The sequence below is a fragment of the Amblyomma mixtum genome, chromosome 1 (genome assembly GCF_055824585.1).
Source record: "Amblyomma mixtum isolate Tamu chromosome 1, ASM5582458v1, whole genome shotgun sequence".
Classification (NCBI taxonomy): domain Eukaryota; kingdom Metazoa; phylum Arthropoda; class Arachnida; order Ixodida; family Ixodidae; genus Amblyomma; species Amblyomma mixtum.
In genome coordinates this window covers 37873903-37942617 of record NC_143012.1, presented here as the reverse complement: position 1 = coordinate 37942617, position 68715 = coordinate 37873903, and the positions used below count along the sequence as shown (strand labels likewise).

Here is a 68715-nt window from a genome sequence, read left to right as displayed (position 1 = left end):
ATCCACTTTCTCGTCGCCACTGTCGTGTCCGGTCGCTGTGTTGAATGCAGCGAAAGACGCACACGGTACTTTAAGACTTCGTTTATTTAAAGCCGATGAGGGTGCGACCAGCGTCGACCGAGGCAGGAGCCGAACTGGCCGCCCGAAGGAAGGAGGGAGCGGAGAAGCGTCCACGGGAGGGAGTGGCTTCCCAAAACAGGAGGAGGATGCGGGGGCGCACCATGGGGGGGCATCTGGCGACAGCGTGCGACGAGGGGCAAGTGGTCGTTAGGAGGAGGATGCGAGTGGTCGTTAGGAGGAGGATGCGGGGGCGCACACACACAAAAGCAATAAGGGGACACAACAGTAGCCAACGAGAACCCTTTCTGGTTAACATCCCTGCCTTTCCCCCCTCTCCGTATCTATCTATCGCTTGAAGTTTTCAAAGCAGTTAGCTTGTGAAAACGGCCTCTTGTGGCGATACATGCATTTACTTTCGTAGCGTTTTGTAGCTCATTAAAGCTTCATTTTTATCGGAACTAGTTGCTTTTCCTTAAAAGCGCGCTAACAAGTACATACAGGCCAAGTTAAAATCGTCCGCAGCATTCCTTTTTTCATATCCGCTTATTTCTCAAACATGAGAGCCCCGAAAAGGGCAAAAGCTTTATAGTTCATAAGGAAAAACACGAAGCTTCGCCATATGATTGCTCAACGATTTTAATTAGGTGTAAATGCACAACATATGTCCACTATAGATAGAGGTTATCATTCCATGCAATAAAAATAAAAAATCACCACTAGGCGTGTTTTACATCACGTGACCGCAATGGGCCAATAAGACATGCGGCAAGCTACGTTTAAAAAATGACTGGGGTTCAACATGGCTTGAACCTAGTTATGCCAGCGAAAGCTCTGTTAAGCATGGTCTCCACTGTCTCAAATAGAATGTCATGGTCATGGTCAAGGTCAGGTACCCAACGGCCATAGCCATATGATCACGTGGTCATACAACGATAGCTTGGGGCATACCACCACGCAGTTAAGTTCAGTTTGACCTTGTGAGGCCTAGAAGGACATTGTCAATGTGGTGCCCGCTGTCTCAAATCAAATGTCAAGATCACGGTCAAAGGTTAAGGGTGAGTATCAAAGGCCAGGTACCCAATGGTCATGGTCATATGATCACGTGGTCATACTACCGTAGCTTGGGCCCTACCACCACGCAGTTAAGTTCGGCTTGACCTTGTAAGGCATTGAAGGTAATATTCGATGTAGTGCCGACTGTCAGGGTTGCCGTTGGGAATTTTTCAAAAAGAGCCAGAACTGAAGCTAAAAGTAGCCAAAAGTAGCCACGCCACCTGATCTTGGCGCCAAATTTGTAGCCAAGTAGAAAAGAACCATTATTATAAGTTACTTTTATTAATGAACAAAGAGCACGGAATTTTGGGCCTCTTGCTCGGCCTTCAAGTATCAGGTACGTTGCAAATAAATAAAAGTTCAGTCCGCGTAGTTTGTCTAGAGTAGATAGTGTTCTTGCCGGAGTAATTTTGGCACATTCTATTCAACAACTCAGCAGGGACGTTAAACGATGATGCTGTTTTTTCTTGGAGTCGTAGCCCAAATTTGATTCGCAGAATCGCCATAAGCAAGTCCAGCTTCATTTTGTTAAGGATCTCTGTTTTCGTCAAGTTCACGCAAGAGAACACGCGCTCTGCATCAGCATTAGAAATTGGAAGGGTCGAAATTTTTCTGCTCCTTGCGCCAGGTGTTGAAAAGGGCATTCGCCGCAAGTGTCCTTGTACGATGCCGCTGCGTTCCAGAAAGTCAAACATGATGCGCGATAAAGTGCACCGCTGATTCTCTGCTGCTGGCGTATTCCAGACTCCAGTTCGTTGGAAAAATATATGCGCCGAGGACGCGCGCGCGCATCAAGGCGACCAGGACAGCAATGAGGACAGCAAAGCTTTTAAATAATTCTTTTCTGTTCTTGCTTGCTATTGTATATGCAATTGCAAAAAAAAATGGCTAGTAAATGCGCCGAAATAGAAGTTCAAAGTAGCCAGAAAGTAGCCAAGGAGCCAGCGTGAAATTTTCACCGCCAGACGTGGTCGAAAAGTAGCCAATTTGGCGCAAAGTAGCCACCAACGGCAACCCTGCCCACTGTCTCAAATCAAATTTAAAGGTCAAGGTCAGGTACCCAATGGTCATAGTCATATCATCACGTGGTCCTACTACCATAGCTTAAACGTAACACCACCGCGCAGTTGAGTTCGGTTTGACCTTGTGAGGCATTGAAGGTCACTGTCGTAAATTGCAGGATAAAGGTAACTCGCTGGGCTGACTGACTGGAATTGGGGACGTAATACAGCAATGATTGACGTAGTCACTAGACTGGCTGGTGGCACTCACTGGACATGCTGTCTGTGGAGGCTGACGGGGCTATCTGATTCACTGACTCATTCACTCATGCACTCCCTCAGTGAAGTGACTAATTTCCTGACAGGGCAGATTGGCGGAATTGCTGGACTTCATTGGTGGAACTGACTGGATTGGCTGACTGGAGACGTGCTGGAGTTTGACTTGACTGGAAAACTTAACTGATCGACTCAGCTCACTGGTTTCGCTGATTAAGCTGATTAAGCTGGTGGGATTAACTCACTGGCTGCCTAACTAGACTAACTGGCTAGCTGGACTGACTTGCTGACCTTAAAGTATTCGCGAGCAGTATACATTAAGCAACTCCCATAGAGGAGGAGGATCGTTCTCATGAAGACGCGACGACAGAAGTGCTACTTCCCCCACAGTCTTTCATCCTCGTACGCGAACTACGCCGCAAAAGATGCGCTGCGCAGTGACGATTGAAAGACGGGCGACCTCTGAGGCAGGGCACAGCGCGAGTTGCTTGTCTGTCGAGGCAGCAGCGCCAGCAGCACTGACTGTGTAACACACGGCAGGTGTGTTTGCTCCCGTGGCCATACCGAAGATGCCTCAGGAATGCGCCGCTCTCGGGGCGCAGCAAAGGTTTGTGCAAAAAAAAAATAGCCAAGGGTTAAGACAAAAACGTGGACCGGCTGCACAAGGGGCAACGGTCTGTCTCTGTGTCTCGCCGACAGCAGAGCACACCCGTAGGGTTCCGGGCGCATCCGAGTCTGGGGGGCCTCCGAGACTTGTCGTTCGGAGAGCGTTGTACGAAGAACCTCTGTGCAGGGGGAAGGGGGAGGGGGTGAACAAGCGGCGGCGACTGAACGGAAGGGTAGGGGGAAAGGAGGTTTGGGGGGAGTGGGGGTGGCAACGTGTTCTCCTGTATGTGCTGCGCGCGCGCCCTGCTGCCGCTGCTCACGTGTTGACATTTCTTCGCGCTCCCGCGCCCCGCCATTCCCCGAAATCCGCGCCAGAACAAACAGCTTTGCTTTCTGTGGCGGCGCCGCCGGAGCCCGTGGGGACCTCGCGCTCACAGCGTGCTTGTCGCCGCCGCCGCCGGGGGCGGAGGGGTGGGTTTGAGCCGTTTAGTGCGGCTCGCGACCTGTGCTCTGTGCTGTCTGCCCCCAAGTTGGGGGCTGGGGGCTACGTTTCCGTGGCAGGGTCGGGACGACCACCACAGTACGGTGGACCTCGCCGCGGAGAAGATTGACAGCCGGTCACCGCCGAAGGTGGCTGTGGGGACGAGTCCGGCTGTCAACCGGAAAGACATGAAGCGGCAGGAAGGGCAGGCCTTCTAATAGGCACACATTAATCTATTGTGGAGAGAGACAAAGCTGAAGTGACCTTGGCCGGAAACAAAAGCCGAATGCACTTCCGATACTCCTTTACGCCTTTTAGGGTGCAATGTGATGAAGGACGAATAGGTAAGAACGTGAGAACGCTTGAACCTGGGTGATTACCACGAGTGCCATACCACTGCAAGAAAAGGGTAGCAGTTTCGGGCAAGTTGGTATACCATGACGAAAAAAGTAGAGCTCGAAAGACAGGACAAAACGAAGCTGACACCAGACGCGCTATGCAGTGTCCTCTTCGCTTTGCCCTGTCCTTTGAACGTAACTATCTGCGTTGTTCGAACTTAAAATCGTGAAGCGGGCATCAAAAACTCGTGGTACAACTCGCCCTAGGGCCGCCATCATGAGCTACATGCCGTCCTTCATCCGAGCGACTATTCTCTGCCATTCTACCGTGATTCCTTCATTAATGGTAAAGGGCAAATTGTGCCACCAGGAAAAAAAAAACAACAGAGAAATTTGGGCGTTTGTTCGCAGAAATATTGCTTTCAATGTTCGCAGGCCACTTCTGTTACGCACTTACGTCGGCCATTTGTGTAGTTGCGCTGTGCAGTATTTCTTCGTTAGCCGTTGAGGCTGCCTTGGAGCGCACAGCGTTGGTTCGTGCGGTCTAACTGTGCTGCATAGTTTCGTGAGCTGTGGAGGCTGCTTTGCTGCGCGCGATACCGAAGGCGCGTTAAAGGCGAGAAAATCAGCACCGCGTATCCTAGAACCAACCTGCGAGTTTGTGCGAAGAGCTAGTAGCGAACTTACCCAAGCAGCACAGGTAATCGGCCCAGTATTGGAAATGGATGGTGTCACTCTGGTTCTCTGTAGGATCGGCATTTTCCAATTTTCTTCCAATTTTGGCACAATTACACGTGATTCTTAGGTAGTACACAGCTCCTGAGTGCAAATTGTAGATTCTCATGTCCGTATGTCAACATGTCCATCTCATATACAAAAACGTGCCCTTTGGACTGTTTTTTTTTTTTAAGTTAAGACAACGAACCTCGAATGTTGTCACAATTTCGTAGAAGGAGACAACTGAGTCCTAGATTTTATTCCTTATGGCGTTTGAACATGACCTGCAATTTGTTCTTTAGCACATGTTATTCGCGGGCGTGCATATCACTTTTAGCTACAGCATTAAGCATCATTAAAGTGTAGACGCACGAGTTGCGATGCCAGCAGCCAGCGGTGTGATTGACTGATAAATTTTCATTGGATAGAGTTAGACGGCGAGCTATGAGGCAGCAGTGGAGGACTCCAGATTAATTCCAGCCACTTGAGTATCACTAACAAACCCCAAATTACGTTTTCTCTTCATTGAAACGCTCATTGAAATGCAGCCGCCACGACTGGCATCGAACCCACGACTAAGCAGCACAAGGCTACGGTTGCAGAGCACAGCGATGGTTAGGCAATGAGATTTTTGGCGCTCTTTGGAAATTTACCTTCTTAACATTGCCCTCCATGATGCTGTGAGAACTCATTCAGATGAAAAGTGAAAGCAACTCACATGGCAAGCTTTGTGCATCAAGCGACCTTCATAGTTGATACATTGACGTCAGTTCTGTTCATTTCCTTCTTTAAATTACAATGGTGTCGAAAACCACAACAAAATGTTCTGCCGTCGGAACCCATTTTTGTTCTATTTTGGCCAAGAACACGCGGTACCAAGAGAATTTTCTGCACTATTGGGCTGTCCCATTGTCGTATCGGCACAACTACAGGTACATACTACAGAAAATAGTGCAGTACTACATAAAAAATACAACAGAGAAAGCTGTCGTTACAGCTAAACGACAAAACATTCAGTGGCATTATGGACAACTTTCTGTAGTTTATTTCGACTCTGTAATAATTTTCTACCACCCGGGAAAGTGCTTGTATGGCATATTTACGCGCAAGTGAACCATCCCCGCCGCTCAACAAGCTGCAAAGTTCTGAACTCACCTTGATAGGTCAATGCAGGTTCAGGAAATGCTTATGAACATAATCATTTTTGTTTTTATTCCTGCTGCTCTGCAGAGGTTAGATTAGATGTATTCCCTGACAACTTCACAAGCTTCGCTGGTCTACCGTATACTTTTCCGAAACCGTATAGACTTTTTGCCCTTCCGAGGCCACTGGACTTTGCTTTAGATTTCGCCGAATTAATTTTAAGCCCACCGTTCTGCTTTGCTTGTCTAAGTTCCAGATCACATTTCTCAGCCTCATGTCATCAGCAAGTCGGAAACTAAGGTATGTTCTCCAGTACGTTTTATCCCAACCCATCCCGATCAAAATCTCTGAATACATCCTGCATACATCTCGTGCATAGAGATCGCACTCCCGGTTTTTATCGCTTTGCCTTTCTAGGACTATGATGGCTCTGCAGACGCTATAGATGTTTTCCTGTACTTCTGAATATGACTCTTCTACATCCCGATTCGGTAATGCCTGCATCACTTTTCAGGTTTAGATTGAGTACGAAAGGCTGTATAGAGGGGTTGGTTATATTCTGGGCATCTTTCTCTCATCTGATTGAAAGTGTTAACATGGTTTATTGCCGAGTAGTCTTAATGAAAGCCAGCTTGGTCTTTTAGTCAACTGAAGCCCAAAGCTGCAGTAATTCTATCAGCATTTACTTTAGTCAATACCTCGTAGGCAGCAGACAGTAAACTGCAATGTTTCAAGTCCTTGACCTCCCCTCTCTTAAGGATTAAGATGATGTTAGAGTTCATCCAAGATTCCTGTACGCTCGAGGTCGTGAGACATTGCGTGTAGAGGGTGCCAAATTTTTCAAGCACTATCTCCTCACCGCTCTTCAACAGATCTGCAGTTACCTGAACTTCACTAGCCACTCTCCTCTTTTCCCTTTCATTAATGTCCCATTTTCACGTTGTCACTAAGGCAGCATGAACGTTACAATGCAGTAAATACTAAGCTATTTGGACAAGCCTGGTAATATTGAACACTATCGCTAATTGCCAATAACCTACACATTTACCTGCCTTTCGCGCCCCCACCCTACCCTCCTTCTGAGTTTCTCTTTTATCAAAGTTGGAAACGCATCTTAAAGGCGGCTGGGCTCCGGCAGCATAAGCTGATGCTTTTGGTCACTTACTTCCAGCGAGTGCCAGGGTTATGGCCGTAATGCAATATGTTTTCAGTCAAGTTAGTTACCTTCTATTTCAGTTTATTTCTGTCTTTTGTGCGCACAAAATCCTAAATAAAGGATTGATTGATTGATTGATTGATTGATTGATTGATTGATTGATTGATTGATTGATTGATTGATTGATTGATTGATTGATTGATTGATTGATTGATTGATTGATTGATTGATTGATTGATTGATTGATTGATTGATTGATTGATTGATTGATTGATTGAAATACCCTTCTTTGCGGCATTTCCAGAAAAATCATCATGCAGAAAACTAGGCTTGCGTACTCGATAGCCGAACCACCACACCAGCTCCTCGAATATTTCACTCCAGCGAAAGTGGAAATCATAGCGCTGTTAACTGGTCTCAAAGATAACCCCTCACAAAGACCACGAATCAGTCTTTCCTCCACCTTGGGATGCCCATTTTTTAATCCTTCTCATTTTACAGCTACACATGCTTTTGCAAAGCTTTCCTTCCGTCGTGAATCGCAGAGTAGCCCTCAGGCCGAGTTGTCTGAGCAAGACGAAAGCTCGTTCACGAGCTCACCAGGGATTACGATGAAAAATGAGCAGGGTGATCTATACAAGGTATTTCTTCTTCTGAAGATATAAGCCCACTTCACCGCAGTACTGCATGCCCGATTAATGGCAGAGTGGACAATTTTTAAACCAAGAAGCACCCGCGCAGGACTGGTGTTTTATGAAGTTGGGAATTCCGGCGTGTCCCGCGGATGCACCACAGACTCCTCTCCAACGCTTCATAAAGCAATACGTGGATAGCGTATCAAATTTTTTTCACCCACGTTCAGCACGTTTCCCAAGACCATTCACTGTGCAACGCGCAGCGTATACAAACCGAGTTAGCAATGAAAAAAAAAATCTATTGGAAAAGCTTAAATACAATTTCAAGTTTTGCACCCTTGCTTATGGCCCACGTACCTTGCAGCACAATAGCAATGCAGACAGAGAGTTTAAGTTACAAACTAAACCTAAACATTCGACGACAGCAGGCTTAAGGAATATTTCCGCCAACGTTAAACCACCCATGATTCCAGATGTTGTTTCTTAATCTTATCCTTGTGCTTGGCGCATCATAGCCCCAGTTGCTTTTGTGCCATTAAAATAAATATAACTAACAAACTTAATCTCTCGGAATTTCTTTCACTAACATGCCTGAATCTGCAGAGAACGTGGAGCGCAATGCCCGGTCGCTGACTCGTCGCACATCTTCGTTTCTGAAGCCCCACTGTTCAACGTGCATTCCTCTCTTCTCGTAGACCGGTGGGTGCTTTTTATTCTCATTCCACAGTTTCGTGCTAACGCCCCCAGGGGCCGATGGATCAGGAAGAGAGCTGTCGAGAGTGGTTGAGGGCTGTTCACAACCATGGGGGGTGGGGAGCACAGTTCGCCGAAGTGTCAGCTGCGAGGTCTTTCACTCCGAGCGGCATCGCTTGGGTCAGTCTGTACAAACGCGGGGACAGGCTGCAGTGTTGTGTCCGCCCACTCCTCACTCGTGCTTGATGCCGGCGCCCAGCGCCCAGGCCTGGCTGAGGAGAGGCGCGCACTGTGGACAGCCGGGTGGACAGGCGGGTAGGAAAAGCGGGCAGGCGGGTGCCAACAGGCATCCCGGAGGAGGAGGTCTCGTCCACAGCTGGGCGGCCGCCGCAGCCGCTGCAGCAGCGGCCACCGGAGCCCGGAACGCCGACCGGCTGGAACTCGCAGGAGCGTGGTGCAGCCGCTCGAAGGCGCGCATCCAGTCTGCGCCGTCATAGCCTCGTAACACTTCCTGTAGAAGAGCGGGGCGCTCTGACTGGAGTAGCCGGGAGGAGGAGAGCGGTGAGGACAGTGGACTGGCCGCGTCACCTGCATCGAAGTCGATAGACAAACTACTCAGTCAAATTATCTCCCGTGCAAGCAGTGTCGCAAACAATCGGCAGCGATCACTCAGTCATTCAACAGCATGGACAAATTGGCGAGTTGGCGACCTTTAATTTAAAGGGGGGGGACTGGCAGACTCAGACACGAACACAAGAAGTATGTTTTGCACTGAGGCAGGCAGGCTGACAGGGCATCCCCTTTATAATAGGTAGTGTTTGTCAAAAGTTTAGATCCCAGAGGGCTGGCTTCTAGGGCTTGTATTGGGACTACTGAAACATTAGTGGAATACCTACCCGCTGTAGGAGGCAGGGCCAGAAATCTTCCCACCTGCAGCAAATTTGGAGCGCTGGAGATGCATTACGAAACACCAGTGTGACTCAAAAGAAAACCCCCTGGGTTCGAAACTTTTGACAAAGGCTGTACATGGGATGGGAACAAATTCTAACGAGCGTAATCCAGATCTACAGTGTCAATTATCTTATCTACCATGCAAATAAGGGCTGGTAAATCAGGCACTCAGATCGATGTCGTATTTATTGTTTGAGAGCAATGCCTCTCAAATTGTAGCACATCAACTATTTAAGTGTGCAATGGTTGATTAGCTGAGTTAGTTCCTTCTCTTTTTTGAAGATGCAGTGACAATATTGACACAACTGCTGTTTGTTCACAAACTGCTGTTTGTGAACAAAGAGAAGAAACTAACTCAGCTAATCAACGAACGCATAATCAATAGTTGATGTGCTACAATTTTAGAGGTGTTGCTCTGAAACAATAAATACGTAATCGATTTGAGTGCCTGATTTACCAGCCCTGATTACCATGGGAGATAAGATAACTGACACTGCAGATCTGGATCACGCTCGTTAGAAATTGTTCTCATCCAATGCACCTATGATAAAGGGGACGCCCTGTCAGCCTGCCTGCCTCAGTGCGACACGTACTTCCTACAGCGATGACAGACTGGGAAGCTAACTGTGCTTACCAATTAACAGACACGTACAATTCGGAACTGTAACAATCCGCTCCTCCCCTAACTTCGCACTCGAAACCCCGAGTCTGAACGACACTATGGTAACCGGACGAACAGGAGAAGTCCCAAGTGCGCTCCTCAAAGAACGAAGCGAGAATACTAGAAAGAAAAAAAAAACAGAATAAATGTGGCCGCGAACAGCAGGCGCTCTGTGCGGCCACACAGAAGTACGCGGGTGACGGCCGTCCGCATTGAGATTTCAGCGAGCATCTTTCACCGCCTCGAGGAGTCACGGCTGTGCCTCCACCTCGGCACACGGCATGAAAAATACATCTCTTTCCGCTCGATATGTATACATGCTCTCAGGACACACACTCGCGTGCACAGCGCAGTTTTTGCGCACTGCGCGCGTTTCGTTCGCCAGACGGCGCTGCGTTCTGCATGACGATGGCGTCGCCGTCCTTCTGAATATCGCCGCCGGTGCTTGCGCCCCCTACTCGCATCTCATCTCAGCATGCGGTCCGCGTTTCGAGTGGGCCTCCCCTAACCGGGTTAGCATCGAGCGGTCTCTCCTCGATCCCGCTTGCGAGGCGCCGAGCGGCATGGATGTCGACGCACGGACGTCGGAGGCGCGCAAGCGCAATCTGCCGTCGCCACCGCTGTGGCACGCCAGTCGTAACTGGATTTGCACCCGAGCCGTGTCTGAGCGGTGGGTCGAGCCCTCCTCCTCCTCCGGCGGCTCTTGCTCTCTAGCGAGTAGGCGGTGACAGGGACTCGATACTTGGCCAGACAGCGCGCTGTATAGCTCCGAAACCAGTCATGACAAGCTTGAAGTGTGGAGAGGGGAGGCCAGTGTGGATTTGTAGCCCCGACTGTGCGGCTACTTGAATAGCTTTCCCGTAGTTTTCTCTTCGCTGGGAGACAATGAGTGTGCAACTAGCTGCAGGCACTCAATGTCGCACTATGCTTGTGTACTTTTGCACAGAGCACATGTCTGCCTTTCGTCAGGTGTGAAGGCCAACCCAAGCGTGTAACTCAATAACATCAGCTGTACTTTTATCACCAATATCAACCGAGTGAGTTCAAAAAAAAGCGAAACAAATCAAGTTGACCTCCGATTCACCATCATCATATCAACCTTACTACGCCCACTGCCCGATAAAGGCTTCTTCCATACAGCACAGGTAATCAGCCCAATAAACAGATGGTTTCACAGTGGTCCTTTATTTTGCCAACACATCAACCTAGAAAGGCTCGTTTCAGTTTAAGTCGTAGCTACAGAAACTAGCCTTTCGTACTTAAATCAATGCTGCTATCTCGATATCTTATCTTTACTTTAAGGGAAAGACTACAGCCCATACAAAAGATAAACGCGTGTATAGAAAAATACAGGACGAGTGCTGGGGAAAGTCCAGAGATATATGCCCAGGGTATATGCACGTGTGCTACTTATACTATTACTCACTTATACTCAGTACTTATACTCTTTCACTTACACTTTACTTCACTGCACTATTTCACTCATCTTTTTCACCTATACTATTATGACCGATCGCAACGCACTCGTTTGCACAGTTTCCGCTAGCCTCTAAATTTCGGCCCATTTAGTGGACACTGGCGAGAAGGGTGTGCCAATCAACTCCGACGCAATTAAATGCGACTTCATTCCTCATAGATTAAAGACAGAGAAGTTTACTTCGACGCAGCATCAAGCGCTGCGTATATTGTGCCCAAGGATCAACAAAGCTAATTTGTTCATTAGCTGGTGCGATTCTAGCGAGGCCCGCCATGTTGGGGGAGAGTGGTTGGATTGGCGATACCATGCTAAATACGCCGGTTCTTGTCATTGGTTCCACATTACCTGAACTTTGCGCAGGCAGATCTGTTTCGACGTTACTACTTCCCGTCACTCATTTTTTTTATTGTGAGCTATATAATATTTCAAAATTAGTTTAGTTTCAATAATGCCACTGAATGCTTTTCGATTCGTGAACAGCCTCTTTCAGCGAATGAAACTGCGCACGGTTCAGGATACTGTACGCATCTGAACAGAAATTTGCCCCTGTGCAGTTGAATATGGTGCCGCGATTGTTGATTGCAAAAGAGGGCTCGAAAAGACAACTATATGCAGTATTTTGTTACGCTTCATCGCAACTTGCGGGAGCTTTTGGGACGATTCGCGACCATGAATGAGCAAGTTTGGCGCTATACCCCACAGTCTGCACAGCACTCAGAAGAGTGGGCAATGGCTGGAGAAAGCGCACGATCAAAAGCACGGACCGTTAAGTCGGCTGGAAGTACAGCGTGGCTATTTTTTTTTTAACAAACAAGCACTCATTGCTGCTGACTGCAGTAAAAAGAAAAAAATATAAACATTTTATGCTTTGCTATTACAGACTTTAATGAAACAAGAGTCTAAAAAAGGAAATGGTTCACTGTGCGCAAGAAAGTATTCTTTGGTCAAAGCAACCAGGCATCATACTAATGGACTATCGCATTATTAAATTGCTGGAATATTAAGGCGAAAGCCTTTAATGGCTCATACTGTAGTCCGTTAACAAAGCGTGTCACACGAGTTTAACTCGGGACCTAAGAAGGAAAAAAGTCAATGGTTGCTTCAGATAAAGGAGGAAAAAATGAGCTTAGAAGCCAAGTTTGATGTCTGTAGATTAATTAGTTAACTAACTATAGGCAAAAATGTCGAAATTACGTTGAAATACTGTGGACGTCGATATAGCCACGGGAAAGGTGTGAAGTCACATCCACCAGAAGTCGTCACGGCATAGTAAAAAATTGTCACAGAATGGTCGGAAAAACGTCGGATTTGTGTCAGATTAGCTGAAAAAAAATGTGTAATTAAGCGTAATTAACACCTAAGATCCCCGAAAGATGTATAATTTGGGTATCGATATAGCCATGGGAACGGTGTGACGTCACATCTACCGGAAGTCGTCACGGCATAGTGTCCTCAGTTTTCGCCTCTCAACACTTTAGTTGCCAAAATGTCCTCGCAATTTTCGCTTTTAACCGATATCTCGGATTCGGTCCCGTCTGATTTACCCTTCTTTGCAAACTTTAAAAAAAATGGTTCTCTGCGAAGAAATACTTGTACAGAGAAGTTGTCGATGTTAGTTTCTTTACTGCCTTTGTGAAGTTTTGAAGTACAAAGCAACTGCAGGTGGACCCCCAATGGGTATTACGCATAGGGTTTGTTGTTTTATGCGAAGCATACTACTTTAGCTACCACTTCAGCCCTTCACCGTAGTTATGCGCCTCCAAATCACGTGATACATGACGTCACACCACGTGACACGATGACGTCACGACAGTGGAGAAACGGGGGCCCACCTCGCGCCGTCGCTGTGGTTGTGCGCCTCCAAATCACGTGACACGATGATGTCACACCACGTGACACGATGACGTCACGGCAGTGGAGAAACGGGGGCCCACCTCGCGCCGTCGCTGTGGTTGTGCGCCTCCAAATCACGTGATACATGACGTCACACCACGTGACACGATGACGTCACGACAGTGCAGAAACGGGGGCCCACCTCGCGCCGTCGCTGTGGTTGTGCGCCTCCAAATCCCGTGATACATGACGTCACACCACGTGACACGATGACATCACGACAGTGGAGAAACGGGGCCCACCTCACGCCGTCGCTGTGGTTGTGCGCCTCCAAATTACGCCACACGATGATGCTTCACATTCTCCAGGCTTAACTAAGTTAAGCCTCAGCCATTTTTTTTTATCAGAAAAGTGCGCTTGATTTGCATTTTGCCATAATTACCACAACACCCTCGCGCAGTTGGGAGAATGCATGCTGGATACTACGTGCATTTACCCAGCGTCTAAAAGGACTTGGGCTAGTTCATTGCTGGTCGTGTTGCTTAAAAGACGCAAAGACGAGACATAATACGAAAAACAAGTTTCGTCGGGTCGCCGGCATCGTGTTACGTCTCGTCTCACGGCGTTTAAAGCAAGAACCCAGCGAGAGGCTTTTGACGCCATCACTCAAGTCACAGCAGGCCGGATGACACCCTTCTTGACCGACTACACACTAAAGAAACTGTGCGCCAAGGAGGTAAATAAAGCCTCTGAACGTGAAGGCGTAGGCCTCATTGACGCGTCATCGGCGTCCGAGGCGGAACGCCATGGCTTAACGCTATGGAAAGGGTGCTGTGCGGTTGTATCGGCTTCGTTGGCTTATATGACCCCCTATACTGCCGTCACTAGCCACCGCTTTCCCCGGCACTCAGGTTCAAAGCTAAATATCGCTCCATTTATTTGAAGAAAAAAAAACCTCCGCGTGTTTTTTCCGCACACTTGAATCTATACGCGCCAGTGTTGACCTCGCCGTCTCTCTTCTGACAGGACGCTATAAAAATCAGAAACAACGTTCGCGTCACCCACGACAGCCGGCGAGGGAGGTCGTCTCAGGCGACCCACCGGACGCGACTGCTCGGCTAGATAGAACCGAGACAGCAGCTACGATGACTGCTGGAAAAAAAAGAGAAAGACAGAGTCCGAAACCCGCGTACCGAATGTCCCACCCATACCCATATACATTGCGTCTCCGAAGCAGCTCGGCTTCGGCATGCGTGAGTATACGCCGCGGTGTCCTATGGTATAGTAGCGTGTTCCAAAAGGAGAGGCAGGGGAGGGAGGTGGGGGGGGGGGGGGGGGGGTACGAACGTACGGACGCATTTCGAGGCAAGCGATCGGTTTGCCCTCGCTTGCGCGTGCGGCCTCCCGACGACAGCGCCGACTACCGAGGACCACCGGGGCAGTGTTTGCGGTACTCAAACATGGCGGCTGAAAGCAGCGCAAACAGCGGCGTCCCTTAATGGGCTCCCTTCCGGAGAGCGAGCAGCCAGCGAGTATAGAAGACACAGCGCCGCCTGTACGCGGCTCCGCATACAACCCCGCGTCAAGCCGTGGCATGCGCCTGACCTGCGGACGAGTCCTCGGATCCCGGCGGCATCGGCTGCTGTGCCGACGGCTGGGGCGGCGGCGGAGACTGCGTCCGCGCCGGCGACGGTTGAGGAGGGACGGAGGACGGCGGCGAGGAGCAGTCGTCGTCGCCGATACGCTGTGCCCGCTCCTGCTGATGCTGCTGGTCTTGCCGTTGCTGCTGCTGCTGCAAGGCCCGTGCGGCTTCTCGCGCCGCTCTTTTGGCCGCGGCTTCCTTGGCCCGGGCGCCCGAGCCCCTGGCCTGGGCCATGGCCTTGGCGGCCAGAGGGAGGCCGAAGATGGGTCCCGGCGGCAGGAAAGGCAGGGACCGACCCGTGGCCACGGCGCGAAGGCCCATGGCGATGGCGTCTTCGGCTGCCTGTTGACGCTTCAGGGCCACCTGCGCGTTTTGTCGCGGCCAGTATAGAAGTCGTCTACAGACCGCCGATTGTTAGTTTCCTGCTAGATGTGTGAGTCTAAAAGTCTAAAGCCTCTGGATAAGGAGCCTGCCCTACTCAAACATGCGTTCACTAACTTGTTGATTAATCTTCGGGTGCAGCCGTAACGCATCAGTATAGGCAAGGGACGAATATGAGGTGCGTTTAGCGCTGTGTGTGTCAACGTCCCGTCTTCGTCCCTTCTCTGGTGATGCGCTACTGCCGCGCCCAAAAATGTATTCCCATTGTCCATGTAACGCTGTTCAGCCCGGCGCTATCCGCGTGTCTCAGCTGCGCAGTGCCCGCGCAATTTCATTGTCAGTTCCTTAGAAGCCGGGCGCACCGTGCTGCGCTACTCTGGATAGAAGGTGACATCGCGAAGCCTGGAAGTGTCGTGCTAAACATGCTTCCCCCCGGCTGAGAGGTTCTATGACGGCGCCGCTTATGAACAGCTTTAGGGGAGAGTTACAGCAGGCAGTTTCTAGACAATGTCTGAAGGCGCTGTCTCATTAAACTGGGAAACTAAAGGGACGATTAGATACATCCTTTATTGTAGAGCATCCTTACTTCGTACAGCACATGTAACCCTGCTAGGTTTGTGCTTCACAAGTGTAAACTAAATTTTCATGCGGCGCATGTTCAACAAGCTGTTGCGGATTTCCAGTGAAAAGCAAAAATGCTCATTAATACGGTGTTCATAATCATTCTTAGAAGCTTTCGCAAGAGCCTTTACGCAGCTTTCCCTTCCACTAATAGCCGAAAAACCTTGGGTTCATGAAGGAAAACTATGAAACAAACATTAAAGAACCGTGTGGTCGGGAAACGTATGTGATCAGGATCGGTTGATCACGAGAGGCATACGCTGGACTCCAACTGATGCAGCACTCCCCGAGACATGACACTGTAATCAGGCCAGAAGTTCTGAACACTAAGACTCGACTATACGAAGCAGCTAAATACTAACTGCTTGCGAAATCATAGGAGCCTGCGGAAGCAACAAAAGGCTAAGTTCCAAAAAATGCTATGACTATACATTTATGTGTCTATATCTATATAGTATTCAGTAGAGGTTCCGATGGGCCAGTTTACTAAGGTTAGTGCAGCATTAAGACAAACGCGACGGTTCGTTTTTAAGTTTTATTTTTCGAATAGTTCCGGAAATGGTATCCCCTTCGTCAGGGCTAGTTTACAATGAATCAGTTTTGTCAATAAAAAGTAGTAAAAAGGAGTTAAAGGTGTAGAAAGGGAGCAAGCAGTCCTCCACCCTCCAAATAGGTGCAAGCCTCGAGAGGTTCCAGCACCAAAACGACAGCGTACTAAAGGTCCTTGCACTAGATCTAAAGTTCGCAAACTGAAATGCCCGCGCAACCTCTCTGACCGGATGGTCCATGCACTGAAATGTTCGTGGACCTATGCAATGTACCGGAAGGACCGTGTTCCAAATATATCCGTGTATGGAGAGATTTATATAAGGAAATGTCTCTGTATATACCAATGCATATATGTCCCTAAAGGTCTTCAGACCAAAATATTTATCTACTTAAAAAGCTCCAGGCACGAAAATTCCGTGTGCCATAATGTTCGTGCACTGAAATGTCATTGTAAGAAAGAGGGCGCGTACAGATAGACTTGTGGGAAGAAAAGACCATTGCTAAAAGCCTGCAGGCCCAAAAATATCGAATAAAAGTTATAAAAAAGAAAACGAGACGATTGAACGAACAACGGGACAAGAAGTTTTATGGAGCCAAAACGCTTATCAGCAACCGATCCGTTTATGAATCATAGAGATGCGCGATATAAACACGATAAAGGCATAGAGTAAACGAACTTAACGGCACATAAAACATGAACTTTTTTGCAGAAAGGGCAGTTTATTTTGAAGGAGAGAAACTACTGTACGCCTATAATAGTTTTACCACGTTTGGAGACCTGAGCCGCCTTAAATTTTTCGTTAATATTGGTTCACTATATATCGCCACGAGATAACAATGCTGAACACGGGTGGACTCGCAATAGCAAGCTTAACCGGCCAAGTGGTTTCAGAGCACTTCTATTACAGAGTTGACATGCGCAGACGAACATCTCTTTTTCCAACATAGCACCACCTTCCCGATTAAGGGGGCTTGTAAAAATTTAAGGTCACGGCTACTATGTGATGCCAAATTCCGCTAAAACTGGTGTATAACTGTAGTGCAGTGATGTCGGCAGTCGAAAAAGTGGTAGGGTTATAAAGTAGTTAAACCAAGTAGACGTGCGGAAGCATGTGTTATTCTTCGCTTCGTCTTCTTTTTCTCCCAATGGCTGCAGCTTGCACGACACTCCCCCGAACATTCCCGATCTTATAAGAACAAGAACTGCGCAAAAAAGGACGGAACAAGAGAGAAGAATCACACGGGACGAGCGATCTGCGCTCGTCCCTTGTGCTTCTTCTCTCTTGTTCCGTCCTTTTTTGCGCAGTTCTTGTTCTTATAATGCAGTATCAACTAGCCCCTCGCAACACTATCATGGATTACCGAATTTCTTCCCACTGGCCTTCTTGTTCTCGTCCCATTGGCTGCAGCTTGCGCGACGCTCCTCCGAACTAACCCGAGCTTACCCGAGCGTCCTCCCATTAGCTGCAGCTTGCGCGACGCTCCTCCAAACGAACCCGAGCTCACCGACAAGACAAGAAAAGATCCTTGCTCGGGGGCGGTACGTCTGGAGAAGTGCTTTAGCACTAAAATGCCTCTTCTATATAGCGTGAAGTGGCAAAGCCGATGCCGCGAGGCCATTGCGTAGCAACGAAAGATTGCACATAGAGAAGCGCTAACCAATCCTAAAACCATGGTCCCGCCATTGTAGCCACACAGAAAAAAAAAAGCTCCATCCAATATGTGTTCTTGGCGAAAATCGACTCTCTAGTTCTCTAGCACGTCCATGTTTCTCCGGCTGCGAAAGACGGATTTATTTATGAGAAAATTTCATGTAAAGATCTTCCTGTCAGTATAGATTCAAACTGACGCTATACACCTAAAAGGATGCCGCAATAATCTATTTGAAGTGAATGGCTGTGTAGGCTATGGCCGCTGAGCTAGAGCCCAGGCTATAGCCGCTGTAATAATTTAAACGCTGTCACTGCGCCATTATAATCCACCCTGATCATCCTCATCACCAGTTTACTCTCGAAATCGGCCGATGGTGGCGACACCTGTATTTTCTTTTTTGCCCTTTTCTAGCTTATAAAAGCTCCGTTTTCAGTGAATGTCGTTAGAACACGGTAATCGAGCGATGCAGGCCATGTCAAGTTGTCCTCAATGTACTTTTGATATAACTTCGTGGTTTCAGCTTTCGCTTGACTCTGGCTCGTCCGTGTTTCAGCTTGTGTCTTGACGCCAACGGCTACTGGTCTCGCACTTAGCGCGCCATCAAATTCGAAGGCTTTATGGGCTCCCCGCTTTGATTCCTTGCACCGAGCGCGTTGAACTTCTAGTGTAGTACCACGGTCTGTCTTCGCCAACCTTCCCATCGCATTTGAAACAGGGGAGGCTATGCAACCGTCCGTCCAACCATCACGTACTTGATTACAACAATTCTGGACAAACGTGACTGAAGCCAGCAGTCATCGAAACGAGGGTGCGTCGGAGATGTTTCTTTTTTTTTAATTTCTGGTGTGAATTATTGGAAGATCATTGATGTAATTATTTTACCGCTTAAAGACAATTGGTAAGAAAGCAGTGGAAAAAACAACCACATGCCGAGGGTGCGATCCGAACCCACGACCTCCGAATTTCGAGTCCAGTGCTCTACCAACTAAGCTCCGGCGGCGGCTATCCAAAGTTCTACTTTCGGAGGTATGTATGTGTAGTGTAACCGAACCTTGCGAGTGTTCACCAGCGTCACCCTCGGCCATAGCGGCAGACGTAGAAGATAATGGTCTGGTAATTAAATAATTTACTACCTGTAAGAAACGCCTCAGACCAGAAAACAATGCTGCAGTCTCAGCAGCGAATCATCCAAAAATTCGAAGAACCATGTATTCCACGATGCGACAAGGCTAAGATATGCTCCCATCTAAAGGACTACGCGTAAATCTCACCCAGCTACTTAACCAGCCTAATTTTCCAAATTAACATAAGCAGACCAGTACGCTTAGGGAGCGCATGTCCCATTTAGGTTATCAGTTCGCGGATCGTACGACTTGTTTCTCATTATTTCGTTATCTGGTTGTAGGACACCCGGGTGAGCATATCCGGCACAAAGAAAAATACTTAAAGCATGGCGCAGGTATCGAAAAATCCAGCTTTCTTTTAGCTCGATTTCGAGACCTTGGCTCTGTTCTCTTCTACAAGAAAAGGAGTCTGTCACCGTACACTTGTGACGTGGTCCTCATGAGCTTTAGATGTTACTGCTACAGTTTTTTTTTTCTTTTGACTTGCTTAGATTTGAAAGAGATATGGGTCTAAAATTCCCTAGAATACAGAAAACCCCTTGACCTTCCAGGAAGAGCACAACTTTTTCAAGTTTCCAAGAGCATGGAATCCGAGTTGTAGGTGGTGGTGGTGAAAACTTTTAATTGCTGCAATAGAGTTTGGGAGCCACAGAGTGGCCCCGCTTCATGGTCGGCGTCCCTAGTCCGGGACACCGCATGACAATGCCCCGTCTCTCGCCCGTTTCACCAGAGCCCTTTGGGACTCAAGCGAGGAGCAGTTGAGGAGGGCAGTCTCCCATGCCTCTCTGGAAGGTGTAGGGGAAGGGGGGAGGTGGGGATTTTGAGTACATGCCCACACCATGTGGAAGATATCACAGGTCTCCCCACAGTGCGGGCATCGCCCATCCGTGTTAGGATCGTAATGCTTTAAGATTGCAGGACAGAGTAGAGTACCTGTCTGCAGGCGCCTTAAAGTTCGCTCCTCCGTCTTACTCAGCCCCTTTGCAGGGGCCGGGAAAAGGCGGTGGTTGTCGCTATAAGGCGTTATTATTTCCCTGAATCGCAGCAGCGGCTGATTAGTCTCCGAGCCAGAAGAGCTGGGATGAGGAGCCCGGTGAATAAGCGCTCGGGCAGCCGCGTCAGCGGCCTCATTACCTTGTATGCCCTGATGGCCAGGAGCCCAAATGATTCTTTTCGGTGTTGGATCAGTGGCAGTCCGTCTTAGAATGCAAGCAGCTAAGGGGGAGATCTCTCCTGCCAAGTAATGATCACATGCTTTTCGGGAGTCCGTAATGATGATTCTCGAATTAGCGTGGGCAGCAGCAAGCGCTATCGCTACTTCCTCGGCTCGCATTGAATTCGGGGCTCGAAAAGAGAGTCCATCAACGTGCATTTCCTGGTGAACGACAGCGGCCGTGTAAAATCCCGTGGGCGATGGCCCTGCTACGTCTACATAATGCTGTGGGTCTCCCCGCTCTTGTAGGTGCTAGAGTACTTGGCCAGCCCTTAAAGAAATGTTTTCAACGAATGGCGAATGCGAGAAAGTTATTTGCTCGGCAACGGCAGCAGGCTACACTCTTAGAAAAAAACCGGCTCAGGGGGGAGTAAAGACAACTTTAGTCCTCAAAAGGGCTCTTTAGTCCCTAAATTTGCACACGACACTCTTCTTGCCAAAAATGCGCGCCGTGCGCAAACTCAACGGACTAACTGCCGAGAAAGAGACTAACGGGGGGCGAATCGCAGCGTATACAGCACGCCAAAATCACGCGAGAAGACCCTGAGTGCTATAGTACTCGATTTTTGAAGCGCAGGGCGTGGTCTAAGGCCAGTGAGAGCACCGCCGCTGCCTGTGACGAAGCGGATACCCTTTTGCGCGAGAAAAAGGCTTCGTGCCACCAAAACGGCTGGCTGCTGTGCAAGTGCATAAACAAATACTACGGACTTCAATACGTGTCAAATGTGAGTTGTAAAGGTTAGGGTTGAGCAAGTACAGGTAGTTTCATATCGTAGCCGTCGTCTACGAGCTTATGTGATGCTGTGTAAGTATCGGCGACACTTAGCGAATCGGTGAGTGCAAGCAGTCAATTTCCCGTCATCGCTGTCTGCCAGTGACAAAAAACGAAATGAACCATCGCCTTCTATGTTTTCAACAGGCTGTAGTGTGCAGCTGCCAGTTGCAACAAATAAGACCAATTTATACGCAAAAAAAAAACAATTGTTGTGGTTGTGATGTACCGGCCGTAATGTACGCGTACACACAGTACAGCACTTTTTTCTGTCCAAAACGCGATTTAGACCGTTGTGCGTGCGCATTAAAGCTTACCGTAGGTTGTTTAAAAAGCGTATGACACCAAAATCACCGTACTGTCCTCTAAACAGCAATATGTTCGATAACAATTTGAGCGGCACAGACTATATATGTGTGTGTTTCGCATATAAAGCTTTTATTTTCTGCCGTAGACCGTCCGCTGTGGTGGCGTAGTTGTATCCGCGCTCGGCTCATAATCCAAAGGTTGTCGGTTCGAATCCTGGTGTTTTCATGTATGTTTATTTCTGTTTCCTTTATCGTTGTTATATGTGTGAAGTTCTGTCGGAAACTATCCCGCTGTAAATTACGGTGGAAATCACGCGTAGTTTGCATTTTTTCATTAAATGTCTGCTCCCCGGGACTAACTGTTGCACCCTGTCCAAGGGGACCAACAGTTACACCCTTTGCACTTAGTCCGGAAAAGGACCAGTGGCAGGTCAGTTAGTCCCCAAAAAGACTTGACCTGTCGCCCCATATTCGCCCCTTTTTTCTAAGAGTGTAAGGCACTAATGTCGCGAAAGCGGCAGTACTTCCTTTCCCTCAATAGGCTTATCTTCGCGACGGCGTGGCAGAGCCATCAAGTTCGCTCCCATGCTCTGTCCTGGAAAAGTAGCATCGGCAGGATAACCGCGCCTTACCCTCAATACATCCCAACGCTATCCGGGCACAGCGACATAGGACGTTGCAGATTCATAGAGTGCACGTCGGTTCTCCGCATCACCTTTAGATATCATTACCTTACAGCAAAAGTCGACAGGAGGTTGCTAACTCAGTTCTCCTATAAATCTAGACATTTCCAATCACCGCCTTCAGTGGGCCGCCAGTAGCCAATAAGAAGTAACTGAATAGAAGCATTTTCACTTCATTGTAAAACAAAAAGCATAGAGTTCGGTGAAATGCCATGCGATCAGGTTATTATAGTGAAGACCTAATGTTGCTACGGCCTGCAGCAGCTCACATAAATAGGTTGCGGGCTCGAGTAGAGTTCCGATGCCCAATGAAAATCGACAGTGTGTGTCGCTCAAACCCATGCGACACGTTGGCGCACACGTAACGTAAGAGCTCCTGGTCCACGACATCTGGGACTGGGAGGTTTTGGTCACGGCGGAATACGACGTCGTTTGTCTCGTTCTCGATGTAACGAAAGAAGCGCAATGCTTTTCTGGTGCCTCCCTTTGCAGCAACAGAATGAAATCCCTTCCACACTGTTCCTCCAGTTTAGATTTACGGTGCCACTGGGAACGCCTTTGACTCCAGAAATAAAGGGTGTCATTAGTTGTCATGCGCTCTAAACACAATTACGCGCATAGGGGAGTAAAAAAGGAGTAACCGATCCTTTAACGCACTCCTTTCTAAGGGCAAGGTACGACGCCAAAGTTATTTAATATATATTTCATTCACCAAATATACGGAATGCTTACTCTTGGCAACGGAGGGTGTATTTCAACTCCAGAGCATAGTAACTTTGTGCAGTTGGCAATGGAAGGTTATTAAACGCTGCACCAGAGGTCTTGAGGTTAGCAAAAGAGGGCGGGGGGGGGGGGGAGGTTAAAGTCTTCTTAACTGCTAGACCTTCGCATGTTTTATAGAGGAAATTTGTTTCCGTTTTAAACCGTAAGTATTCGGTGTATTTAGCGATGGAAATTCCCTGTGCTTGGGCAGCATACTCTGCTCCGTAGAGGGAGTGCACTAGAGGACAGTTACTCCCTTTTTACTCCTTTCGTAATTATAACACTCTAAACACCAATACACCTATATGGGAGTAAAAAGAGAGTAAGCTGTCCTCTGGCGCACCTCTAGGGTAGCTGTCCTCTAGGGTGTGCGCTAGAGGACAACGTTACTCCATTTTTACTCCTTTCTGTTTACAGTGTACAGTGTAATATTACCTGTGAAACCTGAGCTTCCAGTGTATACTGTCATCCGCTAGAGCTGCTGTACTTGATTGTTCTGCGGCAGTCGTGAAGCTACCGTCGCGAACATGCTACAGTATGTAGCACATGCATCCGGTATAACACGATAGCACAGCGGGTGCCCCGAGAGAGGGCGCTCTCTCCCACCTGTGCGGCCATGATGCGCTGCCTCTCGGCGATGAGGTTGCACTTTGCGCAGGCGCAGTCCTTGAAGCGGCACTGTCGCTTGTGGCCCTTGAGCCACGAGATGACGCCGTGGTTGCGGCAGCGCGCGCACTTGGGTCTCCGGGCGGCGGTCGAGGACGGGGGGGAACTGGGCACGCCGCCACCGCCGCCGCCGCTCATCGCGCAGGGCGTCGCTCAGTGTGCGTCCACTGAAGCATGGAGTTCCTCGGAACCGCCTATACGGAGATAAATATTATAGAGGCTGTTTACAACATTCGATTCAATGCGAAAGCACGGACCTTTTTTTTTTTTTTTTGGCAAACGCCGTTCTTACTTATTCCACATGTATGAATTACTGCCCTTACAAAAAGGTTTTAGACAGTCTATCGAGTGTCTATAGACTTCTGTCTACAAAGTCTATAGACTGTCTATAGACATCCTAGATAACAATATATAGGCAATACAAATGCCATAGTCAGTCTATAGACAATTTATAGATTTATGGCCATACACTTTTAGTGGACTTCTAACTATAGACAGTCTATAGACTATTAATAGACAAAGCAGTATCTATAGGAAGTCAATAGAGTCAATAAGAAGTCCAGACTGTCTATAGACCATTTTTATAAGGGTGAGCTGAGGGACACACATCATGACTGATTCAATTTGATTCAAGGACACATGATTGATTCGAAGACACGGTGACTATGAGAGTTTCGTCAGTGCGAGAATGAACGGGATTCTTATAATTTGGGGGGTAAAGATTTCCGCCATCCCATGCTACGACGAGCATGTGACGAGAGCGCAAACTATTCGTAATTCATTAAGTTTTCACAAAAGCAAAACACGACGCGGACACCAACGACCGATTCAAAGGATGAAGGATAACTACTTTTCGTTTTGAACCGATAAACGTACGCCGAATCAAATTTTCGAAATTCGGTTTTAACCAGAACAGGTCAGTATTCATGGCGTTCACGCCACAGCTAGCTTTCTATTCAGTAGGCGTTATGTTCAGTCAAAGGGGAAAAAAAACTAGCAAAGTGCCGGAATCAGGGCATGGAATAAGAAGGTGGTACTGTCGTATGAATTATCAGTGTCGTACGTATTGTAGCATTGTTCCGCTAAGATACACGCCTCTGCGGACGGATGTTCCACCTTAGGGTACTGCACTTCATCTCCATATGCCGTTTGCTAATGACGCGCTGTTCACTGTCACCATGCATGGGCACCCGCATATGACGGTTACCTCGTTAAGCAGGTTTTTGCACCGCATTTAAGGACACTGACGCTAATAAAGGCGTAAGCGTCCCGAACATGCCATTTTATGGGTACGGCGACGGTTAAGTGGCAGTTACATCATTGCCGCCAACACAAAAACCCCGTGATTACCCGTTCTCTCACTCCACCCAGAACAACAACCCAACTACAACATGATAGCCCACTTGTTCAAATTCAACTCCTACTCGAATTTTTGTCTCGTGCCAGGTCAGACAGTTAACTTCCGTACGTTCCGTTATTAATGCCGATAGTAGCATTTCCTTCTACAAGCACAGCTTTAAATACGAACATCTGTGCTTTAAATACTTCTAAATCAAAGGGCCAGGCTAACAAAAAGGGCGAGATAAACTATAAGTGACTTAATAATGCACAACAATACCATAACACATCACCGAAAAAAAAAACTGGTAGTCGATATGGAGAAAATAATATTCTCCGAAAAAAAACCGAAACCTGAGTTTTTAAATAAATGCAAGAAAAAGTCCATCGAATTCTCAGAAATAAAAAAAATTCAAAGTCCAACCCCTGAGTATAACTATCAACTGACCTTCACAAAATGAACAAGGGAGGGGAAAACCTCAGGTTGCTTGAGCCAACGTTTCGACAAGAGGACTTGTCTTCGTCTGACCTATTTTTCACATTATGCCTGGTATTCATATTGCTACGGACGCTGGGAGGACGACGAAGTGGTTTTGTTAAGAAGACGACGCTGAGGTGCGAGCTTGTGTGCTGTGAGACTACTCCAAGCCGACGGTCCCTTGCGTAGCAGATTACCTCTGCTGTTTCTATTGCTGCTTCTAGCCGCCACGTATCATTTGGTGGAGGTTGCTAAATTCGATCCCCGACCTCAAGCTGGCTCTCCGCCGTGGCCGCCGTCTCGCCACCATGTCTAACGAGTCCGAGCCATCTCCCTCTCCGTCAACACCGCCAGCGGTCGTCGTCGCCCACCACCGCGAACCGGGCACGTTCTGCGGTACCGACGACGTTGATGTGGACGACTGGCTGGCCCTTTACGAACGCGTCAGCACGCACAACAGGTGGGATCCAACGCTGATGCTCGCTAATGTCATATTTTATCTGACCGGCACCGCGAGAGTGTGGTTCGAAACCCACGAAGAGGACTTGACCTCATGGGACATCTGTAAACAGAAGCTCCGCGACCTCTTCGGAAAACCCATCGGCCGCCAACTCGCCGCCAAGAAGGCCCTCGCGTCACGCGCCCAAACTTCCTCCGAGCCATACATAGCGTACATACAAGACGTCCTCGCCTTGTGCCGTAAAGTGGATAAAGACATGTCCGAGGCAGATCGAGTTTGCCACATACTGAAAGGCATTGCCGACGATGCCTTTAACCTGCTTCTATGCAAAGACTGTTCCACGGTCGCCTCTGTTCTTGAGGTGTGCCGGCGTTTCGAGCAAGCCAAACACCGGCGCATTTCTCACCGTTTTGACCGGCTGCCGAACACTGCTGCTAGCTCCTCGTGTGAAGATCTGCCAACATTGCGGCAGCCTTCCGACCCGGCTAACTTAACCCGTATCGTGCGCCGCGAACTGGAGGCGATGACGCCCGCTGTTTCTTCCTTGCCACTGCCGGACAACACCTTGGCCCTCATCCAAGCCGTCGTTCGACAGGAGGTTGCGAACATGGCCATCCCTTCTCGCGTCGTGGACAACGCTCATGCCAGCCCGGACCCTCCAGTGATCGCAGCTGCCACTTACAGTCGCAGCTTCTCGCCTCGGTACCGATATCGCAATCCTGCCGAATGGCGTACCTCTGATGACAGGCCGATCTGTTTTACCTGCTCTCGCGTCGGACACATCTCCCGTCACTGCCGCAGCCGTTGGTCCCCGCCACCTCGCCCCTACTCCTTCGTCGATCGCCGCAACGACTACGGCCCGCGCCGCTTCACCCCACGTCCCGATCCGCTCCGTGACGAGCCCGCTCCGCAAGCTCGTGGGTCCAGCCGCTCACCTTCCCCATTAGGCCGCCGCTCCCGTTCTCCTACCACACGCCGCAGCCCTTCTCCTTCGACCTCCCGCCACTTCTCGGAAAACTAGCCGATGCAGCCCCCGGAGGTGACGCTGCATCATTGACCCGGCCTGAAAATCCTCTCTTGACCCCCGCTGCCCAACGTAATCTCTTGAATGTTCTCGTGGATGGTGTCCCGGTCCTTGCCCTCATTGATACTGGCGCCCAAGTGTCTGTCCTGAGCTCTTCTTTGCGCCTCCGTCTGAAGAAAGTTTTAACGCCTGCCGCCATGTCCACGGTTCGCGTCGCCGATGGCAGCCCCGCTGCCGTGATTGGAATGTGCACTGCGAGAGTCGGCATTGCCGGACGTCATATACCCGTTCTGTTCACCGTCCTGACCAGGTGCCCTCAGGACATAATCCTTGGCCTTGACTTTTTAACCGCCCATTCAGCTCTTATTGACTGTTCCTCAGGCCTTCTCCGATTGGATCTGCCCCTGTGCAATGACGACTCCACCAGCTCACCTCGCCTTCAATCCACCGAGTTTGCTCGTCTCCCGCCACAAGCTGCTGTCTACATCCCTATGTCGCCTTCTCCTCCCGTCCCTGATGGAGACTACGTCGCCTGCCCTATCACCGCTGTGATTCTGAATCGTAACGTCCTCTTTCCCCACACCATTGTCCACATCACCAACAACTGCACCTGCCTCCCTGTCCTCAACTTCAGCCTGTCCCCTCAGGTACTTCCGACCGGCATTTCACTTGCTGATCTGTCCCCATTGACCGATTGCACAGTCTCTGTCCTGGCTCCTGACCCAACGACTGCCGTATCCAATGTCCCTACATCGCAGCCCTCCAGTGAGGATTCTATTTCCCGGATGATAGCGGCCGATCTACCCTCTGCTGATTCTACAGCTTTTCACAGCCTCTTGTCCTCCTACAGTGATATTTTTGACTTTGGGGACCGTCCCTTGGGTCAAACCTCTGTTGTCGCCCACCACATTGACACCGGCGAGGCCCGCCCTATTCACAGACGGCCCTATAGGGTCTCCCTCGCAGAGCGCCGTGTTATTCAGGCAGAAGTGGACAAGATGCTGGCCCGCAACATCATCGAGCCTTCGAGTAGTCCTTGGGCGTCCCCTGTCGTGCTTGTTAAAAAGAAAGATCAAACTTGGCGATTCTGCGTCGATTACCGCCATCTGAATGCCGTCACAAAGAAAGACGTCTACCCTTTGCCCCGAATTGACGACGCTCTCGACTGCTTGCACGGCGCCAGTTACTTTTCCTCCATCGATCTTCGCTCAGGTTACTGGCAGATCGCTGTCGATGAACGGGATCGGGAGAAAACCGCCTTTGTCACCCCGGACGGCCTGTACCAGTTTAAAGTCATGCCTTTTGGCCTGTGCAATGCCCCTGCCACCTTCGAGCGCATGATGGACTCCCTCCTGCGCGGTTTTAAGTGGACGACATGCCTCTGCTACTTAGATGACGTGATTGTTTTTTCGTCCACATTCCAAAGCCATCTTCATCGCCTTTCAGCCATCCTTGTCGTCTTCCGCCGCGCTGGTCTTCAGCTGAACTCGAAGAAATGTACCTTCGGCCGCCGACAGTTCAAGGTCCTTGGCCACTTGGTCGATTCTGCTGGGATCCAACCCGACCCCGACAAGGTCCGCGCCGTGCGTTCATTTCCTACTCCGCGCTCCTCCGGTGATGTGCGCAGCTTTCTCGGCCTATGTTCCTATTTCCGCCGGTTCATCCACAACTTCGCGGAAATAGCCCGACCTCTTACCACGCTCCTCAAGAAGGACATCCCGTTCTCTTGGGGACCCCCCCAAGCTGACGCCTTCAGAGCCCTTATCAATGCCCTCACTGCTCCGCCTGTGTTGGCTCACTTTGATCCTTCAGCCCCTATGGAACTTCGGACCGATGCGAGCGGCCATGGCATTGGTGCCCTACTTGCTCAGCGGCAACGCAACAAGCTTCGCGTTATTGCGTACGCCAGCCGTCTCCTTTCTGTGTCAGAGCGCAACTATTCTATCACCGAGCGGGAATGCCTCGCCCTGGTTTGGGCTATTGCAAAATTCCGCCCTTACTTGTTGGGCACCCTTTCTCTGTGCCCAACCACGCCTTATGCTGGCTTTCTTCGCTCAAAGACCCTACAGGCCGGCTGGGGCGCTGGGCTCTTCGCCTTCAAGAGTACACATTTTGTGTCGTCCACAAGTCCGGCCGCGTGCACCAGGACGCGGATTGCTTGTCCCGTTACCCTGTCGATGCGCCTTCCTCCAACGAATGCGAGGCTGACGCCTGCGTCTTATCCATCTCGGCCTTCCGCAACATTGCGCAAGAACAGCGCTTGGATTCTTCGCTACGTTCCCTCATCGGCCGCCTCACTGCCAACCGCTGTGATGCGTCCCTTGCCCCGTTTGTGCTCCATGAGAACGTCCTCTACCGGCGCAATATGCGGCCTGACGGCGCTGACCTCTTGCTCGTGGTCCCGCAACACCTGCGCCGCGGCGTCCTTGAGCAGCTTCATGACGTTCCCACGGCCGGTCATCTTGGAGTCTCCCGCACCTACGACAGCGTGCGCCGCCGCTTCTTTTGGCCCGGTCTATACCGTTCTGTCCGCCGTTATGTGGCCGCTTGCGAGCTGTGCCAACGACGGAAGACGCCCTCGGTTCTCCCTCCCGGACACCTTCAGCCGATTCCCATCCCCGAAGACCCGTTTTCCCGTGTCGGCCTCGACCTGCTCGGCCCTTTTCCGGTGTCTGCTATGGGAAACAAATGGATCGCGGTCGCGACGGACTACTCCACGCGCTACGCTATTACGCGAGCGATCCCAACCAGCTGCGCAACTGATGTCGCTAACTTTCTCCTGCACGACGTCATACTCCACCACGGTGCTCCCCGTCACCTGCTCACCTATCGCGGCCGCTGCTTTCTTTCCAAAGTGGTCGCCGAACTGCTCCGCTTCTGCTCCGTCCGTCATCAATTCGCCACGGCCTACCATCCGCAGACGAACGGGCTCACTGAACGTCTGAACCGTACCCTCACCAACATGATTTCCATGTACGTCTCCGACCATCACCGCGACTGGGATATTAGCCTCCCATTTGTTACATTCGCCTACAATTCTACGCGTCACGATACAGCCGGTTTCTCCCCTTTTTATCTTCTCTTTGGCCGCGATCCTTTGCTGCCCTTCGACAGTGTGCTGCCCGCCACCGCCTCCACGAGTCCTTACGCTCGGGACGCCATCGCTCGCGCCAACGCTGCCCGTCTTGTCGCCCGCCAGCGGCTGTCAGCCTCCCAAGTCAATCAGAAACGACGTCATGACTGTCGCCGTCGTGAAGTCACCTACTCTCCTGGCTCTCTTGTTTTACTCTGGGTCCCTTCCCGCCGTGTGGGCCTTTGTGAAAAACTGCTTCCCCGATATACAGGCCCTTATCGGGTCGTACGTCCGGTGACCGCGGTGACGTACGAGATCACCCCGCTACATCCGCCATCCCCGGCCGCTGCTCCCCGCACCGACGTCGTCCATGTGTCCCGCCTCAAACCTTACAACTCGCCGTCTAGCTGGCCTGTGTAGTGCGCACCGGGACGGTGCTTTTGCCGCGAGGGGGGGTCATGCTACGGACGCTGGGAGGACGACGAAGTGGTTTTGTTAAGAAGACGACGCTGAGGTGCGAGCTTGTGTGCTGTGAGACTACTCCAAGCCGTCGGTCCCTTGCGTAGCAGATTACCTCTGCTGTTTCTATTGCTGCTTCTAGCCGCCACGTATCAATATGTTAGATCCCTGTGTGATGCTGTAGAACATGCCAAGCTGAATACACCTAGCTCGAAGTGGTTGTTGCCCTGAAGCTTTAGATTGTCTTCTCAATAACAGAGGGTGGACTAGATAGATTATGGTCAAACTATGATGATTAATCGCACCGATATCATTCAACCCTCAACCGAACGCTATGCTTTCGACGGTGCCCGCGCGGACAATGACCACGGCCTTGAGAGCGTTTTTTTTTTTTCTAAGCACGGAATGCCTTTAGGTCTCAACCTCCTTAAACAAAGGCCAAAGCTGACGCTGGCCACTATGGCCAAAACTGACGCTGAAACCTGTATATGAAACTTTCAGAAATTGTCTGTCCAAATGGCAGAAAAAAGGTTCCTAATGGTCCCGAGCAGCATTACAGCTAACGCCCGAGCTAACAGAGAGTCTTTGATCACTTGGCCATCACCCAAACGGTTCTTAGTGTTGTAATTGGTAAACCTTGCTGGCGATAAAACTGTCGTCGTTTATGTCGACATCTCCATCGGTTCTTTCCGCTGTTCCTAATGTTTGGTGCCGGTTTAGTTCTGCGGCCGAGTTCTTGCGATAGAGCCGGACAAGTGAAGACGGGATGCCTCCCCTATTTAGAAACTAAAATTTCTACTGTTCTAAACTACAGCATGAACTTCTAAAATTGTTAAGCCAGAAATTAAAATTTACGAAAATTAAGTAATCCCGTTTTTAATATTTGGTTCTAGGGCGAATTATTATATTGTGAAATTGGAAGCCGTCAATATATGAGGCCGGCTCAGACTTAAAGATGTTGGAAAAGGCATTGTTGATCAAGATACTGTACATAACACAATCTTTTCAAACCTAGCTTAGGTTGACTTTTCCATCATGCCCATTGATCAAATGACGTCACTCGATCATTTAACACAGGAAGTACTCATGTACTTCATGATTTTCATGATTTAGAAGATGTTTGCGTTGTTTCCGTGACGGCTCTGTGTACAGCGACGCCATTTGATAAATGTGCAAAGTGGAAAAGCCAACTATAGAAGCGTTCGAAGCATTCTTTTTCATTTTCGATATCTCTGACTGTTTTACCAATTAGGGAAACTTTTGAAAGTGAGCTCACTTTCGATGTTGACGGCTTTAAATTTCGCATTAGGATCTCTAGCCCGAAAACTATTTTTTTTAATGATTTAGTTTATTTTAGGCAATTATAAGTCTTTTATTTGCAGTCATTCGCGCAAGTAATATCCGCCTTGCCGTACAATACAGCTGCACGCAACACACCACCTTCTTTTTCAACAATTTTAAAAGAAAAATCTTCATACAATACTTTTAAACACCGGGCATACACTGCACATCACGAAGTTAGAGACTCATTGAATAGCTATCACTTTCAGAATCACTTTCAGTAAAAGGCGCTACATGTGCACCTTCCTATTTGGGAGCAATCACACTATATATACCATGCACGTTCAAAATCCATCCCGTGAATCTTAGTTTGGCGTGTTACTGGTTAGCGCTCATTAGAAGACACTGTCAATGCAACCGCAAGTACAGCACCCGTCAAGCGTGTACAGCCCAAGGCGTTTGCTTGCGAGGCCCGCAGTGTGCCTGGTTATGCATTCACAGCGACCGTAATCTCTCGAACGATTAAAGGCTTCGAATCCTCAATCCTCCCAAGCATTCGACTGAACATAGATGTGCTAGGGCACCGCGCTAAACAGCTTAGAAGCAAACCCCTTGGGCTGTATACTTTTGACGGGGGCTGTACGAATAATTTCGATGCAAACAATTGAACAGAGTTAATATACGAGACGCAAGAGAGCACAGACACATGAGCTGTTAAATCTTTTCCATAAACAAGCACCAACCAGCTTGACTAAGCCCTGCTCACGAATAATTTCGCTAGTCGCAACTGTTTTCCTTTGCTCACGCATGACGTGGTGCACTTCACGTCACTTATAAGAACGCCTCAAAATGGACGTGGATAGAAATTATCTACACAATTTGAGACCCGTGATGATAGGAAGGTAAAAAAAAATCATTAGAATCATTAAAATAAACAATCATCAAAAAATAATTAAAAATTAGATCACAAGCGGAAGAGCTCAGGGTGAAGACCCACTATTACGCACGTTCTCCCATTTCCGTGGTCAATGAACTCAGGTTTGGTTTGGTTTATGGGGTTTAACGTCCCAAAGCGAATCAGGCTATGAGAGACGCCGTAGTGAAGGGCTCCGGAAATTTCGACCACCGGGGTTCTTTTACGTGCACTGGCATCGCACAGTACACGGGCCTCTAGAATTTCTCCTCCAAAGAAATTCCGCCGCCGCTGCCGCCACCGGCCATACCGTGCCGAATGAGTTCAGTTGATCGGTAAACTATATGACCAGTCAGTCAACCGATATATCGCTCTGTATGGGGATGCACTGCTAGGGAAGCTCCACGATACCTACAAGTTCCCCTGACTCGCATTTTGCTGCCCAATTAAATATCAGCCAACATTCGTTCTTTAACGCCGCCGTGGTGGCACACTGGTTATGGCACTCGGCTGATGGCCCGAAAGACGCGGGTTCGATCCCGACCGCGGCGGTCGATTTTAGATGGAGGCGAAATTCTAGAGGCCCGTGCACTGTGCGATGTCAGTGCGCGTTACGGAACCCCAGGCAGTAGAAATGTCCAGAACCCTTCTCCACGGCGTCCCTCATAGCATGAGTCGCTTTGGGACGGTAAACCACCGTAAACCAAACCAACATGCGTTCTTTAATGCATCATTACAAAAAAGCATATGTTGCAGGTGTCACAAGCTTGGCAAACCCTGCAGGGCTGTTCAATTGTCGTTTGAAATCAGTCCATCTATCCATCAATCAAAGGGGACAAGCTCGGGACACTCTAAGCGCCAAAAGAGAACTGCAAACGACGGCCAAGATGCGATTGCGTATCTACGCCATCAGGCGCTTGCGTGTACAGACGCGGCTCGTTCAGCGCGTGGGCCTTCAGATCTTTAATATCTACAGAGTGTCGCCGAAGACGCGTCAGGCGCGACTGCATTTCCTCGGCAACCCCCTGGCTCCGCCGCGGTTTGTGTCGCCCACCGCGTGTGCCCGCTTTTAGCACCTTGGCGCAACCGCCCTTCAGGTTCTCGCGCAGTTGCAAAACACACTGACACCGCACAGGTCCTGCAGTGGTGCGACTGAACACAGCCGTCAGTGTAGGCAGCAGTACTTAACTCCTCTTTAAAGCGAAAGCCTTGAAAGGGAAAGTGCACAGGTTTTAAAAATCAACGTGCTTAAGAGGGTCGAATTTGTGAAACTTGGTGGTAAAGCATGCGAAGTCTTTTTGGGCTAGCACTTGAAATAGTGAAGTAATCGCCGATTTAATTCCGGATGCCCTTCAAGCTTCTCCGCAGCGCAGAACGCCAAGTGGAGGGAGCATGATGACGTCATCGAAGGTATCGGTACATTTCCAACACACAAACGCCTGCTTTAAAGGAAAAAAAACAACGCCACCGAAGGCGAACCCTGCCGAGAGTTGTTTGGCAGCGTCTAACGAGTCAGGGCAGGGTGTGGCTGACGACAGCGGTAATTTGAAATTATACCTTCCGTGACGTCACGCTGATTTTCCCTGCACTCATCCCGTGCATTGAGGGGAAGCGCGAAATTCAATCGTCGATAACGCCACTATTTTAAATACTAGTCCGAAAGCACTTGGCATGCTTTACCTACAGCCTATATAGATTTGAATCCTTGAATATCGCGAAATTCTAAAATAAATGCTGCAGTTGCCCTTTATTGGCGCATACTGTCGTTCGTTAGCAGAGGGTGTCGCATCTTTGCAGCGTGTTAACTCGGGAACTAAAAACGATAGGAGAAAACGAATGGTTGCTTCAGGTAGAGGATGAAAACATGAACCTAGAAGCCAAGTGTGGTGACTATACAGCAATTAGTTAATGAATTATAGAGAGAAATGTCGAAATTGCGCCTAAATAAAGCAGATGTCGATATAGCCACGGGGACGGTGTGACGTCACAACCACCGGAAGTCGTCACGGCACAGTGAGAATTGTCACAGAATGGTCAGAAAAAACGTTCGATTTGTGTCAAATTAGGTGGAAGATATGTAATTAAGCGTAATTAACGCTTAAGATCCCCGAAAGAAGTATAATTCAGGTATCGATATAGCCGCGGGAACGGTGTGACGTCACATCCACCGGAAGTCGTCACGGCATAGTGTCCTCGGCTTTCGCCTCTCAACACTTTAGTTGCCAAAGTGTCCTCGCAATTTTCATGCTCTTCACGAGCGCACTCGCACGACTTCAGTTGTCCTTCGTCCTCACATCCACCATCTTTTTCTGTCCTTTGAGAGCCGGTGCGGTGGCGCATTGGATATGGCACTCGGCTGCTCACCCGAAAGACGCGGGTTCGATTCCGGCTTTGGCGGTTGCATTTCAGTGGAGACGAAATGCTATAGTGGTCCGTGTATGCTGTGCGATGTCTGTGCAAGTTAAAGAACCCCTGGCGATTGAAATTATCCACTGCACAGTTCCCTGCCCAGGGAGATTTTTTTTTAGCTACGAAGTATCTGAGAAAGCTGTATAGCTTTCGTTTCTAGCTGCATGGATGCGCTTTGGTAGATGTCAGTGAGTAATTACTCCCTTATTACAAATCTACTCCACCATGGGGTATTCCCCTAAACATCTGTCCACCAATTAAGCATATACAGGCATTAACCCTTTAAAGCTATCGCGTCATGCGCTTAACAAAGAGCTTTGTACCCCCTACATGAAACCGAGACACCGAAAGTGAAGTGAAATCCGAAGAGCTAGCACACCTAATTCGAATTTGGCCTAACCGCGCCAAATCGTCCGTCATGTTTTTTTGTATTGTTTTTAGGGTTATAACTAGTAGCGAACAAAACAGGTGCATCCTTTCCTCCACATTTTTTTTTTTTGTCTGCCAATACGCCCTTCGGCATAGCAGGGTTATAGGTACACGTACAGGCCGGTGTCGGTTATAAATGCCAACAAGGCCCGATATTGAGGCCCGCGGGACCAGATTTCTCTTCAGCCGCAGTCTGCTTCAAGGTGCACTGAAGAGGAATCTGAACTCGTCTTTTTGCCGCGGGAACTCAATCTGCACGTTCCGAGCATTCTTAGAAACTTCGATTTATTGCCCTGTGCGGCTGATTTTCCTAATTAAATCGAATTAACGTCCGGCTTCCGCCTTTTTTTTTTTTTTGAATTCTCCCCCGTACGGTAGGCGGAGTCGACCAACGCGTGGAGTGCCTTTCAGCCAGTCCCGCGGCGGCTTGCCGCTCTGCCATCGGCGGAGTAATACGTAGTAGTCCGTAGAAGCAAATAGTCCGCGCGTATTTTTATTTCTGCGGGCTTATTTTGCGGCTATATTATCTGCGAATGAAACTATTTATTCACGGAAACCTAAAAAACAAAATAAAGCGAAAGCAAAGCCTCCACGGAGCTGTTTGCAAGACACTCCACGTGTTGGTCGACTCCGCCCACCTTACGAGGGAGAATTCAAGAAAAAAGGCGGGAGCCGGACGTTAATTTGATTTAATTCGGAAAATCAGCTACACAGGGCAATAAATCGAAGTTTCTAAGAATGCTCAGAACGTGTAGATCGAGTTCCCGCGGCAAAAAGACGAGTTCAAATTCCTCTTCAGTGCACCTTTAAAGGGGCATGATATGATTTAGAATAAAGCGCTAAAGTAGGAGTGAAAGGTCGGGAATAGATCCCCCGGAAGTTTGCTCAAGGCATTCAAGGGACCAGCACACCTCCTGGGACACTCGTCCGCCTTCTCTTTCTTGCCTTCAGTCAGCCTACGCGGGCAGACAATTCTGGAGTCGAATGACGACCAGATAGTGCAAGCACGACGGCAATATCAATCGAGCGTAAACGACTGGAAAATGCGGGGGTCATGACGTGAGCGTGACGTCATGCAGCGCCGCCGCAGCAGCAGACGCCGTTCACAAAGAAAGGAGAAAAGCGATATAGAATTGTCGTTCTAAAGCACAGTTGGCCATATATTTTAGGGGAATCCCCCAAGGTGGACTAGATTTGTAGTAAGGGAGTAATTACTCACTGACTTCCACCCGAGCGCATTGGAAGACCGGTCTTCCGATCGAAACGTCGAGTCGAATATGGAAGAGAAGTGGCTGACGGTGGGGGCTCCTCAAGCTGCGAAGGCAGCCAAGAATATCAAGTGCACTGCCAGGCTCGAAGAATAGAAGGCGGCGGCACGTCGAGCAGCTAAAGGACCTCCAGCCGATACTCAAGTACTGCTGTACCACCATCAATAAACCGTAAACTTGCTAAGCCTCTCCTGCGGTGTCTTTCATGCTTGCACCAATTTACTCTAGACAAAGAGAGAGGCTGCTAATTGTTATGTGCGAATTTCAGACTTTGTGATAACCTATCTTCTTTTAACGCATATAACGATGAACCCTGGTAGATATGCTTTACTTTTTATTCTTAATCATCGCGTACTGTCTTTTGCGTTTGTGCTTACTGTTAAAATATGTTCTTTTTTTTTAATAGTTCACTAGCTGTCTTACTAAATCCCCTATACAGCGGGCCTGTAAGGTGCAATAAATTAAGGCAATCTAACATCAGTGGTTTCCTTTTCTGGGTGCACACTTGGAATATCTGAACGGCGCATCGTGCAACGCACGCGTCGCTGACTATATATATGGTGTCGCACCATCCCCACTATAGATTTCGATTTGCGCCTGAGCACTTACTCGGCTTAGACCGCGAGTGGCAGGTCTGCTCACACTGGCGCAGTAGAGCTTTACAATAGCAGCTGGCTGATTTTTTTTTCCCCATGGCACAAGCGAATTCCAAGATCCTGTTTTGATTCAGACCGGGCTGATTGTACACTCAGCATAGGCCCTGAGTGCAAAACTAAAAAAACAGGTGCACTGGGCTCGCCGTAACGTAGCTTCATGAAGAAAAATGAAAAAAAGACACTCCTCGAGTTTATGGCAATCAAATGCCACCTGCATGTCGCAAATGCAAGCCGATGCCTCTACAGTAAGTCATGAATGTGTCAATTCCGCAGAATAGAAGTTTCCCTTTTTTCCACAAAAGGTTTCTTAAAGGGACAGAGGAAGCGCCATTGGTCGGCTTCAAAAACTGAAATAACTGCCCATGATTTTTGAATCAGTCAGCCATCATTTCAGTGGAATACGGACAAGAAAGGCGCCATGGCCACATATTCCTGCAAACCAGATCACGCGTTTATATATAGCATGCATCATACTTGGTTGGTGGCGTTGCGAACGTCTTAATACAGGCCTCCTAGCCTTTAAACTGGGGCTAGTTTCTTTTCGAGGGAGCTTGTTAGGAATTTCGTCATATGCATGCTGGCAACCACTGTCATTTGAATTCATTTCAATATGGAGTCAAATTTGTCTTACAAGTAAATAAAAGGTGCGAAGGGTACATTCTATATACAGCTAAAAAAAACTCAGCTGGGAGCCGACTATAGCACTGAATGTGCAACTTAAGTAAAGGTAAAACGCGATATTATTGTTATGCGATGACGTTCTCATAAGCCAGTTCTGTTGCGAGGGCAGCTACGCTGCGTTTAATTTGGTTCACTCAGTACAATAATCTAAAAATGTGCTTTGGCACCAATGAGTTCTGAGGCGCAGACAACCTCAGGCAGAATCCCTCACAGAAATATAAGACACCTTACCAATAGTTTATACAACGACTAGTTTCTATGATAGCAGTTATGGTGCAACAATATCATTTCTACAGGCAGTGATGCTTACTCCTACTGTTATGCACCAAGCGATGTGATTTATACAAAGGCAGTGCGGCAAAACAACTTCAATTCATTATATATAGCCATTATTTCCTTCAACTCCATCTGACCTGCTTCCACTAATGTTGTAATGCTCAGCTGCTTATCGACCATCACGTATGCAGCAGGAAGAGCATTTAAGTTTAAAACGATCAGCCACTGTAAGGAATATCAAAAAGATGGTGTTGCTAAAAAGAGAGTGTCCGGTCGTTGACAAACTTCTTGTCTATAGTTTCATCATTGAACATTGTAAGGTTTCGTTATGGAAGTCTCACTCGAGAAATATCCCCCTCTTTCGAATGATGCAGACATGCAACAGTATGTGCACTTTCCTTGTTAACTGCTTCGCACTCTTCCTGTGACTGATTAAGGTCAGAAAAGAGGTAAGACATCGACCTATAATGAAGGCAGTTAGATGCTCCGGCTTCCCTACAAAACCCTTGTTCACAACTTGTCACCTAATCATCTTGCCCCTTGGTTTTGTTTAGTTTTTTCACTGGCCCTCCTTACAGCACATTACTTGGTTACAAACAAGCATCACTTTCCTCTCAAGATGAACGACAATATACAAGCGCCTTAAGAACTGTATTACGCCTGCGTTCCACATCATGCCATCAGTTAACGGCACATGGGATACACATGTGCGGGCATAGCTCTGAAAAATAGGTAAAGGGCGTCATTTTTTCACTGCAGTAAAAACGCCACTTCGCAGTTGGTAACGCATTAGCACACTTAGTGACGTCGGTTTTTGTAAGGTTACATTACAGTTAACCATATCAGTTCAACCGCATCCAGCCGCGTTGGCTGGAGGGGTGCAAATCAGCGCTCCTCGTATCCACCGCCGCAACGTTCGTAGCAATCCGTCGCGCCACTCACCTTCAGCCGTCCAGCGCTTCGTCCCGCTACAACGGAGGCAACACATTTGATCGCCGGGGCGGGGCGCCAATTCGCCGTCGCACAAGGCTTGCCGGCGGCGCGCCATTGGATTCCGGCCCCCGGTGGGCGGGACCGCCACTGTAGCCAACTCCATCGGCGAGTGTGTCGTCTGCGAGCTGCAACGGGCGCCGCCATGTTGGGAAGGAGAGGCGAGAGCCACGCTGTGCCTTCCACAGCGACGAGAACGAAAGACACACCGCGAGGGGGCGGCGGTGTGGAGGGCGCGGCGCGGAGAGAGTGGTAAGAAAGCGTCGACGCCGGCGCCCGCTGTACCCAATGGGAGCGGCAACTGAGCCGCTCGAAACATTCCCTCCTTTCGCGAGGTTGCCGCTCCGCCGCCTTCTTGTGTGTACTTAGTTACAGGCTCGCCACCAGGGTTGCGCGGCAGCGCGCTCTGGCGGGGAAGAAGTGCGACGGCTCTTGAGAGAGGGGAGAATGGCGGGTGTGCCTTCGTGAGTGAGGCTTGGAAGAAGAACACAAGGACTGCTTGGCGTATTGATAATCATCGGGCGGCGGGTTTCATCTCTCCCCTTCTACACTCTGCCACCGCGGTCGCTTCTGCTGTTGCCTCTGGAACAGTGCGGTGTCTTATGGCGGCCGCAACTTGTGTGGACGATAGGAGAGGGTGCGTGAAAGGAGGTTTCGCCGCAGGAGCGAGTCTGCCGAGTTGTTTGACGTTCTTTCGGCACGCGGGCGCTGAATCGATGACTGCGGAAGTGGGAAAACGATCCGTCGGAGCCCTCGGGCTATGAGGGCGTTTAGGATGGATGAAGCGACGTCTCTGGGTGCGCAGGCGGGGGGCCTTGGCGTGAATGCAGCGAAGAAGAAAGGACGGGCGCCTCAACGAGTGTAGCCTTGTCGCGAGGTTAGGCTTAGGTTGTTTTTTTTTTGCACACTATGGCGAAGCTTAGGTGTCTCGCCAGTGCGGAGCGACAAGCGGCTGCCGCAGCACGGTGTTCTCTATCACGACGTCCTTCTCCACATCGGCTTCGTCCTCGAAGTTGTGGACATGAAGCGCAATTGGGGCACGCGAGAATAACGGAATCCGGTAGGGAGCCTGCGTGGCAGGGGAGTGACGTTTCGACTACGGAATAGCTATTGCCAAAGTGGCAGGCTGTGCTTCATGCTCTTTCTTTTTTCACGCCTTAAATGTAGTGGGTGCGCGACTATGAAGTTTTTTTTTTTTCGAATACGAATCCAGTATGCGAATAAGCACCTTCTAATAGAGCGTCGAGTATGGAATAATGAAGCACCGGTACATTTATTCAGAAAAAAAAATTATGTAGCGATGCTCGATCGTTAACTTCGTTGAAGAATGAACCAGTTCGCCTTAATGCTAAATGCATGATTCGGAGCATTATAATATCGTCGCATAGCGAGTTTACGAGTTTTTCGCGCCAAATGCTGGAGCCGGGAACCGACGGGAAGAGTGCGTTCTTGGTTCCATCGGTTTTCGTATAGTTGCGGCCCTCTTGTTGCGAGTAAAACACAGCTCCCCTGTGCAGCGGTCCCGCGTGCGTTCCCCACTTCCTTTCGCTAGGAGCGGTCGGATCAGGTTACAGAGTCGATGTTTTTGCTGTGGATTCCCGACCGCTTTCTGGCGCCGTTTCCTGGGTGTTGCCGCGGGGTGGCTCTCTGGCCCGCGTTCTGCGGTATGCGTTTGGGCAGTTGTGTCCATCGTCCCCCGCTTTGCGCACAACACACACACACACACACACACACAAACGCGCGCGCATTCCGTCCCTACTCGTACAAAGTTGCGAGCTGGCGCACTATGGGTATTTTGTGTATTTTAGTCTGAGAATGTGTACGTGTTTGCTGTCGGCTCGGCGTGTCTTGTAAGGAAGTGTTCTGATTGGTTCCGGTAACGGCTTTCCTGATTGGTCTAACTGTTCCCAAAAAGGGTCCTCAGAATGCTGCCGGAGCTCCTCTGGTTGGCTCCGGTAACGGCTTTTTTGTTTGGTCGAGAAATGGTCGCCAGAATGCTGGTGAAGTGTATTTAAGATCGGGTTTCTCAACAACAAGGGGCTCGAGAGAGGAATGGCTGCCTCCCGGCTGCTGCTCGGGACCTCCGCTCCAAAGATGCTGCACGCCCCGGGGCATGACTGACTGTTTTACTATGTGCCTTGTTACATTTTTGCCTCAGTTTCTAAGTTTAACCAGTGATCCGCATCTACCTTTAATAAATCAAGTTGATCAATGCATCTTATCGACGCCTGCTGGTCCCCTTCTTCGATGCGGCGGAGTTCTCATCCCGGCACGAAAGCACGCTTCGCTACAATATCTAGAAGAATAATGACCTAATGCTAAGTGAATACCATGACTATTTAATCACAAAAGGCCTGACGCATTTCTTGATGACAATCACTGAAAATACTCATGTTGTCCAATAAATAAGATTGCCCCATCAGCCTGGGTCCCTCAGTTCAGGGCTTCTGCCGTCAGCCTGGGCAGGTCAGCCAGCTTGCTCCGGTCACCCAAGTCACAGCTGCAGACAGAGAAGACATGTCCCAGATAGAACGTCATGAATGCGCTTGAAATTCTAGATCAATCTAACGAAAGTAGGCATAATAGTCGCACTTTGTCATGCACAAACATGGTGGAATGTAAAAATATCGCGTAAAAGGGCATGCTTACAGGCACAGCAGCGCACAAAAGACGGGGACAGAGAAGACAGACAAGGACGAACGCTGAACTTCCAGCAATTCTTTATTGCGAACATTTCTACACTTATAAGCATGCCCTCCAAAAACTCCATAACTAGGGTACATGCAGCAGCAAACCCGATACATGTGTCTCTGTCGGAGAATCTCGAATAAACTTACCCACAACGAAGAATATATGCTTCGCATTCATTCCCGAATACACGATCTGCCTCATGTACAGTCTTTGTCAAAAGTAACCAGGCTGCATGGTTTGCTTCTAGCTCGTGCAGTGGAGCCCTTGGGACTTTCCTAAACATCAAAGTTTGTTTGAAGGTAAGAATACCCCCAGTCCTTACCTTTAACAACTATTTCAGCTTGGAAAGCTGTAAGGGCTCCACTGTACGAGCTAGAAGCAAACCATGCAGCCTGGTTACTTTTGAGAAAGACTGTACGTATTCATGTCCTTTCTAATAATCGAGATTCATAGGAGAGAGAATTTTGGGTCTGAATACTAATACCTGTTTATGTTCAGGGCTGCCAGTCTCATCTGAGACCATAGCAGGTGGGCGAACAAAATGGAAGGCATGATAAATTCAAAAAGTGCGCTCGAGAAATACGTGTTAGAAGGTCACGCAAAGGCGAACAAAAAACAGCAAACAAGTTATAAATAATAAAAAACATTACATAATAGGAAACAGGTGTAGCATCTCAATGCTAACGTCAACAAAATAACAGCAAACTAGAACAAGTGTAAAAATAAACACTTTTCACGTTGAACCAACAGTTCATCGAAGAGTTCAGAGGTGTTTGAACAATGAAAGAAGACTGAGCTGCTGATTAGTTGATGCGAATTCTCTCCGTCTCGTGAAATGAGATAATGAGTTTGCACCAATGATTGAAAGGTCGAGGCGATTCCATTCTCTATAGCTCAGGTGCTTCCAGCCGCGATAGCAGATGCCGGGGCAGCAAACATTCTTTTAACTTCCATATTAAATGTACAAATAAATAACCACTACTACTACTACTACGAAGGAAAGTAACAATGCATGAACGTGTCATTATGGCATTAGTATTCTCCTATAGGCGAGGGGCACATTTTCGTATATCAGAAAAAAAAATAGAAGCAATTTTTTATTTATTTTATTTACACAAGAAATTTTGTGCGCTTTGTTGTTGAAAAATAAATTGCGAACGCTATAGACGTTATACCATTACTCAATCTTTGAATGTTTACGTTTACGCGAGCAATATTCATTTCGATACCAGGGGAAACAAACCGACGACTGAGATATCCCGCCACGGCGTGTCCAGGAAGGTCAAAGCACCTGCCTTGGCATTTCACCAGTGGGATTAGCGGCCTTCATTACTCAGTTCTGGGAAGTGGCTTTGCTCCGCCCTCAGTACCCTCCTTCAAGGCGGCTGGTCGGCGCTCCTTGTCAAGCCAAAAAGGGATGATCCCCTCGCTGGCGTCGCTGTGTCCCATGGTGGGATCAAGGCATGAATGGATGGCTATTTGCCGCCCCGACGAGGTTGCTGGGTCACCGCAACCGTAGGGGAATGGCACCACCGTCGTCGCCGCGCCGGCGGCATGGCAAGACAACGGTGGGGGCACGGCAGAACCACGATACCTCGACAATCACTACGAATAGTTCTCGGATAACGACCAACGTGTAGAACGTGGAATTGTGTGAAATAATACAGCCGCTAACACGGTGAACGTACAAAGTAGGAGACTACTTGACGCATCACGGAGGAAAAAGCTTTCCAGTTCTGCGCCAAAATTACATCTCGCCCTGTGAGAGCCCGAAGACGGACGTCCGGGAAGATGTGCAAAGGCTTTTGGGAAAGGCGACCCTCCCCCCCCCCCCCCCCCCACCCCTTAGGACCGCCACTGGAAGGAGGCAATAGTCATCCAAACGAAGGATATCAGAGGGTGATTGTTTTCTTTTTGTTTATAAACGAACAAACAATTCCCTTATAGATTTTTTTTTCCTTCAATGACCGTTGTCTTTTTTTTTTCAAATGTTGACGGAACAGGAAGTTTTCCGGCCAGGAAATATAAGCATTGTTCGTGCGTTTTTCGACGTAGGCTATGTCGGCGTGGCAAAAGTGAAATCATGTTCTACATATCGGCCGAAAAGCACACAGTTTCTCTTCCTTCCCTGCACCAGGGGTGCCCCACCAGAGACGGTTTGCTCAACTGGAAGACTGGAGTTTTTCTTGGCACCAGGGGTGCCACGTCGGAGACGGTCTCGCGATGAGTTAATATGCAGGGATTAAGGGAGTACTTGAAGTTTATGTACAGAAATTTACATTACATACAGGTTTAGGCACTAGAGACACATTAAGCGGCAAAAAGACAAACAACAAAAAGGTGGAACTGGCTAACACTAGGGGAGGCATAGCCGAAGATGCATCACATCTGACCTTAGCCCAGAACCCTGGGAGGTAAAATATTGTCTCCCTCGCAAAATAGAAGTAAAAAATTCAGGGGGCACATTGGCTCTCTAAAGTGCTGCAAGGCGAAAGCGTTTCCTGGCCACTGTTTGTTTTTATTTACTTTTTATTTTTCATATTTTGTTTTATTTATTTTCTTGCTCCTTTTCTTAATTTTATTGTTTTTATTTTATTTACATCTTATTTTTATTATCTTTTTATTTTTGATTATTTTCATTTTTTATTTCCCTTTTCTTGACTTTACTCCTTTTATTTTATTTATGAAGCCCATGCATTCACTAGATGCGCCTTTATTCATGCTGGAACCTTGAGCCTTTTAATCAGTGACGCCGAAAGGCGGACGAATCTGCCGACGCGTCTGTCGACACGGCTGCCGACGCGTCTGTCGACACGGCTGCCGACGCGTCTGTCGACACTCCTGCCGACGCGTCTGTCGACAAGGCTGCAGACGCGTCTGTCGACACTCCTGCCGACGCGTCTGTCGACACGGCTGCCGACGCGTCTGTCGACACACACTAGTGCCAGCACGGGCGATCGGTTTCCCCGATGACCCTCCACCTTGGCGTCGTCTCGGAATTGGGGATTATCGGGCTTAAACGGGCAGTTACCGCTGTGAGCCACTACGAGCTCGGACCCGCGTTTCTTAGCGACTTAAGTCCCAACTCCAAGGGTCCTTTCTGGGCGTACGCGCTCAGCGTCGGTACTCTTGGCGTACAGCAGAACCGGTCTGCGCATGCGCACTGCAGGAGACGCCAGCGAACCTCGGCGAGGCGCCGATATCTGTCCGTGCTAGATATCGGAGCCAGCGCACGGTCACTCGCGTACGCGTCCGAAGCCGGCGCCGGTTTACAACAATCGGAGGACCACGGGAGTCTCGATGACCCTTTTCTTCATGGCTTGAACCTCTTTCGGGTTCCCCGAACTTTTCTTCGCGGTTTAATAGGTCCTTTCAGCGCCCCCCAACCCCTTTTCTCCACGGCTTGAAATTCGTTCCCTCGACTCGAGAGGGGGAGCGAGCCAGCGCCAGGCCAGGGACATAGAGATGCATGCTGATTTTCGACGCCCTTTCCGGCGTAGGCCAAGAGCGCCGACGCTAACGCCTTACTAGCCGGCGCCTCACCGACACCCGATTAGTCGCATCACGCCGCTCAGGCCTTCTCTGTCCTCGGCTAGCCGCGCTGTCGCCAGCTATTCGTCATTTTTACTGCCCCCCCCCCCCCCCCCCCCCCCAAGCCCCCTTCTTGTCAACAGCGCCTGACGCCGTTCCGTCCGGCAGTGCTTAATCTTCAGATCTGCAGACCTTCCGAACGAGACGTTTGTCGCAAGTTTGCGTCTGATCTGCTGTCCGTCAAGACGAGGGGTGCAATCGATCGGCGAGCGTCGGCTCTCACCGCTCTTTGGATAGCCGGCACGAATCGACCCCAGAGGGCGATGGACACCCGCGCGGCCGAATGGTTCCAAGAGAAGTCACACTTCGTTTCGAGCGCACCCCGCCGCCCCATCCCGCCGGGGGGGTCCATTGAAGACGCCAGCGGCGGGGTGCTGAGAAAGAATTACCGGTACTAATGACCCCGCACGTACTACCGTTCCCTTACACTATCCATATCAGTGTTTAGAATCTCGAAAATGCGGTTAACCTCGGCGCTGTGACCCAACAAATTTTGGCGACATCGCGGCAAAATACATGCGCTTTCGAGAAGCTTGCAGGCAAAGCAACTTCTCCAGTGCCCGTAACTTGTCGAAGTTGCCCAAATTTGTTGGGCCACAGCGCCGAGGGTAACCGCATTTTCGAGATTCTAAAATCTGAAATGGGTATATATGTATACATATTTATATTTATCATATATATATGTAAATACATTTATTGTCAGTGTACTCCTCCCCCTATTCTTTCTAACTGTCCGCTCACCTCTTTCATTTCACTTCTGCACTCTGCCTGCTATCCTTCATTTCCGCTGCCCCAGCTCAGGTGCTTCCAGCAGCGATAGCAGATGCCGGGGTAGAAAAAATTCTTTTACCTTCCATGTTCAATGAAAAAATAAAAACCACCACTACTACTACTACTACTTACGGTGGGTTACATGCCTGTCTATAACTAACAAGCCTAACAGTATTAGTTCAAAAGTTAACTCTTCGCTATTGGTTAACCAGGCTGCGAGTTAGTACGTCTTAGCTGAATTCTGATTCACTACACCGCTGTCAATGCTATGCCGATAAAAGCGCTCCTCTAACCCAAAAAGCCTATTTTTAAAAATTTTGTAAAACCTTATGTGAAACACCCTGCATATTCCGTGGGATGTGAACAGTCGTAGTAGGGATTACCTCACCACGCCATTAGACGTCGCCACGCGTCTACTACGATACTAGACCCTCAGAACTACACCAAATTGTGTTAAAGATAACGGCTCCCCAGATTTTGTCGAACTGCCACGGCAGTTCCCACCACTACGCACGTAAGAATACCCCTCGACCATATTTTTTTTTCTTCGTGATTCGTTATTATGGGTTACTCCCTTTATGGGCAGTCATGTGCGGGAGCCAAAGTGCCCATAATAACGAGGCATGACTGTATACGCTTTCAAGACCCTGTTTCCAAAGCGGCGGTTCAGTCGTGGCAAGTTACATTTCACAAGATCGAAAAGCATAGCCAGCAGTCTTAGTTATAATGAGGCGTCAATACGCTCCTAGAAGTTCTCCAAAAGAGCGCCCTTATTATTCTGCGAAGATTCTAACCGAAGGACGTGAGGCAGCGGCAAAAATCGTTTACGCGTTTACGCGTTTACAGCCCGATGTGGCAGAAGTATCAGCAATGACAAAGGTTGGTTTAGGTTTGGTTTATGGGGGTTTGACGTCCCAAAGCGACTCAGGCAATGAGGGATGCTGTAGTCTAGAAGGGCTCCGGATAATTTCGACCACCTGGGGTTCTTTAACGTGCAACTGACATTGCATAGTACACGAGCCTCCAGAATTTCGCCTCGATCGAAATTCGACCGCCGCGGCAGGGGATATAAATGCATGCCCTTGACCCGCTTACATCAGTAATGGAGATGTTTTACAGTAAGCAAATTTATACGTTGCCGACAGTGTTTTTTTTTTTGCGACTTTCATTTTTGATGTCTTCACTAAAAAATGGCACCACGATTCGTAGGCAAGCAATATATATTATATATCGTGAGGTTTTCGCAGCTTATATAGGGCGAGCATTTAAGGGCCCATGCAGAGACCGCCAGAGCTAAAGCGGCTGAAGCAAGGTTTGCAAGGTATACGCCGCAATTCAAGGCTGGAGTTCGGCGGCTGATAGCTTGAGCACACAAAATTGAGGAAGAAAAGTGCGCTTTCGGTATATAGGTTGCGAAGCCTTCCGCGTCTGCGGGAAAAACCGGCTTGACAAGGAGACGACCTTCTTCGTGCCAGAGACGCCCTCAATTTGTCCGTTGTATACTGGCACAAAGAGTTTCACTAGCACTGCTACGTATATAGGCCAACACATACGATTTGGCGGAAAGCGTGGAAAGACGATGAACGAAGTTGGTCGGGTAACTTTTTTTTTTTAGCAATCAATTTTCATGAAGCTGCAGGAACGTGACGACGGGGGATACTATGCTGACATGCGCCCAAATCTGACTGACAGCAGACTGCGGTCGGCGTGCAAGTCACAGAATAACCACTGGTGCCTGAAGTTTGCCGTCATCACGGCTGTTATTAAACTACGACTGGAATAAACCTGGTGGTGGTATTCTCTTGTTGTGTTGCCGTGCTGCTCATCCGAGCCGTTCCGTGTACAACGTCTGTACGCCACGACAACATGACGTTAGGAGTGGGATTCGAACCCATGTCCACATGTGGGGACCGGTACTTGAGTCTGATACAACCTCGCGTGATGTACACAAGCTTGTACGGGGACCAGCTTTATTACTGCATCTTTTTGTCCCTCAACCTCTCAGTGCGCAACGATCATCTTTTGATAATGGGCCGTGCACCAGCATAGCCGAACTGTTCTCTTCTCAAAGGCTTCCGTAATGAAATGCGTGCCCGCATTCAGCTGGCCGCCATTAAAGCGGGCTGTTGTGCACCCTTTCAGAGTCAGCCGATACTGTAACAGCTAAAGAGCAAGGTATACATAACGCAGAAAGACGACTAGCTGGAACTGAACCACTGAAACTAACAAGTAGTGAAAGAACGCTCATCCGCAGTGAAATCTTTAAAAAGCAGTCACAGCTCAATGCAGGTGGCAAGAAAACATCAAATATTAAATCCCTGGGGGCATCATATGTTTTCTGTTGATTTGTAATGATGCATGAGATATCACTAAAACGAATCTTCACCTTAAGTGTGCCTGCACCCGATAGATAATTAAAATGAAATTTCTCCTCCGTTGTATAGTTTCGGTTTCAGCAGCTGAACGGTAGTTGTGATGTCGTCACAAGTGGGGCTGAGGTCACGGGACGCATACAAAATATGTGTGGGGGTGCGTGTGTGTGTGTGCGTGCGTGTGTGTGCGTGCGTGCGTACATATGAGTGTGTACATGTGTGTGTATATACATGTGGGTGAACATGTGTACGGATGTGTGCGCACACATCATATCGCAAGCAGCACAGCTAATCGGCCCAGTATTGAAAATGTATTGGCACAGGCCGGTCCTACAAACGACCAAAGTTTAAACCATCCATTTCCATAATTGGCCCAATATGTGAAATGTGTTGGCAAATGCCGGTGCTACAAAGAACCAGAGTGAAGCCATCTATTACCAATATTGGGCCGATAACCTGTGCTGCTTGGAATACATGCCCACACATCAGGAACCCCGGAGTGAAATCATCCTCCTCATCATCATCATCAGCCTGACTACACCCACTGCAGGGCAAATGCCTCTCCCATGTCTCTCCAATTAACCCTGTCATTTGTCAGTTGCCGCCACTGTATCCCCGCAAACTGCTTAATCTCATCCGCCCACCTAACTTTCTGCCGTCCCCTGCTACGTTTGCTTTCTCTTGGAATCCACTCCGTTACCCTTAAGGACCAGCGGTTATCTTGCCTTAGCATTACATGCCCTGACCAAGCCCATTTCTTCCTCTTGATTTCAACTAAGATGTCATTAACCCACGTTTGTTCCCTCACCCACTCCGCCCTCTCCCGATCTCTTAGCGCTACACCTATCATTTTCCTTTCCATAGCTCGCTGCGTTGTTCTTAACTTAAGCTGAACCCTCTTGGTTAGCTTTGTCGTTATTGTTTGTTAGGAGGAGTGAGATCACCCTAACACAATTTCTCTCCTCCCTATAAATACTGTGGAACTGCACAAGTGCGGCCCGCGTGTTCTAACTTTGAAGCGCGCGGCGAGATTTCCTCAGCGGCGTCCACAGAAGCCTCAGCGGCAGTCTACCCGCTGCGCTTCGTCAGGCCTCACCGCCCATTTGCGTTCGCGGCGATCGAAAGCGAAGCGCTGCTTTCCCGTCCCTGGCGTCGTGCCCGATCGTGTCGCCCCGTGGCTGATTCCGTCCCATGGAGCTGGATGGGGGGGATCTAAAAATGTGTGCCACGGCTTCGCAACGCTGGCGGCGCCTCAGAGAAAACGTGGGAGGCAGACGTGGCCACGCTGTGTCGGGATCGCACCGCTTGAATAGTGTCTGCCAAGCGAGGCCGTGTCTGCCAGGCAACACGGCGTTATCGCCGCGCCGTCATCGCGGGGGCGAAGTTTCTTCTCTACGTATATGACTGCTGTCGCGGCTACCCCCTCCCCCCTCTCCGTTATGAAGTCCCTGTGCACTGAAAAAAAAGGGACGTTCCCACTTTTTTGCTTGCTGTATCCTCAAACACCCATCATTTTATGAAAGCGCCCCCCCCCCCCCCCAAAAAAAAGGGGGGGGGGGTCAAAAGTTGTCAGCGCGTGCAAAAAAAGTGCGCGAACGCTTAGTTTTATCTTACACCGTGGTTATAAGCAGATCGTGCGGTGAAACTTTCTCGACTGACCGAATGTTCACTAATAATTCTCTCTGTTTTTATGTGAGTAACAGGTAAGTTTAGTCTGTGCCCATGTAATAAGTGTAAGTCAGTATCGTGTGGCATGCGAATAAGTAGAGTGTACCCAGATAACGATAAAGGAAAATTAATAGGCATTGCAGACAAAATACAGCCTCGACCTATTACTATGTTCACATGGTGGCATTTGTGACAGAAGCAGACCATGTACCAGAAATTTTTTGGGAGAGGCCCAGTGTAATTTTTTGTATCAAGCTGGCTACGAGTGGGGGAGCTGTTACAAACTGATATCCAGTGTACCCGGGCTCAGGACACGTGCTTGCACAGAAGTAATGTTCATACGGTCTATTATTATGACTCCCCGAACTGTAGACTTCTCGCTTGGTTGACGCGTTCCAACTGCCTTGTTCAGGTTTCATTTCGTGTTGAGAGTACCAATTACAACCCCCATCTAAACTGTTTTGTCGTTCTAAGCTCCGTGAGCGTGCAGTGGTTACGGCACAATGACACTCCTTTGCTGTACAGTGTTTGTGGGCCTTCCGCAACACAACTGTTGTGTGTTTATGTGTGTTCCCCAACTAACTCTGTTTTCGACTATTGTGTTCCGGAAACGTCTACGAGATGTCTGTAAAAAGCTATTTCCAAGTTATTGGCTAAACCAACTTCCCGTACGCAATAAAAAAAAAAAGAAAAAGCAGACGCGCTGCTACGGAGAAAGATGGATGTAGAACATCTGGGAGTTCGCACGAAGCTATCCATCTGAGACGTTGCGCGCTGCAAATAACTGCACTCAACCGGGAAAGCATGTGCATTATACAGAACAAGCTGTGAACGCTGAGAAGTCATCATTGAACTTCAAGTTCGCAGTATGCCATGCTGTTCGCATAGGAAGAGACAGATGCGGAAACACGCTGCATCGACACACCCACGCAGTCACTACAGCGAGCCGAGGAGATGGCATCGCCGAGCGATGGGTCGATAATGTCGCACACACGGACTGCGCCATACGGTGCTCGTCTTTACTAAGCCACACAGACAACTCCGCTGCCTCGCACCGCTGCTGCCGTCAATGTCGTTGCGCAGTCTCCAAGTGGTTGCATATATAGAGCGGTGGCGAACGTGCGTTTTGGCAGTATACGCTTTATTAGCGTCTCCGAGTTTGAACAGCTACCTATACATGATTAGTTTACATAAATGGGAGCCACGCCTGCCGTCGACGCCATTTTGGAGTGCTATATAATTTGCAGCCCGTGGGAAGTTAAGGAGGGGGGGGGGGGGGGGGGGTGATCGCTTCTTCGGATCTTTTTTTTTTAATGCGATTGCAAAAAAAAGGGGGGGGGGGGGGGCGAGGATGCGATCGAAAATTGAAAACTTGAAATTTTGTTTTCAGGAAAGGAAATGACGCAGTTACTGCCTCGCATATCTCGGCGGACACCTGAACCGCGCCGTAAGGGAACGGAGGAAGGTGGGAGTGAAATAAGAAAGAGAGAAAGCGGTGCCGTAGTGGAGGTCTCCGGAATAATTTCGACAACCTGGGGGATTTTTAACGCACAGCCACATCGCACAGTACATGGGCGCCTTTTGCGTTTCGTCTCCATCGAAACGCGGCCGCCGCGGTCGGGTTCGAACTCGGGTACTCCGAATCGGTAGACGAGTACCTTAAGTACTGAGCCACCGCGGCGGGTCTATCGAAAAGCTGAGGTTCGAAGAGCAGTTTCTCACGAGTGACACCTGCGTGGCCATGGGGATTGTAACAGTTTTGACTTTGACAGCAACGTTTACGATGACCCAGCTTGTTCGCAAATTGAATATTCAAAAGATAGAAATGAGAATTGAATATACAAAAGATCATCCTCATCAGCCTGACTACGCCCACTGCAGGGCAAAGGCCTCTCCCATGCCTCTCCAATTAACCCTGTCCTTCGCCAGCTGCGCCCACCGTGTCCCTGCAAACTCGTTAATCTGATCCGTCAACATAAATTTCTGCCGCCCCTTGCTAGGCTAGAATCCACTCCATTACTTTTAACGACCAGCAGTTATCTTGCCTTCGCACTGCATGCCCTGTCCAAGCCCATTTTTTCCTCTTGATTTCGACTAGGATGTCATTAACCCGCGTTTTTTAATAGGCAGATAAGAAAGGCCACTGTCGGAAGCTTTTTCGGTTAATCCACAGTGCAGGCCGGCGATTGGTCTGACCTTTCGTTTACACTCTCTGACAGCGTCAGTGAGTATAAAAACCGCTGAAAGCCAGTAAGATTGAAAACTATCGTGCGCTGCTCACTATAGAGAGGCTCTTTTTTTATGCGAAGCATATTACTAGAGCTACACTACAGCCCGTCGAGCGCGGCGGTGGAGCTACCATTGACCTTTAGCGTGACCACGCGACACCACGTGACAACATGACGTCACAGCAGAGGAGAGATGGGCTGCCGGCTCGCGCGGTCGGCCGCGGCGGTGGAGGCTCCACATCAGAGGCGCGGCGGCTGACCACGTGACAACATGACGTCACAGCAGAGGAGAGATGGGCTGCCGGCTCGCGCGGTCGGCCGCGGCGGTGGAGGCTCCACATCAGAGGCGCTGCAGCTGACCACGTGACGCTACAGCAGCGGTATAAAGCTGAGCTTGCCTTGCTCTCCGGGCACTTACGAGGCGGCCAGGTGTTGGGATGCCGCCTAGAAGCAGGGCTGATTTGAACGAGAAGCGAAAGCTTCAGCGTGCCACAGAGACCGATGAAGAGCGGGATGAACGTCTGGCTAAGCGGCGTGCTCAATATGCGGCTCAGCGACAACGTTCTACAAAAGGAAAGCCATGTATTACCAAGCCTAGCCATCAATATGCTTCGCATCTGACTAGCCTTAAGCTTAGCTAAGCCTCAGCCATTTTTTTTTCTCGAGGCCAGATAACCTATAGAGAGCATTGAGCTTACGCCGCAGTTTATGGCAGCTCTCTTCATGAGAGCTGAGATCCTGGATACTGGATCCCGGAAACGGCTAATCCGTTTGTGCGTGAGCTCGGCCGAACCCGACTGTTATTCGCCTGAAGAAAGAACAATTCTGCGCACTGATCAGCAAAATTTAGTACCAATTACAAAAACTTCCCTAGAATAGAGTCGGCTGTGGAGACAAAGCCTTTAGGCGATGCTTTCGTCGACAAAGTAAATGGTAAGAACTTAATGCTTACGCCGCTGAGACGCAGAATGTGACAAGAACGGAGTCTGCGGAAAATACAAAAAAATACACAGCGCAGACTGGAGACTGTCTAATCAAGCCCACATGAAAAGAAATAATACTCCAGGACCATATACTGACGTGGCAATACCCCTTCACTTTTTTTCCCTTTCGACTGCCGTAAGCGAAATGAATATGAAACCGAATTCCTTTGATGCCTATTTTCTAGAACCTCATTGCTCAATATCCAGAGGGATGGCATGCAGACGGCATGGGGTGTATATATATATATATATATATATATATATATATATATATATATATATATATATATATATATATATATATATATATATATATATATATATATATATATATATATATATATATATATATATATATATATATATATATATATATATATGTTGCCACACAAGAGGAGCCTTCTGGACATTGGGTATTCGCTTTCATTTGTGCATGTGAATGTTGTACTCAGCTGCTGAGGGTTGTCCGTCCTTTTGATATGGTCCCCGTTTTCGCACTGTCTTTCACCTCTCTGGGTGAAAACCAGTGCTAGTCATGAATGACGGGAGATAGAGCTAGTCATGAGTGACGGAAGGAATAAGAAAAAAAGGACGCTTTGGCCACAAAAGTGTTGAGAGGCGAAAGCCGAGGACACATGCCATAACGGCTTCAGGTGGATGTGACGTCACACCGTTCCCGTGGCTATATCGATACCCAAATTATACATATTTTGGGGATGTAAAATGTTAATTACGCTTAACTGCACATTTATTCATGTAATTTGACACGAATCTGACGTTTTTTCGACCATTCTGTGACATTTTTCGCTATGCCGTGACAACTTCCGGTGGTGTGATGTCACACCTTTCCCGTGGCTATATCGACGTCCGCGCTATTTCGACGCAATTTCGACATTTGTGCCTATAACTAGTTAACTAATTAATCTACAGTCATCAAACTTGGCTTCTAGCTTCAATTTTCCCTCCTCTATCTGAAGCGAACCATCGGTTTTTTTTTTTAGTGCCCGAGTTAAACGCGTGTGGCACGCTTTGTTAAAGGACGACAGTATGAGGCATTAAAGGCTCTCACCTTAATAAGACCGGGAAAAAGGCCCGCCGAGGAGACCGCGCTTTTTTAAGGTATCAGCGGGTCAATGCGGAATTCCACATCGCGTTTCTAAACCGTGACCAAAGCCAAAACGTCACCTCGCGCACTTCTTCGAGGGTCTTGTTCTTCGTCACCAGCTATACGAGCGTGTGTGCCTCGCGCAAGGAACGTGCAAACATTTAACGCCGCTCACACACATGTACTTGCCCGCAACGCCCAAACGGGCTGCCACGGACGTGACAAGTAAGAAAAACCCCGCCGTACTCGACCCTGTCAACTGCGTGCTAATGAGGACAACGGCGGTCGAACAGGCACACTATATAGCGCGCAATAATAACAGAGGGCTTCACTCGGAAGACGGAAGTCGAAGACGTGTATATTTTTCCGCCGCTACACGCTTGCGAAAACAACGGACTAGTCGGGACGTGGCTGTCTAGGGGGGGGGGGGGGGGGGGGGGGGGGATGAAACGATTGCTGCCCCGGCAGACATGCTCTTGCCGTCGCGAACACACAGAGTTCTATGCCCGCCCCGTCCAAACAAAAGTGTGCAGCATTCATCTATCCAGAAAAAGGAGAACACGCGCGTGCGACCTGTATATATTTATATTTATCATGTATATATGTAAATAGATTTATTGTCAGTGTACTCCTCCCCCTATTCTTTCTAACTGTCCGCTCACCTCTTTCATTTCACTTCTGCACTCTGCCTGCTATCCTTCATTTCCGCTGCCCCAGCTCAGGTGCTTCCAGCAGCGATAGCAGATGCCGGGGTAGAAAAAATTATTTTACCTTCCATGTTCAATGAAAAATAAAAAAAAAATACCACTACAACTACATTAACGAACCCATCCATTCTCGCTTGTTCCTACACCGACGCCTGGGCCCTCTCTGCCAAATGGCCAACTCCTGCCGTACCGAATGAATGGGGCCCTGATAGTGGCGGACGCCGGCTTCGGCGGCACTGCACGCAACTTCTCTGCACGCGTAGGCGAGGGTGCGAGCTACGGCTGCGACTGTGTTTTGACGGCCGTCGCCTTCTCGCTGATCCCCCACTTTGGCGACGAAGCGGTTTTCGCGCATCTGGGGAGCGGCTGCGTCGCCCCGTTTAGCCCGGCCTCTTCAGTCTCTGCTCGGCTGAGCCACCCGTGGTGCATGCGTGTACGATTGCGCGTCCGTGGGCCTGTCCTGTAACCTGGCACTATTTCCTTGTGTCAAGACTCGACCCGATCTCGAGCCGAGAAAGGCTGAGGAAAGCTTTTTTCCACCCATGACGCTCAGAACCGATTTAATTTTGTGTCAGACGCTTGTGTTAAATTGCAGACGTGCTTATGCTTCCGTAATTAGGCCGAGATGGATTTGGCTCGTTTATTTGTACAGCTTGTCAACAACTGTTAGCCGGTGCTCCAGAGGAAGTATTCCCGTTTAAGCCCTCGGGTTTGTGTGTTAGTGTATGAGCAGCCAGAGGCGAAGAAAAGCACTCCTCGTCTCCGCGTCGCTTGCTTATTATTTCTACGTTCTCCGAGTCGATGCCATTCGGCCCGTCGCACAAAATCGTATTCACAGTTTTCGACAAGTATATTCGGTTACACGCTTCGCAAGAGCCAACGAGGTCTACTAGCTAGTCATGCTGAAGAAAAACTTGGAGTGGGAGTTTGGATATTAGTATTCTATCGAAGTGCACCATATAGATAAAGAAAAAGAACTGACGAGTGCACTGCCTGACAAATGCGAAGAGGTAAAACAGACACATATAACTGTGTCATGCCGTGGCATGAGTCACTCATCATGCCGAAAAGGATAAAATTTACCGCCATCCTATACTTTGGCGTTCTAATTACATGGTTATCACATCCTGCACGCACCTTGGAAGCCAAGGCAAGATAAATTAATTTATTTTCTGTTTGTTCGTTAGTTGTACACCTGAAATGCCAAGTGTGAGCGGGATACTGCATGAACGATAACATTCTAAACTATATTTTCTTTTTAATGGTGTTATTGAAATGCGCAAGTCAGCAAAACCAGAGGCAGGAGCGTAGCCAAGAATTGTTGTCTAGAGTGGTTCAGCCCAGAGTTGTTTCATGAATCCAGCGTAGGAGGGTGCTTTGCAGGTCATTCCCAACAAAAGCACTGCCAAGAGAACCGAGCAAGCAAGCGGGCGTGCGTGTGTGTGTGTGTGCGTTCGCGTTTAGTGTGTGTGTATGTGGGGGGTGGGGGTGGGAGGGGGAAGAGCTTGATTGCCTGGGGGATCCAGGACTCCCCCCCCTCCCCTTTTCGACATAAGCTGGAAACATGACGCCAGGTCACTCAAAGGTTTGCTTTTTAGTTCTTCCTCCAAGTGATGTACGGGCATTTTCGCACGTGCAACACTACAGAGTCGAAACTTGAGGGCAGAGCCACCGTGGGTAGGGGCTACGATGTTAGGACGTTATCTGCGGATCTTGTGCATAGCGAATGTGCACCAGCACAGTTTTAAGTGAACATGAAAGATTCAGGCTGAAGGTTAACGATTATCGTTTAAACATCCTCAGGGGCGGGGCATTTGTGCGATAATCGGAGAACGAATTGAATTTATTTTCCATGAAACATGGTGGGAACGAGGTGAACAGTTTCATTTCTCGGTTTTGCAAGACCGCCCCCCCCCCTCCACAAACAACAGCGGATCACGTAGAAAAATACCTAAGCACAGTCTAAGCAGCCTAAAATATATGGGCATAACGAATCAGAACATTTGTTTCTTAATCTTGACAAAATACTCAGTAAGTGGGCCGCACAGGTACAAAAATCGGATCGGTTTTATATCGGTTTCACGCACTGTTTGTTTACGCACTGTTTAAATGCTGTCGCGACATGCGGCACTGCATCCCGGCTATGTATCGATTTAATGGTATCGTTCAATGCTTAACACAATGTCAGCGGATGCATAAATAGTCATTTGCTTCTCTTTCTCCGAACTGGTGTCATGATCTCAGTCATGCTATCAAACCGCAGATCAGCGTAATTCTTCGGCCTTCCATCTATTTAATCTCGTTCGACCCTCACGGCTCGCCTTCATACCACACCCTCGTTGTCCGACATCCCGGGAGTCACCTTTAATTTGCAGTAATGAAGCCTAAGTCCAGTTGACGGGACAGATATTTCAATAACCGTCCCGCCCGCATTACCGAGCTCTGAATCCGGAGAGAGGCTCCGAAGAAGGCCTCCTTTAAGATGAGCCGCCTGTCCATTGTCTTTTGATATTAGGGTACAGCACATCACGCGATAAAAAAAGAACATAATTAAGAAACGTGGTTGGTCTGGAAATAACTTCAGATAGACCAGTGAGCCTCATGTACCCCCCCGGCCCCTTTTTGTTCGCCTTTTGTTTTCTTATTTTTTGCGTGGCTTAAGGGAGAAACGGGGGACATTATGAACCAAGCCATATCACCCAATGCAGGTATATATGAGCCTCCCCGAGGGTACAGTAGAGTGCTCAGAGTCCTTTATTAAATCGCGCGCTCCCGAAGACGTCGTCCATTGGCGCGAATTAATTGCTCGGGGCCACACACATAGGAGGAGAGATTAAAACTGCGCCGTTATAAACGACCACCGTGCGGTACCCCCTGCTTCTGCGGAGATACCCACGCTGAACAGTATTGGAGCGCTCTCTCTCTCGGCTCACGCCAGGAATGCGCGTTGGCTTCCGCAGCGCGCGAAAGACACTACTCTCATTTCAGCCAGAATCCATAGCGGGTGCAGAGCGATGCGAGTTTTTGCTGTATATCCCTTTGTTCCTCTTCAGTTATGACGAGCAGTGATCAGCTGAGCGAAGTGCTTGCTGTGAGAGAGCGGACTGACTAAAAAAGTTGCGCTTTGCCGTTTGATGATGGTTCTGCACTCCCGTGTTTAATCTTCAGTCATTAACAATTAACGAGACTGTGCATCTGTGAGAGCAGGACAGTGAACATTAACCCTGCTGAAAGTTCCCCCATGATGAGTTGCGTAATTCCACTCGTGTTCATATGAGTTTTATGGATTCAGTATGAAGCATATAGAGTCGGTATGGACTACATGGAAACACATATGGAAAATTACGGACCCCATATGACGTCATGTACACTGTACGGAATTCGTACAGAAATTATGTGAATGCTTGCAGACATCGTACAGACAAAATATGAGTTTCCATATAATTTTCAACATCTTATCGACTCCATACTCACTCCATATTCACACAATTCCAATCTAGCAGCTCATATGGAACGTTTCAGGCCTAGGACTTCGTGTGCCATCATACTGTGCTTAACACGCAGACAGGCGAAGAACAAAGTCGCCGATTTTGAAAGCGTCACTGCTAAACGTCCTAACGTGCGAGCAAGAGTTAATTATCGCTTTTCACATAGCATGATCTGTCTTTTGCCCTTTGCTGTTGATGGGATTTTATCGAACGACTCAGCGAGACATATTTAATATTATCAAAATAAGTGTCAATGACAGTAGTAATATTACGGAAACAACAGGAGTCGGGTGGCAGCGCTTGTTTGGTGCAAGACGAAGTAAACAAAAAATTATTGGGAGGGGCTCTTGTAGGGCAGTTCACTTCAATTGGCTAATAGAAACAAGATGGTGAGAGGTAACGAAAAGAAATATAGGAAGCTGGACCTGACAAGCATTCTGGTTGTACCCTGCTCAGCGGAAGAGAAAAAATGGCTCTAAAGAGGAAGAGAGAATGACGAACGAAGTTTGGACCAAAAAGAAACGTGATAGAAAGGTGCTCTACAAGCTCATCGCTGCCACAAGCAGGGCTGTTGCCAATGCCAGTTCCTCTAACGGCAAGCGAAATTCGGGACAGTGTCGCAAATTCGGGATGCTTGGCAATCCTACTGATGACTCGCACATGTTCAGAACGTCTGTTTGTTTCTGTCGTTTTTTTTTTTGCGCCCGATGGTACTAATACGCGTTCGATGTTTCTTGCAAATAAAGTCCACACCAGTTGTAACAAGTGAAGCTCTAACTACAGTCGAACCCGGATCTATCGAACTTGAAGGGGATCGCGAAATAGTTCGATATATAGTTCGTTATATCGATAACTCGATATATATAAAGTGGAAGTGTATAAACTTATCTGTAACCTTGAAGCAAGCATACATTGCACCCACGCTAGTGATGTTCCTCATGAAGCGGTTCTGCCCACCGGCATCATAGAGGCACACTGCTCGCTTGGCGTCATTAGGCCTAACCTCCTTCCCATCGAAGGCGCTGCGGACGGTGCTTTGGACATATCCACTGCCTACCATAATATATCTAATCCTGTAACCAGCACACTATAAAGAGAAAGATCACTCATTAATATTAGGGCACAACTGGTTTCCACAAAGCGTCTGGAAGCGAAGCACCCCTCGTGAGGGCCATCGCTAGGCTTTAATTAGGTTGATTGTATTGCATGACAGCAATATTGAGTGGAAAATAAGTGAAAGAGACCGAAGGTCAACCTCAAGCACACAAGTTCACCTCTTCACGCGGCTTCGCAGTGCTAGTGCTGTTATTAAGTTGCCAAGGATTCGCAGCCGACCAGTTTCCGCATTCGCAAAGCTATCGAAGTGCGCCATTAGAAGCGCCACTTGCCGGGTGCGGCGCTCAGTTTGATATATCGAACTACCGCCGAAATTGCAGTTCGATATACAGCGGAACTTACCTATACTCTAACGCAGGATTTCCAAGGGGATGATCTGTATATTCGATTTATCCAATAATTTGAAATATCCGGCTTCGGTAAATCATCTTGAGAAAGATGAATCCCAACCAACTCGCCCAGCAACACACCTTGCTTCGGTATATCCGGGGTCGACTGTATACATTTTCTTTAAAGAGCAAAAAATTAAGGCTGGAAAGTATAATTCAAAATTCAATAGTGGTTCAATAAAGGAGAAGCATAAGGAAATCAATACATATTTCCTCGTGTAGTGTCGTAAACAAAAGCCCATAAAGGAAGGCTCTGCGCAATAAACCCATATAATTATCATCATCATCAACCTGAGTACTACCACTGCAGGGCAAAGGTCTCTCCCATGTCTCTTCAATTAACCCTGTGCTTTTCCAGTTGCGACTAGTTGAGGCGTATAATATAAAAATGTAAATTCCCCACTAAGATTGCGCAGCACACTTTAGTGTGCTGCGCAACTCAACACCGGAACTCCGGAACTCAACAAATCTGCAAGACGATCGGCATGCGCGGCACTTCGTTAAACACACAAATGCTGCGACGTGCAATGAAATTATGAGGTTCATGCGATTGTGTCAATAGAGGAGTTACCTTCCAAGCGCACTTCGCTCTCAAGTAATCCAGTGGACTGATTATGCCTACCGCTTCGTAAAAGCTAGCCTGCTTTTCTTAACGACATGGTAGTTTGTGACCTCTCCAGCGCCTATCCAATGAGCTCAGTTTTTTTTTCTATGGCTCCTTTTTTTTTCATTAAAATTTTAACCGTTATTTCCTCAATAGTTAGGGTGCCGTTGAAGCTACAGATAACTTGAGCTAGAATGTCGCAACCTCGCGTTTATTTATTAATACCTGCTAATTATCTATTAATTCCTAAGCTGGTAAAATGCGAACCAAAAGCATCCGGACGCGGACCCGACTCCCCTGTAAGCTGTGCTGTGCGCTAGAGCCCCTGCATCGCGCACGCTGTTTTAGCGCCATCTGCCGGAAAGAAGGGCACTCACCGCACACGATAAATAGCGAACTCTGCCGCCAGGCGGCAGCACTCCTTTGGGCAACTGCCAAGGCAAAGAGGCTACAGACTGTCTCTCTTTCCCCTTCTGTCTCTCTTTCACGGCTGCACTCTCACCTACAGCCTCTCACATTGTGCATTAGACGCAGCGTGCATGAACCGAGCACGTGATTCAGTTTCTTCGGTGGTCAGACACTTGATTGAGGTTCTCGTTTTCCCTGCATAATAAAGCTCAAATCGTGGATAGAATTTTGATCTGCGGCCTATGTGCACGCATAAAGAAGCAACAAAATGGGATCAATTACCATTGCTCGATTTTCGCAACTGTTAACGATTCGCTTCTTTCTTTCTCGATTATTTTACTAATAGCAATGTACTGAATAGAATGCAGTAAGTTGCATTCAGATGAAATAAACCTTGTGCAAGAAAGTTGTCGCGCATCGGGGTCACATATTTTAAAAACTACATCGTTGTGTTTGACACGAAGTGTAGCATAACTGCAAAAGTCACTGCGTGTGTGAAGAAGCTATGAACAGGGGACAGGGACAAGAGGGGGGGAGGGGGGGGGGGGCGTTTTTAGCGCAGCCACCTCCTCGCTGTAAATACTGTGCGCGTCTACAGCACCCAACAAGGGGTCCTGTCCACATACTTTCCGTCTTTTGCAAGTAGGCTTCACCGTTCTATAAGTCTTCCGACGGCAGAGCACGCTTTACAAGAAGGCATTCTTTGGCACGTGCAAGGCATGTAGTGGCCACAGCTGCCACAGGACAATGTCAGTTTGAGAGACTGGGGAGACGCCTTTGTCCCGCGGTGAGCATAGTTAAGCTGGTGATGCTGATGATCACTTTGTTTGCGAGTGTGTCAGTTCTCCTTGCATGGAGGGAAAAATGAAGGAAAAGTGTAGGCTTAGAAGCAATAATTAATGTTGGGCAACTTAGCGGAGGTAGCTTGGGTGGCGTTTTAGTCAACGAACTCCTTTGCGGGCATCGCAACAGGATTCTGTTTCCTCCCGAACTTGCCCGTGGAGGCTAACAGTTCACGTTTTTCCGCCAATGAAGCTCGTCGGTCTTCATATGCCCCCCGAAAAAACGGCACAAAACGCTGGCAGGAAACCTACTCGTACGACAGGCGCTACACATTTATGTAACTGACTTTCCGTGATAGATGAGCAGCGATTTCTGTGCAAGCCAGGAAAATGGCTATCATTACCATCAGCCAAACTCTCTAAAGCACAAGAGCTTCTCCCACTGACTAATCCTCAATTTTTCCTACCCTGCGCCCGCAACGACCATCGAAATTTCCTAATCTCATCTTCTCACCTCACTCTATGCCTCCCCTCGCTATGTGTTCCTTCCTATATACTTTCGTGCCCTAATAGACGATTGGTCACATGTTCTCCCATTGCGTCCTGTTCTATCTATTTCCTCTTCCGTATTTCATCATTAATCCGCGTTTGCATACAGCCGAAGTCTTTCCGGTATGTCCCTAATGATCCGGCAACATTTGATATAAGTCATAGTTAACTGTGTCTTCTTTATGCTCACTCAATTTTAAGCATGCAGTGCAATCATTACTCGGTTTCATCGCAGAGCACACCCACAGCACGAGGTTATACGTCTAACGTCACGCTCCGAATAGTTTCTTAAGGTATCGTTATAGTTGCCAAACCGGCTCTCAAGTAGAAAACAATCATAAATAGAGCCTATACAGTCGAAATCGCAGGGTTCTTATGGGAGCTGCTCTTGCCGCCGGGCTGCCACCAAATTCATTTAAATTTTTTTCTGAAGCACATATTCGCACATCGGCGTATTAAGAAGTTTGAGCACCCCTCACTTCACGAGAGTATTGTCAGCCCTTCCAAAAACGTCAAATAATTACTTTACAGGGTAATTCGCCAGCAATCGGGATGAGAAAAAATGGGCAGTATGTCAACGCCCAAGAGGTAATATTCAAGCCTCTCAGGCAAAGATAGTTGCTTCTTCCTTATTAACTACATACATGTACAGAAACGCAGCGGTGTAAGTGCTCACAAAATTTCAAATGCAAAATAACGCTTTTGTGACGAAGAGAAAATCATTTTTGTTACCGCTGAAGCACCCAGTTCAGCCTAGGTATGAAACAGGAATCATGACCTAGTTTTTTAATGCCTTTTTACTGCTTCTATATACGCACTTCACATTGTGAAACAAACCTGTGCTGGCATTGCTGCGTAAAGCCTAGACAGCGACGTAAGTATTTAGGGCATCCTACAAGGACAAACGGAAAGCAAGCCTCTAAATATTTACAGTGAACGTCGTCTTACGCGCCTTTAAAATATTGTCACGTTTTAGTGACGGCAGTCTAGCGGTCAGGGAGACACCGGAAATACTTGCAAACGAAGCTCTTTATTAGGGCTGACTTGCGCCCGCAAAAGAACTGAATCACACGGTAGCGGCGTAAGCAACAAGCGTGCTCGTCAATCGTCGATCTACGAATGTCCGCCGCTCGCGGCATCGCTTAATTTAAAGACGGCAAGGAAACTTCCAGATAACAGGTCGAGATCATCTAGAGTAATCTAGAAACACGTAGGCGAAGCTGTTCATAGCTGTGAACAATCGAGATTAGTCCGGTCGCTTCTCGCGTCAGGAACAAAAATGATAACACCCCTTTTCTGCGGCCTTGCGCGAACGAACGGACGCTACAATGATACCTGGCATTACCCCCCTCGCAAAGAAGCATCGTCTCGATGCTTTAAAATGAAAATAAACGCGGAGAATGCGAACTTCGAGTCCTTTAGCGTTCGTAATAAGGTTTAAGGGCAGCGGTAAAAGCTTCAAGTCTGGCTGTGTCGTCATCGTCGTAGTTGTCGTCGCCGTCGTAGGGGTCGTCGTCGTCGTAGGGGCCGTCGTCGTCGTAGAGGCCGTCGTCGTCGTAGAGGCCGTCGTCGTCGTAGCGGCCGTCGTCGTAGGGGCCGTCGTCGTAGGGGCCGTCGTCGTAGGGGCCGTCGTCGTAGGGGCCGTCGTCGTAGGGGCCGTCGTCGTAGGGGCCGTCGTCGTAGGGGTCGTCGTCGTAGTTGAGGCATAGTCTTGTGTTTTCGTCGATGGACGGTCTTAGTTCTTGCGCTCAGAAGCAACCTCACCTCCAGAGGCTGCTTTATTCAGTTTAACCTTCGGAGGCCGGGGGAGCGTCCGCGCACTGCGTAGCCTCGGCTAGGAGATACATAGCGCGGTGACGATGGCGACGGAGAACGAGATGGGCGGCTCGGCGATGAGTATTCTTCCCGACTCAAGAACTCTTCGATTGCGGCTGGTCGCAGGCCAGGTCGGGGTCGTGGGGCGTAGTAAGAAAATCATCGGATGCCCATTCTTCTGTATGGGCAGTACCGGAGAATGTCACCGGCTTCTCCGCAGTGGAAGCATAGTTGGCGGCGCTGGTCGGGTGTTCTCCACTCGTCGCATTTCCTAGGCCGTGTGCGACGCTCGTAGGACGGGCGAGTTGGAGCGAGAGGGCGGCGCTCCAGCGCAGCTGGTTAATGGCGACAGGGGCTTGCGTGCCGTCTTCGAGGTGCAGGACGGCGCACTGCTGCGGCGTAAGTCATGGCTGGAGGCTCCAAGAGGCTGCGTGGTAGACTGGAGTCAAGTCCTCCGGTGAATGACTCGAAGGGCTGGCGTCGCGACTTGCTGGGGGTGTCCGGTACATGGAAGGCTACCCAGCACCTCCACCAGATGTCACGTTGTAGTGACGGCAGTCCAGCGGTCAGGAAGACACCGACAAGACTTCAAAATGATGCTCTTTATTTGGGTTGACTTGCGCCCGCAAAAGAACTAAACAGCACAGCGGCGGCGTAAGCAACAAGCGTGCTCGTCAATCGTCGATCTACGAATGTCCGCCGCTCGCGGCATCGCTCAATTTAAAGACGGCAAGGAAACTTCCAGATAACAGGTCGAGATCATCTAGAGTAATCTAGAAACACGTAGGCGAAGCTGTTCATAGCTGTGAACAATCGAGATTAGTCCGGTCGCTTCTCGCGTCAGGAACAAAAATGATAACACCCCTTTTCTGCGGCCTTGCGCGAACGAACGGACGCTACAATGATACCTGGCAATATCTAGTTCTTTGTTTTACCCATTTTATGTCACTGTTTGCACATTAATGTTGAGACCTTCTACTGCGTACTTTTTTTGCTTACCTCCAGTGGATTTTACATTTGCAGATCTTTCTGTAGAACTAAATACTTGTTTTCACTCCTTCATTTCACTCTCTCGTTCGGACGGGCCAACAGATCTGACGCAATCTGTCGATCACTCACCTCAACTGAGGCAGCCAGCCTGCGTACCAGTTCTGCCTGCAGCAATCAGGATCATTCATAAATTCTGGTAAAAATTACGGTGCTCACGATTCGTGTCCTCGAAGTCCTAAATGAGAAAATTTAATCTGTGTTTCACCGAAAAGTTGCAGCGCTACTCGAGGCTTTAGAAATTCCCCCCGTCTAGAAAACCTGACGTCGGCATTTAGCCAGGTTCTTTCGCATCGTCGCTGCATGAAGACGCCCATTAATAATTATGTTGCTATTTACTAACGTGGAAAATTGGGCCTGTTGGTACATGTCTTGAACAAATAAATAGCAGCGCAAGGAGACGAGGACTAGATGAGACAACAAGGACGGCGCTGAACTTCCAACTTTTATTTCCAACGAATCGTGCGAACATATATGCACTCAACAATCCGGCGTCACCTTCAGTGCATGCGCAAATATGTCAGCTCTTTGTCAGAAAGAGTGATAGAAGCGGAGCTAACACATGCTTCTCCCCGATTATAAATCAACTCCGATTCAATGATTTCGCGCGTTACACGTTGATTATTCTTTTTTCTAAAGACGGTGCTAGTAAGATCTGGGGAACATTCTTCACACGTAAGACAGTGGGCGGCCAGAAGTCCTTCAAATTTTTTTCCTTTAAGAGCATTATCTACGTTTTTGGCATGTTCCCTCAACCTGGCATGTTCCCTCAGCTGACATATTTGCGCATGCACTGACGATGAAGCCGGATTGTTCAGAGTGCACATATGTTCGCACGATTCGTTGGAAATAAAAGTTGGAAGCTCAGCTCCGTCCTTGTGGTCTCGTCTAGTCCTCGTCTCCTTCATCATCATCATCATCATCATCAGCCTGACTACACCCACTGCAGGGCAAAGGCCTCTCCCATGTCTTCTCCTTGCGCTGCTATTTATTTGTTCAAGACATGTTGCTCTTTCTTTCTAAACTAAATAGGCCCCTCGTAACTTCACATAGTGTGTGGCAATCGCCATTGCAGGATTAAAATATCCATCCAGAAATAGAATTGGACTGTCCATTTGGCTTGCGGTTGGCGTGTCTTTGTGACTACACCAGCGTGAAGGGAGTATACCTCTGAAACCTATCATAGGAACTGCGAGAAAGAGCCATTTTCGAGCATACTACACGAGATTGAACAGTGTCATCCGTATGAGATACCTACCAACGCAGTACTTAATTGGAACTGCGGCTGACAACAGTAATTCGTACACACACTCCATCTACCCCCCCCCCCCCCCCCCCCCCTGCCCCCGATCCATAAATTGTTTATGGAGCACATTAAAACCTCCTTCAGAGTTGTGGCTGACGATGTTAGCACCCCTTCTATCAAAGCTTCGTCGCTTACTGCCTCACTACGCCAAGGCCTTCGTAACACTGTTGTAGTAGCATGTTGTAGCCCATTTTTTTTTTCACAATTAGTGATTCTGTGTTCGCGTCCCTGTACTCTTGTTTGTGCTTATATGTCCATAATGCCTTGTTTTTCAGTAGGCTAGAATGAGCCTTAAGTAGAACTTCGTTATTTGATGTAGTGTTTCAGGTATGTCTTGGTCTTTTATTTATACATTCATCGTACATTTATGATGCAAATTCTTGTCTAGCGTTTCTGTCTTTTTTTGCTGAGTGTGTATGTATTATCCTCTGTATAATGCTTACTTTTGTGCCTACTTTTCCTTGATTTTGTTTTTGTTTTTGTCCTTATCAACGATACTATTTTGTACCGGCCCGCCGGACTTTTGTAATTTGTATGTTTGTTTGTCATGTAGTGGGGGGCTGAGGCCCTGTCAGGCAACATTGTGCCTTTAGCGTCAGCCCCTTATTAGACAAACGTCTAAGCAACAAATAAAAAGAAAAAAAAAAGAAAGAAAATTAAATTTCAAAAATCTTCAGACTCAAAATCTAAACCCAACGATACTCGCTGTGGTAATGAAGTAGCCCGCTTTCTTTTTTCAATGCCTAGTTCTTCCCATTCTGAGGTCCGGCGTATCCACTCTCACCGGCTTATTTCGAAACTGCTGCATATAAATCTCCCTCCGAAGAGAGACCAACCAACACACGAGCCAGACGTTCTCGCACTCGCTATAGTATTTGCTTGTTCCGCTTGTTTCTCATTTCGGTCAGCACCCGCGAGGCGACATTCCGCTTGCCCCAAAGCATCGTGGAAACGCGACGAAACGAGACATGTACTTCGCCCTGGCATCATCGCGACCAGGCGTGTCTGCGGACGTGTGTACGCGCGTGGCTATTCCTCGACACCCGATTATTCCGCTGCTCCGCCGCGCCCCGTTTCCCCCGTGCTGTCAGCGCCAGACTCTCGCAGGCGCGGCGGCTGTTTTGTCATTATACAGCGAGGCTGCTACATCGACGCCGGAAACCACGAAGAGGCGGCTCGCGTCCCCGCCACCTGCGATCTCGTCCGCCGACTGTTTCGCGTCCCTCTGGCTCGACTGTATAGGTTCCCGCGCTCTTTGTTGGTGTTGCTGTCCGGAGAGCAGCGGTGGCAAGCCGTGCGGTCTAAGGACTGTTTCGCATTCTGCCCTTGCACCGACGAAGGTTCGAAAAGGTCGCAAAGAGATTATCGTAGAGTGCTTTCGCGCGCCTTTGCGAATTCGCCGGTTTCTGCTTGAAAACGACACGTGTAGTGTTCGCATTGCGTTAGTCCAGTGTTCGCATTGCGTTAGTCCATTGATGCATGCCCAGTTGCTCTCAAGCGTTTCAATGGCTAAAATTTTTCATTACATTATCATCATTATCAGCATGACTACTCTCATTGCAGGGCAAAGCGTCTCCCATGTCTCTCCAGTTATCCTTGTCCTTTGCCAGCTGCGGCCACCGTATCCTCGCAAACTTTCATAATCTCGTGCGCCCACCTAACTTTCTGCCGTCCCCTGCTACGTTTGCTTTCTCTTGGAATCCACTCCGTTACCCTTAAGGACCAGCGGTTATCTTGAATTTGCTTTACAAGCCTGCCCAAGCCCATTTCTTCTTCTCGATTTCAACTAGGATGTCATTATCCCACTTTTGTTCCCTCACCCACTCTGCCCGCTTCTGGTCTCTTAACGTTACACCTGTCATTTTTCTTTCCTTAGCTCGCTGCGTTGTCCTTAAGTTAAGCCGA

General features: G+C 48.7%; 1 protein-coding gene across 1 annotated transcript; it reads right to left on the bottom strand.

Annotated features, from left to right (window-relative positions):
* Positions 1-8158: 8158 nt before the first annotated feature.
* LOC149366057 (uncharacterized) lies at positions 8159-39361 on the bottom strand. Its single transcript, XM_089550725.1, has 4 exons — positions 39143-39361; positions 23396-23649; positions 14687-15086; positions 8159-8747 (listed from the first exon to the last, which is right to left on the bottom strand). Exons 2-4 carry the CDS (start codon positions 23591-23593, stop codon positions 8392-8394), a joined length of 954 nt encoding a protein of 317 aa, XP_089406851.1. The 5' UTR covers positions 23594-23649; positions 39143-39361; the 3' UTR covers positions 8159-8391.
* Between the last annotated feature and the right edge of the window lie 29354 nt (positions 39362-68715).

What these genes read in the sequence shown, in the direction of transcription:
- LOC149366057 (XM_089550725.1), bottom strand. Translation starts at nt 23,593, where the DNA reads ATGAGCGGCGGCGGCGGTGGCGGCGTGCCCAGTTCCCCCCCGTCCTCG. An exon ending in AGCGCATCATGGCCGCACAG is followed by an intron (nt 15,087 to 23,395) that starts GTGGGAGAGAGC and finishes CAAAACGCGCAG; the next exon opens with GTGGCCCTGAAGCGTCAACA. An exon ending in ATCCGAGGACTCGTCCGCAG is followed by an intron (nt 8,748 to 14,686) that starts GTCAGGCGCATG and finishes ACTTCGATGCAG; the next exon opens with GTGACGCGGCCAGTCCACTG.